General features: G+C 44.4%; 2 protein-coding genes and 1 long non-coding RNA gene across 3 annotated transcripts; all 3 read right to left on the bottom strand.

Moving 5' to 3' along the window:
- Positions 1 to 10,586: 10,586 nt before the first annotated feature.
- On the bottom strand, positions 10,587 to 12,431 carry LOC140998445 (uncharacterized). Its single transcript, XR_012179455.1, has 2 exons — positions 12,262 to 12,431; positions 10,587 to 11,096 (listed from the first exon to the last, which is right to left on the bottom strand). It is a non-coding gene; the product is annotated as an uncharacterized lncRNA (long non-coding RNA).
- A 6,219-nt stretch (positions 12,432 to 18,650) lies between these two features.
- LOC141001319 (NACHT, LRR and PYD domains-containing protein 3-like) lies at positions 18,651 to 30,819 on the bottom strand. Its single transcript, XM_073472357.1, has 5 exons — positions 30,711 to 30,819; positions 24,950 to 26,753; positions 23,748 to 23,927; positions 22,147 to 22,340; positions 18,651 to 19,699 (listed from the first exon to the last, which is right to left on the bottom strand). Coding segments are annotated over exons 1-5 (3,228 nt in total). The 5' UTR covers positions 30,712 to 30,819.
- Positions 30,820 to 42,779: 11,960 nt separating this feature from the next.
- On the bottom strand, positions 42,780 to 53,636 carry LOC141001295 (protein NLRC3-like). The gene is made up of 7 exons (XM_073472325.1): positions 53,215 to 53,636; positions 51,251 to 51,389; positions 49,988 to 50,240; positions 46,452 to 48,240; positions 45,256 to 45,429; positions 43,703 to 43,876; positions 42,780 to 43,245 (listed from the first exon to the last, which is right to left on the bottom strand). Exons 1-7 carry the CDS (start codon positions 53,334 to 53,336, stop codon positions 43,023 to 43,025), a joined length of 2,874 nt encoding a protein of 957 aa, XP_073328426.1. The 5' UTR covers positions 53,337 to 53,636; the 3' UTR covers positions 42,780 to 43,022.
- Between the last annotated feature and the right edge of the window lie 362 nt (positions 53,637 to 53,998).

Here is a 53,998-nt window from a genome sequence, read left to right as displayed (position 1 = left end):
CACTAACTCCGTCATCACCTCTTCTGCCCCCTGCACACGGTCCTCAGTAGTTGTAATCCGTTTTTCTGCGTCGTCCAATCGTGAATTTGTGTTTGTAATCTCTTGCTTCAGATCGGCGAATTGCTTATTATTGTCCTCGCGGAAATCTCTGATTTCTTTTAAGATCAATGCCAGCTTGTCCTCGCCTTGAACGACCATGCTATCGGCGTCATCTTGGCTAGCTGTGGGAGAGCTAGCATGTTCTTCATCCCCGATGTTTCTTTCGGCAACTTGAGCCGCCTTCTTTATCTTATTCTTGGATGACATTTCGTTCCCCTTTCACAATATCAACTCCTTTAATATAAATACGCAACTTAATTTGACTTTCAAATCAATTTGTCGCCAGAGGCTTTTCACGCCGCCATCCCTGGTGGTGACCGGAAGTGACTCCCCAGAAAATACATTTTACATTAATTTTGAATATAAAAATACAAAATCAACAGAACAAAGCACGGCAGTGAGAGAGGGAACAGAACAAAGTCACATAAATGAGTTAGTATCAGATGTCTTACTCTGAGTCTGATGGTCCAGGTTCATTACTGAAGACTGGAGGAAGATTGTTGGACCAGTCACTCTTCATAGACAGACAGCTGGATACTGGAGACTCTGCTCTGTCCTCCTCCTCCTTCACACAAACACTCATCTTCTGCTCTGAAGTCAGTCTGAGAGGGGAAACAGTAGCTGTGAGCTCAGGACACAAGAATCAGGAAGTAACACACACTCTCTCTCCCCTTCACACACACATTATACAGTATAATAAAAGCAGCCAGAAGTCCACCTGGTCACTTTTCTTCACACCTGTGCTTGTTTTCTTTGGTTACTGTAGGTTTAAAGAGGATTATTCAGCCAATCAGGACTTTGTTTCCACAGATGAATCAAAGTGTTGAGTTGAGTTGACTCCAACATTTCTTTCCTCCACAGTCCACAGGGAGAAAACTGACTCACAGTAAGTAAAGTCTCAGTAAATAATCACAATGTGTTGTTAACACTCACCCTGCCTCAGACTCCAGCTGCTCTCCTTCTGCTCTTCGTCTTAAAATGGAGTCTGACTGAACACTTTCACTTTCAGGGTTCCTCCCTGTTTTCATGTACCTGTCATTTGCTCCTCCCCTCTCCGTAATAGGAAGTCAGGTGAGTTTATGTTTCTCTCTGTGTGTGTGTGTGTGTGTGTGTGTGTGTGTGTGTGTGTGTGTGTGTGTGTGTGTGTCTGATAGCAGCCACACCCTCGTTATCTTGAATCTGCAGCTCTCTGATGGAAAAACAACACACCTCAGTTAGAAATCACTCTCTGTCACAAACTCTGGAAATCCACAGAGGAAATTCAACTCAACACCAACTTTCCGTCTGTGCTAGAGTCCACCTCATATCCTCTGGTTGCTCCATGAACATCTCATAGTCTATTGGGGCGTTCTGACATCCATCTGATGCTAAATCAGGTTTTCCTGTGCTGCTTTTTGCATTAACACTCTGACACTCGTCAGGTCAGCAGTAGGAGAAAATGTCTCATCGTAGTCCAGGCCACTTTGTGACTCTACCCTTTAGCCACACTGATAGACAACATATTTACTAATGTCACAGACAACAATGCAATAAGTGGATTACTGATCAGTGATGTCAGTGAGCAGCTACCAGTGTTTACAGTGTGTGACAGTGACGACAAGAAGGAAAAGCAGGACATTAAACTGGAGCACAGACGAGTCAGGACAGAGGAGTCAATGAACGCTTTAAAACATGAATTACTAAACCAAAACTGGGAAATATTATAGAAAGAAGTGTGTGTGTGTGTGTGTGTGTGTGTGTGTGTGTGTGTGTGTGTGTGTGTGTGTGTGTGTGTGTGTGTGTGTGCAGACCTTGGTGATGTGGGATGTTGCTGCTGCATCATCAGGTTCAGCTGATGAGGTAACAGTGTAGTAGTGGACTCTCCCGTAAACGTGTTGAACCTCGCGCTGCCGCCACCTGTGGCTCCTCTCATCACGGCAGCTCCGTCACAGACCTGGGCGATTAGTTTCCCCCGTTGTCCCTCAGGAAGAGTAGTTTTCTGTCGGAGGATGCTGTCTCATCGTGGCCTCGCAATGCCAGCTCACAAGCTCCACACAATTTCACACAATCAGTGATCTTGGATAAAATGTGTGTGTTCATGTCCACCTCTTCATTGTGTTTTCTCACCGCAGTCCTGTGTCCTTCATCCAGCTAGCAGCTATGCTAGTCCCGCCTAGCACGGCTAGCTTGACAGCGTTGTTCATGTGAACCTTCGAGCATTCATGTTTTTTAATCGGCTCTGACAAAAGTTTTAGGTCTCTAGCTCCTGTTACAGTCCATGTAGTATCTGTCCCCGGCATTTTAAGAAGTAAACACGGGAAGCAGAATACTGCATTTGCAAAGCTACATCCAGTTAGCCGAGCCTTCCTGTCGCACCGATTCAGAGAGAGGCTCCTCTGGGACACTTTACCTTTCTCATGCGTCTGCTGTGTTAAACTCAGACCGGGCTTCTCAGGTCCAAGTTCTTTAACACGAAGTTTCCCCCTAAAGTTCTCCTTTCGAAAGGGTTCAGCAAGAGACACTTTACAGAGTCTGTGGGCAGCTGAAGCCCTGTGTGCTCTGGTTCTTGTCGACTTGACGCCGCCATCTCGATTTCAGACGCTTGTTTCTGGTTGCTAGGATACTTAACGGCAGCGTCCCAAGCTTATCGAATGTGACGACGCTAATTGGCTAAATGACCCGTTGCTATGTGTGTTTTTGTCCCAGCAACAGTCTGCCATTGGCTGAGCCGCTGCAGCGCTACATGGAGTCTAACTGGTCCAATAACGTATTTATTTACATGTAGAAAATATTCTGAGCTGATCCAATAAATATAACGGACTGTAAGAAATACATCTGAACTCTTTGATGTTTGTTTTGTAATAAATACGTGTGTTGAGCGGTCGGCTCGTTGTGACGTCACTGGCGAGTAGATGCATATATACCGGTGGATCCGGTGTTGGTTCGTCTGACTCTTGGGTCGTTTCTGGAAGACCATGACTTTTGTGTTTCCCAGGTGAACGGTCAGGAGGTCTGACAGAGCTCCTGCAGGAGGTCTAGTTGCTTTGGCAGAGCCTCCTTTGAGGAGCGAGCAGTAGGAGATGCTAGAAGCCGCGGGTATAAAGCTCAGCTAACATGAAGCTGCATCTCATGGCGGCTACAGATGACCAGTGTCCGCTTCCAACAGCCGCTCCACATCAACTCTGACGGTACATTATGTTCTTGCTGCTGCTTAGGGTCCATTTACACGTTTCTCCGATGATTTCAGAGGAATGAAACTAGCAGACAATCAGCCAGCTCGCTGTCTCAGGCCCTGTTGGCTTAAATGAAATGTAAGTGCGGGGTGGGGGGTTGTAGGGTCCCGGGTTGATCCTTCACTCCTGCCCTTTGTCAGCTGGCAACTAGCTGAACAGGGTGAATATTAAACTCACATCTACAGTAGTCTATTTCTGCTGACATGTTTTAGGCTCAACGCGGGGATTTAATAACACTGCGATTATAAGTGATGCTAGGAGTAACAAGACTGGCTTATTTTTCCATAGGGTCAGTTGAGGATGAAAAGACGGGGGGACGAGGTGTTTGACTCCTTTTTAAAGAGAAGCAAGTCCGGCAGAGATCAGGCGACAGACAGGACTCAGCTGTGGCACCAGCAGACCTGGCAGCTCCCATCCTGGGACCAGTCAGGAGAGAGACTGAGGCCCAACACAGCCCATCATCACCGGGTCAGAGCATCTGCAGCAGCACCACAGTCACATGCTCAGTTCACTCACTGTAAGTTACGTTTGAGATATTTGGAAGTGTTGGTTACTGGTGTGTGTTGTTTTTTCAATGGTGGTTGCATTTTTAATATCAATATTTTTATACACAGAGGCCTCTGATTCTGCCGAGGATGTTGGTGAGCCAGGAGAGCCGGACCCGGAGCCCGCGGTGTCCAGCGCTGCTGTTGCTCGTCCAAGAGGACCCAGTGGTGGGTCTGCTGACCTGACACTTACTAGTTATCTGCAGTTACCATCCAATAATCTTCTGGATCCCTCAACTGTGTTTCCATGACCATTTTATTTGTATTCCAGATATTTCAAGATGCAAAGAGGAGGGTCCACACAACACGGATGACTTTGTGAAACATTGTGCGACTTGTCACCACAACCGAAGGATTGTGCTTTTCTGAACCTGCATAAGGTGGTTTGGCACTTAGATAGTGTCTCTGGTCATGACTAAGCTCTTCACTGTGTTCTGCTTGGACCAGGAGAGACCGAGGATAGTTTGGCTGTCAGACAGCACCGCTGGTCATAGTTAAAACCTGCACCGTGTTCAAATGTTCAAAAATGCTGTCAAATCGTTTGTTGATATATTGATGCCTTTTTTTGAGTGAGTGTGTGTGTGTGTGTGTGTGTGTGTGTGTGTGTGTGTGTGTGTGTGTGTGTGTGTGTGTGTGTGTGTGTGTGTGTGTGTGTGTGTGAGAGTCAGTACCAGAGAGGGAGAGCATTTTCACCATTTTTGTAAAAATGATGTCATTATTGAAAAATTGTTGCCAAGTTGTGTTTTACATTTTGTACATTGTTAATAAACTGCAAATTAAACACACACATCTCATCTCCTGTGTGCTTAGTATGTACATTTCAACATTAACAGACTCAGATTGCAATTCATTTCTGGGTCAGAGAGGGTGAGACCAGGGACATCGGACTCTTCCAGGGATTTGGCCTGTTCCTGGATGTAGATGTGAAACAGGGTGGGGCTCAGACTGCAGCCCTGCGTCACCCCTCTACTTTGGGGGAAGAAGTCTGTTTCCATGATTCCAACTTTTACAGCACATTTATTATTTATGTACATTGTCTTAATAATATCGTAGATTTTTCCTCCAGTACCTTTTTCTAGTAGTGTCAGGAACAGACCATGATGCCAAGTTGAGTCGAATGCTTTCTTGAAATGTACAAAACAAGAGAAGATTGTGTTTTTGTGCTGGTGGACGTGTTTCTGGACGAGGGTGTGGAGGGTGTAGATGTGGTCGCTGGTTCTGTGTTGTGGTGTAAAACCAGTCTGACTCTTGCTCAGGACATTGTGCTCACTGAGGACGTTTTGCAGACGCTGTTTCAGATGCTGCAGAATAACTTCCCCAGGTTGCTGCTGACACATGTGCCTCTGTAGTTGTCTGGCTCGTATTTGTTTCCGCTTTTAAAGATTGGAGTGATGATCCCTCGGCTCCAGGTGTCAGGAAAATGTCCAATGTTCAGAATCAGATTGAATCATTTCAATATGGCAGTCTTGATTTTATGGCTGCTGAACTGAAGCATTTCATTTAAGATGCCATCAGGGCCACTTGCCTTCCTTGGCTGCAGGTCTGGATCTTAGCCAGCAGCTCCCCTTCACTAATTTCATAATCTAAAGGATTGTGGTTGTGTTTAACGATTGATTCAAGGGTTTCTAGTTTGTTGAGCAGATTATTTTGGGCCGAATCCACTGTATAGATTTTTAAAGTGGCTTTTCCATATTTCCCCGTTTTGAATAGCCAATTCTTCCTCGTGTGATTTGTTGAATGAATGCCATTTTTTCCAAAAATGATTTGAGTCAATGGACTCTTCAATGTCTTTAAGTTGGTGCTGTTCATGCTGCTCCTTTTTAGCTCTCAGTGTTTTCCTATATGATTTCAGTGTTTCCCAGTACTGGAGGTGCAGCTCATGATTGTCAGGTTGTCGGTGTTTTTCATTGGATCATTTCCTGAGTGTTTTTCTCAGACACCTGCAGTCAGAGTCAAACCACTTGTCATTAGTTGAGTTTGAACTGTGACGCTGAGATTTTTTCAGATTGGATAGAAATGCCGTGTTGTCAAATATGTAGTTAATATCCCGAACAGCCTGGTTCAGGCCGTCACTGCTGTGGGGATATGAGGTGTGATAAAATGCTCTAACTGGAGTTGGATTGTTGGATGACCGATTGCTTTCTGGTAGTCATCCTTGCTATTACTTGTCCATCTATAGGGTTGTTTGGAGCGGTTGAGTTTGCTGGGCTCTGCTACGTGGGGGTCAGCTGGTGTCTTCCTAATGTACAGGGTCCTTTGCCTGCGTTTCTGTCCAGCATTCTGGGACATCATGATTTGTTCTTTCTTTGTCATTTTCACTTTCTGAATCCGAACAGCCTGAACTTTCTGATTTATCATCTCTTTCTGGCCTTGCTGCTGCTGAACTGCCTGCGTTTCTGCTCCAGCTTGTTGCTGCTGCTGCTGCCTGACTCTGTTCATTTACTACACAAGTAACAACAGACAGGAACGTCAGTGAAACTGAATTGATATGAAATTGATAACACTTCTGTGTGAACAAAACCAGTGGATTTTGTGTCCACATGCTTAGTTCATCTGTACCTGACACCAGCCGATTTTCGTACATATTTAATTGTCTGGCGGGAATCAAATCCAAGCTAATTTCTCACCTGTCTTTTTCTTTTTTAAAAATAAACGAAGGTCAAGTTGTCCTGTTCTTTTTGATGCCATTCTGGCCACAAATTCAAAGAGGTAGCGATGCTGCGTGTTCCTGCTGTGTGCCCATGGATCCATTATATAACTATTTATAACTATCTATTTATATATATATAAATATCTAAGGTCTTATTATAGATCCATGTGGCCTCTGACCTCCTCCCATCTTCCGTTGTTTTCCCGCCTCCTCCTCCACACGAGAGACGCGCTCTATGACGTCACGTCTGCTCCCCGCCCTCCGCACGACGTCACACCATGAATGTATAAAGAGAACCTCAGCGGGAACGTTTCAGAACCGAGCCTTTGGCCCGATTTTGTTGACTTGCTGAGATTTTGTTGATCTGCTCATTTTTCGTTTTTATACAATCGGGAGTCTGCGCAGGGTGTTTTATTTTGAAAATTGACCGGATGCTCTATGCCGCTCCTGTGTCTCTCTGACTTCCTGCCGGCGCCACAGACACATGTTGGTTTTCATGTTGTCAGAGTTTTGTAAGAAGAAAGAAGCAGAGATGAGGCCAAATCACTTTGAAATGGAAACCCAGAGGAACCAAACAACAGAGAGGGTGAAGACCAACACAGCGCTGCAGGAAATGGCCTGAAAGAGTCGGGAGGGTCTGAGACGATGACCCTTCATCATCATCACAACAGGGACCAAAGCCTTTACCACACAAAAACACACTTTAACTGGCCGGAGACGTGAAGATGTTACAGATCTTAGAAACACATCCTAGAAGATGTAATGTGGTCCAGAAATGAGCTGATGGTGAAGAACATCTTCTAGTTCACCATCAGCTCAAATCTTCCATCTGATCCTCTGAGTTAGTCCCTTAAAATACTCACAAGTGATCAGCGGCTGTAAAAACACACTGGGTCCAAAAAGTATTGTGTGAATCTAAATTATTCTGTAAATATAAATTATTCTGTATAATCAGTCCTGAGAATTCACTAATGTTCCAGTTAATTATGGAGTGATTGTAACAGGTTTCTGATTTTTATAATGATTTGAAATCTGTCAACAGCAGCTGGAACTGAGAGGATTAAATGAAAAGAAGATGGAAATATAAGAATCGCTTGATTACACTTGTTTCGTCTTTTAAATATAATGATATATTTATTTGGATGGTGACAGTCGAGAGAGAAAGAGGAGCCCACATGCTGCACAGGGTCAAGGCAGGAACCGAACCAGCAGCAGTTCCCTGGACCGCCGTCCCATTCCTGCCAGTACCACCATCACTCCCACCTCCATGTGCAGAACATGTGCGGTCCAGTTTATAGGACAAGGTGCAATATATTGTCACGTGTTGATTTTGAAGTAATCCCAATGTAATTAGATTACTTTGCTGTAATCCAGTTGGTCGTGTCACTGTAGAAGATCACGGTCATGTAATGTGCACTGAGTAATTGACTGCATTTGTTATTTGTGTGTGTGATATTTTGAAGCGTCTCAGCACTGAGAGACACTTCGAGCTTCAAGTCAAATATATAATGTGTTTACAGAAAGTCTGACCTGTGCTTTGAGTTTGTCCCACCTTAGTCTTCATGACTCACTGTGGCAGCTGTTTAATCAACATGACAGGTTTGTAACAACAGGAAACACTAAGTGATATTTAAACTGATGACTGGTTGTAGTTTTTGTGTTTGTAGCAGTTGTAGTAGAAATACTTAAATGTGAATGTTTGGCATCTGTAACAGGTGTCAGGTATCAAACCAAAACTCTGCTGTCGACACTATGAAGTAAAACAGCCTCCTTATTGGTTCAGATAACCGTTTTTGGCGCCACCCTCAGGCCAAACTGAACAACTGCAGTCATAAACAAGGTGCTCAAATCATTCAGAGGAGTAAAATGTGAAATACTTTGAAGAAGACCAACATCAGAAACTTGAGCTGAACAGCAGCAAAAAGGAAGAGGCAGTAAATGTGGCTAATGGTCTTTGAGTTTGGTTTATTAAAGGGGCACTCTGTGCACTGCTCACACACACTGAGGGACACTTTAATCACACATCAGGTCTTAACGAATGAATTATTCGAGCTGGAAATCTTTACTGATGTACATTGTACGACGTGACAACGGTCAGTGGAAACCAGAAGCATCAACTCATCGAGGGCTGGATCCAAAATCAAAGTCAAACATTCAAATCACAGTCTGACCCAACTTGAGTGAGTTTCATCACAGCAACTCGTAGTGTGACTCCGTAGTGTGTATGGACCCCACAAGCCTGTACGGTGCTGGGCTGTGAGCACTGGTCCCTCTAGAGGACGTCGGGCCCTCATGGAGTCAGGAACCTGCACACCAGGAGCTGCTGGAGGTCATTTTGTGGGGCTCTGGCAGTGCTCCTCAGGTTCCTCCTCCAACAGAGGAGCAGCTACCGGTCCTGCTGCTGTTACATATTTTTACATGTGTGTATATACTGTACACTATTCAACCAGTTATCAGGCTGATTATCTGATCCAACATTCAACAGAATCAGTGTTTTATTCATCTGACTGCAGATAAAATAAATATATTTAAAATGCTCCTTCAGCTCTGATGGTATAAAGTCAGTATAAAGTAGCAGGAAATGGAAATACTCAAGTACAAGTACCTCAGAAGTAACAGTCCTGCATTCAGAAAGTTACTTCAGTAAAAGTACAAACAGAAAAACCATCAGGAGTAAATGTTCTCATACAGGATGGTAACTTTCACAGTATTATGATTCTAATTATGATGTTATGAGAACTTAAAGTACTTTTAATTCATGAAGCCTGTTTTTCTGATGGTACGTCCATAAAGTCTGACTCTGAATGCAGGACTTTGACTTTTAATTGAATATGTTTACATTATATTTCTTCTTTTACTTTAAAGGATTTGAATAATTCCTCCACAGTCTAGTTAATGTAGGAAAAACTTAACATCACCACTAAATTTACTTCCTTGTCTTTTAGTTGTGGATATCTCAGGAACATGAACAAATACATTTTCTACATAGAAAGATCTTTTTAGAGGGACAAATAAACATTGTAACTGTGGTGTGATGCTTTATAAATGAAAGAAAAACACTGTATTTATTGATCAGTTTTACACTGAAACATTGTACAAACTTCCAAACACATGATGCTGATATTCAGCCGACAGACGCTGGATGAGGCTGATAAACAGCTTCATCACATCAGTGCAGATTAAAACATCTGGACCAAAGAAAGTCATTACTGCTGTTGTGTCTGAGCGTGTAAGACAAAGACACTGTGAGTTCAAGTTGTCACTTTCAATAACCGCGTGTCTTTTTCAGCTAAAATCTTGTCTGGGGCACCAAAGTGGTCAGAACCGGCACCGTCAGTGAGACTTAGTGTCCCAGTTTGAGAAAAGGTGAGGACCCAAACACAGAAACACAAGGGAGGCAGGAGGATGAGGAACAAAAGCAAGCGTCATTAAACCAAAGCTGAACAATCCAAAAACCAGAGAAACCCAAAAACCAAGAAGAGGAAATTCCAAAAATACAAAGTAGAAACTAAGAAAAAGCAAAAGTACAACTCAGGAAAAACAGGAGGAATAAAGCAGAGAAATAAGAGCGGGAACAAAAAGCAGGAAACACACCACGGGGAGAAACGGGGAGACGCTGGAGGAAACAGGCTCAGGTGAAACACGGGAGGAAACGGACCATCTGACAAAGACCAGAGGAGCACAAAGACTACACACACACACTAACGAGGGGAGGAGCTGCAGGTGGAGTGAGGCGGGGAAAGGACAGGTGAGGGGAAGGAACGGAAAAACACCTGAAGGAGGGAAACCAGAACACTGGAGAACGGGCCGAAGACAACACAAGAGCAGAAAACACCTATAAAACACACATAATGACACAGAAACCACAGGACCGAGACACTTGGTATAAGAAAGGCAGGAAAAAAGAACAATACACAGAAATATGATCCAGCAGTGATGAGAAAGATCCTTAAAGTGCAGACTTCAGCACTCTGACATCAACCTCCAAGATTCAGGATGAAGTGAAGATGAACAACAGTTGTGTCGTTCAACAGTGAGCAGGTGAGACACAAAGAGAAACAGAGAGCCACAGACTTTACACTCGTTCACACTAGTTTAACCTGTGCACACTTTAAATGACTGTAGATTTACACAACGGATCAACAATATTGGATTTTGGCCTTTTAGGCGACGCTGATATATGCACATATTTTCCCACCTGACTGCAGAGAACATCAAGTCTCTGTTAACGAGTAATTAACTCATTATTGTGTCTGCTCCTGACGTGACGGCTGCTTGGCAGATGCAGCAGAGCAGTCCAGAGACACTGATGACACTCTGTCACATCCAGAGGAAACAGGGACGATGCTGGACTGGACAGTGGAGCTGATCTCAGAGCAGTTCACACTGCAGCACTGACATCATCTCCACGTGTTGTGATTGGTCCGTCAGTCACTGCTGGATGAAGCTCTCCTCTCCGCCCAGTCAGAGCCTCTCCACCCACCAGCTGATGGTGCTGCTTCAACCTCTCTGGATCATCAGGACACAGCTGATCCTCTCAACACCTCCACCTTTCTCATCACTCACTCTGGCAGAGATCACGGCCTCCAGCTGATGAGAGAAGCAGAGAGACAGCAGAAGTGATACATGAGTGTCTACAGAGACTCCCTCCATCAGCTGTCAGTCAGTGATATAAAGACCAGCAGGACTTCAGTCCTGTTCAGACCACAAGTGGAGCGGCTGTGTAGCGTAGCCAGCTTCCTTTCAGCTCATGTTAACGTGTTGGAGTGAAGCTCACAGACCTGCAGACACATCAAGTGTGTTTACTCTGCAGGTTTCACTCAAGCACACAGTGAAATAAACTGCTCAGAGTCCCTGAACGCATCATCACTGCAGAAACACTTTGATGATGATTCACTGCTGTTAAAAACCAGAGTCTCAGTCACACCTGAACATTTCATCTGCTTTAAATATTACAAACATGTAAATATGGAGTCTGTTGTAAAAACATCTGGATAAAACTAAAGACAGACGGACAGATAAATATTTGATGTTAAAGCTCCTACATGTTCACACAGAGACTGAACAGTCAACACCAGCTGTGGTTACTGGACTTCAGCAGAGGTTCTGGTCTGTGAGGAGACCACATGGTTACTAAATGTAACCGTGGTTCTCTGAAATAAGAGTCAGTGATGTGCAGGCTTCAGTCAGAGCGATCTGTACGGTGGCCCTGAAGGTCAAAACACAACCACACTTCAGATTATGGAAAAGGTGGGACGGCGTTCTTGTTTGTTATTGGACAGAACCAGAGTCTCTGGTGACAGGTTGATGTTTTGTGGGATGTTGTTGTGTTTTGACCTTCAGGGCCACCGTAGACCTGAGAGCTGTGACAAAGATGGACTGATCAGTTGTTCAGTGTTGAAATGAGAGAACAGAGATTTGATGCTACAACAGTTTGATGGATGAGGACACTGTCTCTACACATCCTGTGATGCTGTCAGCTGTGATCCAGCTTTACTTCCTGTACACATGAACACAACAACAACAGTCGTCTTCACTTCAACTCAAACACACGATCACAACAAGCTTCTGGCTCCTCTGATTGGCTGACTGTTCCCCCTCTATCTCTTTCTGTCCAATCCTGAAGCCTGTCACCGTTCTCCTCTCACAGCTTCACTGAGGAAAGCAGGAAATGCTGGATCTTTACTCTGATACTGACTGTGTTTATTACAATACTGCTGAAACCAGCATGGACTGACTCCAACTCTCTACTGACCTCAGAGTCTCCAGTCGACAGTTTGGACTCTCCACAAGTTCAGACAGCAGCTTCACGTCTGAATCCTGCAGCTCGTTGAAGCTCAGCTCCAGCTGTCTCAGATGGGAGGGGTTGGACTTCAGAGCTGAGGCCAGAGAAGCACAGCTGATCTCTGACAAACTGCAGCCCCACAATCTGAATAAAGAATAAATGATGAAACTTCACAATTTAAATATTCAGTCAGTATAAACATCACAAAGCTTCATTAAAATGTTGTAAAAAGACGATTCTGAATATATTTGTTACTGTCTGATAGTTAAAATAGAGATTATTTAACTTTTCATTGTAGTATGTATTTTTCTCATCACTTTAAAAAACATTTAAAAAACATGATTTGTAATCTGAGATGAAAATCAATAGTTGAGGATGTTCAGAGTGAATTATTCATGTTGTTATATGAAGGTTTTAAATGTGCAGCTCAACATTGCTCTGCCACAGTCAATGGACTAAACCACAGAAGAAGAAAACAGACTTCAGCATTAAAATACTCAGTGTGGATCAGTATAATATCAGCCTGATGTCTGCAGTTTAGTGTCAACACAACTTTCACATCATATTAATCTGAGCACAGAAGTAAAAAATGGTGTCTGACCCCAGAGTCTCCAGTCGACAGTTTGGACTCTCCAGTCCAGCAGAGAGAAGCTTCACTCCTGAATCCTGCAGCTCGTTGTGACTCAGGTCCAGCTGTCTCAGATGGGAGGGGTTGGACTTCAGAGCTGAGGCCAGAGAAGCACAGCTGATCTCTGACAACCTGCATCTCTCCAATCTGAATAAAGAATAAATGATGTCAGTTTAAAAGACTTTAATGTGTCTTAAGCCAAATAAAAACCCACAGAAACTGATGGAACATTTGATTCTGCTATTTAAAGCTCCTGTTATTAAGATAGTTGAATTTTCAGTCTCGTTCCAACTCGTCAAATACTGACGCTTTGGGATTGTAGGTCGGGTCGGCTGCCGTCCCAAAGCGTCAGTATTTGACGGGTCGGGAACGAGACTCAAAGATCAACTCTCTCAGCAACAGGAGCTTTAAGATAAAAGTCATCCTGAGCTGAAGTGTTTCAGTCAGTACAGACGTCACATATCATCAGAAAGGTTTGGAACAAACACACGTTTGTTGTTGTCTGACAGAAGAAAACACAACGTTTGTGTTTTTACTTTCAGAAGCAAGAAGGAAAAGTGCAAATCAATGATGAAGAGGTTGATGGAGAATAAAACAGTGCTGAATGTTTGATGTTATATTAGATATGTTTTAAATATGAAGCAGAACAAGATGCTCAGTGTGAATCAGGACAGAATCTATGTGGTCAAATCCCCTTCAGAGCTGATGACATGAAAACTAAGATTTAAACAGTTTGAATAATGTTTTCAAAGTATTAACCGGTTTAAAGTAAATATTCAAATGGATTTAAACATGTGAGAACAACAACAGTATGTGTGAGATAATTGTGTCGCACTTATAATTCATCAGCAGTGTAATATTTTCATGTTATTAAAGTTTGTCTTCAGAGTTTCACACATTCAACACGTGCAGTGTGTTGAATCAGAGATCACATCACACTCATGTGTCTTTTGTCCAACGTGACTTCAACATCATCCAACCTCCTTTTTTCAGAGATTCAACACTTTCTTTTCAGAGATTTAAATCTCTGCGGGGGGGCCACACCTTTCTGATGTCAGATTAGGGGGTCTGTGTCCAACAACTTCTGTCACTTTACAAAAGTGACAAACAAAAATTAACACCTTCCTCACTCTGTGATTGGTGAGCTGAGTGCAGGTGAGATAGAGCCCAGGTTTCAACTTCTCTCTCAGCTCTTTTTCATTTGTTACACAACTATTTCTGTCACTTTGAAATATGAACTGAGTGAAACACTACCAATGTCTTCCAGGAGAGAACATGTGAGAAGTTACCTCCATATTTAACCCATTGTTGAGCCTCCAGCAGCTCTTGGCTCCACCTTTGGCTGTCTGAAACAGCTATGAACACGTTTAGCTTCACTGATGCACTGATCCCATGCTAAAAGGTGGAGCTAACACACTGCAGACCACTGATTGGTCAGTGGGAACAGCCAGAGTCGTCTCGTCCTCCACGCTCTGAAGTAACATTTCACTTTCTACCTTTCAGCAGTCTTCTGTCTCGCTGCCTGCAGCCTTTCTCAAGTAAAGCTAGTTTCCTTGTTGTGATAAACAACCACACGTGTGCTGTGTGTGGAGAGTGTGTGGTCGATAGATACACAGAAACACATGAACTGACCCCAGAGTCTCCAGTCGACAGTTTGGACTCTCCAGTCCAGCAGAGAGAAGCTTCACTCCTGAATCCTGCAGCTCGTTGTGACTCAGGTCCAGCTGTCTCAGATGGGAGGGGTTGGACTTCAGAGCTGAGGCCAGAGAAGCACAGCTGATCTCTGACAAACTGCAGCCCCTCAATCTGAATAAAGAATAAATGATGTCAGTTTAAAAGACTTTAATGTTCCTGCTTGAAATCATTCAGTGTTTAATAATCTGTTCAGAGCTGAAGAAGGTTCAGGATGTAGACGTTTAGAAAATGAAGCTCCAAACACCTGAACCCAACAGGATGCAGGTTCAACACTGTCAAACACACAAAGTGAAACAGAGCTCTCATTAATATTAATGACAACGTGCTGCTGCTTCAATAAAGACGTAGTGATGTCACCTCTTAAACTCTGCAGCTCCACCAGAGGCTCCATCTATACAAACTCATGTTGTGCAGCCAAATAAAAACCCACAGAAACTGATGTAACATTTGATTCTGCTATTTAAAGCTCCTGTTATTAAGATAGTTGAATTTTCAGTCTCGTTCCAACTCGTCAAATACTGACGCTTTGGGATTGTAGGTCGGGTCGGCCGCCGTCCCAAAGCGTCAGTATTTGACGGGTCGGGAACGAGACTCAAAGATCGTTGGGTTACAGGGTAACCCTGGTTCTCTGAGTATAGAGAATATCTCTCCATCACATATAGAATATATGTTATGGGATTGCTGACATCCTGGCAGCTGACGTGAATAATCATTTAAGACACACCACGCCTACCGTGGCTTCCCCTGCGCCGTCTATAAGTAGACCCCGCTGCGCAGAGTACCGTTGATTACTCTGATTTGAACTGGTCCCGAGCGGCCTCGATGTGGAGAGATATTCTCTATACTCAGAGAACCAGGGTTACCCTGTAACCCAACGTTCTCTTTCGTATGAGAATATCTCTCCACCACATATAGAATATATGTTATGGGACTCTGTAAGACACACCGCGAGGGTACCAAGGAGACAGAGCAGACGCCGCTCCTATAGCCACTCACTCTGGTATTTTCGAATGAGACGTCACCGCCACCGGGTGCAAAAACCAAACATTTGGGACATCACCCTGGCTGGTCTAACACCAGCACAGGGGCATAGTGGATTCTTCGTCTATTTCGAAGTGGCCCTCAGCACACGCTCACCGAAGGAGGTGCTGGCAGCCACATTCAAACAATAAAACCGCATAAACGTGGTCGGGGTCGACCATGTAGCGGCTGCACATATCTCTGAGAGGGTGGCGCCCCGCCATAAGGCCCAGGAGGTCGACACGCCCCGCGTGGAGTGTGCCTTTACTCCCACTGGCACCGGCTCGCCTGCTTCTCTGTTTGCCTGTTGAATTGCCTCCACGACCCAATGGGACAGCCTAGCCTTAGACACTGGCTCACCCAGGCACTGGGGCCTGAAACAGACAAACAGCTGATCTGTTTTCCTGAATGCCGCCGTACGCTGAATATAGATCTTCAGTGCTCTGACCGGACATAGCGCTGACTCCTCCTGACCCTCGCCTGCCTCCTGGGAGGGCCTAAGGGAGCGCAGATCCACTGACTGACTCAGGTGAAAGTCGGTGAGCACTTTCGGCAGGAACGCCGGATTCAGACGCAGGATGACTCCTGTGTTGTCTGGCAGAAACCTACAGCAACTCTCATGTACAGAGAGAGCCTGCAGTTCCCCCACCCTCTTGGCTGATGTTACTGCCAAGAGGAATACCACTTTGAGCGACATCCACTGAAGGCTCACAGATTCCAGGGGCTCAAAGGGCTCCTGCTCTAAGGCAGACAGAACCCGACCCAGGTCCCACGTCGGCTGGCTGGCCTCCTGCTGCGTGGCACAAGCCTCTGCGCACCCTTCAGGAACTGTGATAGAAGGCCGCTGTCATCCACAGATAGCCTAGCCTCACCCACACGAGAGGCCTTGATGGCTGCCACCACACCTCTCAGGGTTGATGGTGATTTCCCCGCCTCCAGGAGCTCCTGCAGGTACCTAAGCACCTCTGGGGCCGAACATGTCACTGCGCTGATCTTGTTGCGCTGATCATCACCATGACACGAACAGCTCCCAGCGATAAGAGTATGCCGCCCTGGTCGATGGGGCTCGAGCACTCTGCAGGGTCTGAACCACAGAGCTTGTGAGCCCCATGTCTAATAGACCGGCCCTCTCAGGGGCCAGGCCCAGAGATTGAGCCCCTGGGGAAAGGGATGAAACAGGGTCCCGTTTGCCTGGCTCAGCAGGTCCCGGCGAACTGGCAGTTTCCATGGTGTCCCGTCCAGGAGTGGTGTCACCCACGAGAACCATGTCATGTGGGCCCAGTCTGGCGCCACCAGGATCACACGGACCTCCTCCCGACTGATCCTCTGCAGCAGGTTGTGCAGAAGGCTGAATGGGGGAAAAGCGTAGAGCAGCCCCTGAGGCCACTGGTGTGCCATGGCGTTGATGCCCAGAGGAGGCGAGTCCCTCCCCACGGAGTAGAACAGCGGGCAGTGAGCATCGTCTCCCGAGGCAAACAGATCGGCCACCGCTCTGCCGAAGCGGTACCAGATCTCCTCTACCACTGCTGGGTGCAGCCTCCAGTCCCCTGGATGTGGTCCACTCCTGGAGAGGAGGTCTGCCGCTACATTCCCCACTCCTGGCACATGCATGGCCCTGACTGACAGGAACCGCGTATATGCCCATGTCCACAGATTGTGTGCAATCCTGCACAGACGTGGAGAGCCCATGCCTCCTTGTCTGTTGACATATGCTGCCGCCGTGGTGCTGTCGGTTCTTACAAGAACATGGCGGCCCTGCAGCCTCGGCAGAAAATGCCGAAGGGCCAGGTGAATTGCCCTTAGCTCTAACGCATTGATATGCTGGCCCTGGCTGAGGACACCCCAGTGCCCGCTGGTGCCCCTGCCTTCGTGGAGAGCGCCCCAGCCCTCGAGGGATGCATCCACAGACATCACCTGGCGACGCAGGACTGGACCCAGCCTGCTGCCTCTCGAGATGTTTGATGGCACCCTCCACCACCTGAGGGCCACACACAACCTCCTGGTGATCAGTACCATTGCCCGTAGGTCTCCCTGCTGGCACAAGCCCAGACTGTAGAGACACCGCTGCACTGGGCGCATGTGCAGAAGAGCTAGTGGTACCACCTGCACAGCAGCAGCCATGAGGCCCAAGAGGCGGAGACACAGCCTCCAAGTGACTCTGGCCCCTAGACGAAAATGTGTGAGACAATCGCTGAGGGAGTCCTGTCTGTCCTGAGTCAATCTCACCACTCCCGTCCTGGCATCCAGCCACATCCCTAGGAACTGGGTGGTCTGAGCTGGCTGCAGACTGCACTTTCTGTCGTTGATGCACAAACCCAGGTCCTGGATGTGTGACAACAACATTTCCACGTGACGACGACATTGCTGCTCTGTCTGAGCGCATATTAGCCAGTCGTCGAGGTAATTCATTACCCTGAGACCCTGCCGCTGCAGAGGCCCCAAGACTGCGTCCATGCACCTGGTGAAGGTGCGGGGAGCTAGTGAGATGCCAAAGGGGAGGACACAGAATTCGAAGGTTTTGCCGTCGAAGGCAAACCTGAGAAATCTCCTGTGGCCCTCCCAAATTGGCATTTGGAAATATGTGTCCTTGAGGTCGACTGTTGCAAACCAGTCGTCCACAAGGACAGCCTGTTTCACTCGTGGCACCGTCAACATCTTGCACCTCAGAGGTCGGAGGAACTTGTTCAGGCCCCTGAGGTCCAGAATTGGCCGGAGTGTCCCATCGCGTTTTGGGATAAGGAAATAATGGGAGTAAAATCCTGCCTGCCTGTCTTCCTGCCCCACCTCTCTGATAGCCTTTTTGGCCAGAAGAGTGGTCAGTTCTGACCGCAGGACCTCTCTGTGCTGGTGATCTGCGACAATGGAAAATGCAGGCACCGTAGTCACAGGAGGGGTGCTCAGAAACTGAAGACGATACCCCTTGGTCATTGTAGAAACAACCCAGGGGTCCGCCCCCAGGGCCTCCCATGAAGCCTGAGACCCCTGAGGGCGGAGGCAGGCTGGGGGAGATGTAGCGTCAGGATCGGGACTTTGGGCCTTGGGGTGCTTTACCACCACGGCCCTTGTTCCCCTTTCCACCACGCCGTGCCGCATCCAGCCTAACCCTCAGATCGGGCAGGGGTTGACTGAACCGCTGCTGCTGCTGCTGCTGCTGCTGCTGCGGCTGTTGCAGCCGACGCCCTTCCTGCCAGCCGGTGTTCGGCCTCAAAGTGCTAGACATCTCTCGGGCTGCGCGACGAGCCTCCTGCGCCTGCTGGATCATCGCTGTCGCGTCTGGTCCAAACATAGCCGTTGGCTCCACCGGCAGCCTGAGTAGACACGCCTTGTCTTCAGGCTGCAACTGGGACTGCGACAGCCACAGGTGGTGACGTGCCTGCCAGAGCCCTGACAAGGCCTTGCCCACTGCCACCCCTTGCTCCCTCATGATCTTAGGGAGAAGTGAGGAGACCTCCTGTAGTTCACCTACCAGCTGTCCCCCACCCTCTTCTGATAGTTGCTGGACCAAATGCCGCTGATACAGAGACAATATGGCTGCCGTGTTGGCCAGTTTTGTCTGAACTGCCATCGCGCTATGCATTCTTTCAAGCAAGCTATCCATTGCGCTGCAGTTCTTGCTTCGGCTTTTCCCTTTCCCCAGAACTGATTTGGAGGGAGCCACCAGAGCTGCCAATGCCGTGTCCACAGAGGGTGGTGGCCCGCAGCCAATCCTCTCTGGAGCATTTACTGCAGTCATGGCTCGACAGAGCCCAGACCAGTGACCCACTGTCAGTGGTGTCTTAAACTGCTTCCTGACCACATCCTCAAAATCTGAGAGGAGGGGCACCAGGAACCGCGGCGTAGGTTGAAACCCTCCCATCTCGTCATCAAAGCGCGATGGGGCAGGTTCTTGGCCGGGTGGCATGTCCACCTCCAAGGCAGCCGCGGCCCTGCTGATAAGACCTTGTAGACGAGGCGACCACTTCTCGTCAAACTCCTCCTCCCCTTCCCGTTGATCTATGGAAAGGATATCTATCTCCTCGTCCGAGGGATGCAGGGAGAGACTGTCGTCCTCGTCCCCCTCCACATCTATCAAGGGGCAAGAGGGATGGAGATCTATGACATCCTCATATGAGGGCCCAGCCCTGACTGGGCGGGGTTTAGTCACAGACCGCACCCCCCCTGCTGAGCAAACAGTAATAGAGGCCTGTGCAGCGTCTGTACCAGCCCTCGACCCCACTGTTGCAGTCGCAAGCCGAGACCGCTTGGCAGGCTGCGGCCCTGCAGAAGGGGTGACTGCCCTAAACAATCTGCGGCGTGCCTCTCTCTGCATTGCTGTCATGCAGAAACAACTCATACATGCAGCAGGATCTTCCAGTACTGCCTGTGCATGGTCCTCCCCCAGACAATAAACACAAATATCATGGGAATCTTCTATAGGGATTTTCCTCCCACAGCCCAAGCATGTCGGGCCCTCCCGGCTTGCCATAGCCATGACCTCACTGTCACGTGACCAGGAAGTGCCCACAATGTTTTGGTAACACCGGCAAGTGCTAGCCCTTTCCCTTTCAGTGACCTCGCTTTGCCGATATACCAATAACTGAATAAATGGAGGGGGGAGAGACAGCCGACAGCCCTTCGCCGTGCGCTGCTCTTTATTCAAGTTTTTTTTTTTTTTTTTGTAACGCGAAGCAACCCAGGGGGAGGACGCCGGCCGTGCCCGCGACTCGTCGCTTCTCCGGACCAGCTGTACCGCACGCGGTACCCCCTCCCGATGGAAAACTTCAATCGGCCAAAGTGGAAGAAGAGGAATGTAGTGAGAGAGGACGCTGGCTGCACCCGCGACTATGTCGCATCCTCAGACCAGCTATACCGCACCCGGTACCCTCAGCTCACTTTTCCTCTTCAAAGGAAAAGAGAGAGCAAGACAGCGACTTTGCAACCCTGAGAGGGGCCTAACGTTAGACCAACTCTCGACCCAAAGGTAACGGATCACCCGCAAAGCCACCGTTCAAACTCCCCACTCTTCCTATTGTTTCTGTCTTTGTTTTTGTTTTTCACGTCGTCTGATCTGCAGTGAAAATCAGAGGATCAACGGTACTCTGCGCAGCGGGGTCTACTTATAGACGGCGCAGGGGAAGCCACGGTAGGCGTGGTGTGTCTTAAATGATTATTCACGTCAGCTGCCAGGATGTCAGCAATCCCATAACATATATTCTATATGTGGTGGAGAGATATTCTCATACGAAAGAGAACAACTCTCTCACCAACAGGACCTTTAAGATAAAAGTCATCCTGAGCTGAAGTTTTTCAGTCAGTACAGACGTCACATATCATCAGAAAGGTTTGGAACAAACACACATGTTTGTTGTTGTCTGACAGAAGAAAACACAACGTTTGTGTTTTTACTTTCAGAAGCAAGAAGGAAAAGTGCAAATCAATGATGAAGAGGTTGATGGAGAATAAAACAGTGCTGAATGTTTGATGTTATATTAGAGATGTTTTAAATATGAAGCAGAACAAGATGCTCAGTGTGAATCAGGACAGAATCTATGTGGTCAAATCCCCTTCAGAGCTGATGACATGAAAACTAAGATTTAAACAGTTTGAATAATGTTTTCAAAGTATTAACCGGTTTAAAGTAAATATTCAAATGGATTTAAACATGTGAGAACAACAACAGTATGTGTGAGATAATTGTGTCGCACTTATAATTCATCAGCAGTGTAATATTTTCATGTTATTAAAGTTTGTCTTCAGAGTTTCACACATTCAACACGTGCAGTGTGTTGAATCAGAGATTACATCACACTCATGTGTCTTTTGTCCAACGTGACTTCAACATCATCCAACCTCCTTTTTTCAAAGATTCAACACTTTCTTTTCAGAGATTTAAATCTCTGCGGGGGGCCACACCTTTCTGATGTCAGATTAGGGGGTCTGTGTCCAACAATTTCTGTCACTTTACAAAAGTGACAAACAAACATTAACACCTTCCTCACTCTGTGATTGGTGAGCTGAGTGCAGGTGAGACAGAGCCCAGGTTTCAACTTCTCTCTCAGCTCTTTTTCATTTGTTACACAACTATTTCTGTCACTTTGAAATATGAACTGAGTGAAACACTACCAATGTCTTCCAGGAGAGAACATGTAAGAAGTTACCTCCATATTTAAACCACTGTTGAGCCTCCAGCAGCTCTTGGCTCCACCTTTGGCTGTCTGAAACAGCTATGAACACGTTTAGCTTCACTGATGCACTGATCCCATGCTAAAAGGTGGAGCTAACACACTGCAGACCACTGATTGGTCAGTGGGAACAGCCAGAGTCGTCTCGTCCTCCACGCTCTGAAGTAACATTTCACTTTCTACCTTTCAGCAGTCTTCTGTCTCGCTGCCTGCAGCCTTTCTCAAGTAAAGCTAGTTTCCTTGTTGAGATAAACAACCACACGTGTGCTGTGTGTGGAGAGTGTGTGGTCGAGCAAGAGAGAGAGAGAGAGAGAGAGCAAAACATGTAAATTAATGACATTTTATAGATACACAGAAACACATGAACTGACCTCAGAGTCTCCAGTCGACAGTTTGGACTCTCCAGTCCAGCAGAGAGAAGCTTCACTCCTGAATCCTGCAGCTCGTTGTGACTCAGGTCCAGCTCTCTCAGATGGGAGGGGTTGGACTTCAGAGCTGAGGCCAGAGAAGCACAGCTGATCTCTGACAAACTGCAGTTCTCCAATCTGAATAAAGAATAAATGATGTCAGTTTAAAAGACTTTAATGTTCCTGCTTGAAATCATTCAGTGTTTAATAATCTGTTCAGAGCTGAAGAAGGTTCAGAATGTAGACGTTTAGAAAATGAAGCTCCAAACACCTGAACCCAACAGGATGCAGGTTCAACACTGTCAAACACACAAAGTGAAACAGAGCTCTCATTAATATTAATGACAACGTGCTGCTGCTTCAATAAAGACGTAGTGATGTCACCTCTTAAACTCTGCAGCTCCACCAGAGGCTCCATCTATACAAACTCATGTTGTGCAGCCAAATAAAAACCCACAGAAACTGATGTAACATTTGATTCTGCTATTTAAAGCTCCTGTTATTAAGATAGTTGAACTTTCAGTCTCGTTCCAACTCGTCAAATACTGACGCTTTGGGATTGTAGGTCGGGTCGGCCGCCATCCCAAAGCGTCAGTATTTGACAGGTCGGGAACGAGACTCAAAGATCAACTCTCTCAGCAACAGGAGCTTTAAGATAAAAGTCATCCTGAGCTGAAGTTTTTCAGTCAGTACAGACGTCACATATCATCAGAAAGGTTTGGAACAAACACACATGTTTGTTGTTGTCTGACAGAAGAAAACACAACGTTTGTATTTTTACTTTCAGAAGCAAGAAGGAAAAGTGCAAATCAATGATGAAGAGGTTGATGGAGAATAAAACAGTGCTGAATGTTTGATGTTATATTAGATATGTTTTAAATATGAAGCAGAACAAGATGCTCAGTGTGAATCAGGACAGAATCTATGTGGTCAAATCCCCTTCAGAGCTGATGACATGAAAACTAAGATTTAAACAGTTTGAATAATGTTTTCAAAGTATTAACCGGTTTAAAGTAAATATTCAAATGGATTTAAACATGTGAGAACAACAATTTTATTATTATATATTTATTAATAATTATATATTATTATAATTCATTGGGACATAGTTCTCATGTGACTCATTTTAAGTGTACTTAACTACAGTAAGAATACATGAAGAAGGTACGTAATAATCCTTTAACATTGAAATAAAGAGACACTGTTATCCAATGAAGAGCACATAAATACATGAGAGGAGGTGTCTTCTGTCCAACGTGACTTAAACATCATCCAACATCCTTTTTTCAAACATTCAACACTTTCTTTTCAGAGATTTAAATCTCTGTGTATCTGTGTGTGTGTGTGTGTGTGTGTGTGTGTGTGTGTGTGTGTGTGTGATATAAATATATAATCTGCAGTCAAACTGTTCAGACTGTCAAACTTTAAACTGAGTTGTTGTGATTTGAGCTCAGACAAACCCAGAAAACAAGTGAACTGAAGGAAATGTAAAACTTCTGTTCTGATTTAAATGTTATAGATCTACACAGAAACACATGAACTGACCTCAGAACCTCCAGTCGACAGTTTGGACTCTCCAGTCCAGCACAGAGAAGCTTCACTCCTGAATCCTGCAGCAGCTCGTAGTTGTAACTCAGGTCCAGTTCTGTCAGATGGGAGGGGTTGGACTTCAGAGCTGAGGCCACGACTTCACAGTGACTCTTTGAGAGTGCACAGTTAAAAAATCTGTGATTACAGATAAAAGAACATTAAAACAGTAAAATGTAAGACTTTATTGTGAAAACAGATTCATACATGTTGCATCACAAAGCACAGGGGGTCAGTTGGTCGGCCTGAGCTGGTCAGTCATTGATCACAAGGTTTGTAGTTTGAAACTTGAGCTCCTTCTGCCCACGAGGCCCCAGACTTTCCCTGCCTGAGGAGATCAGAGGGGCTGAATCGCTGCCCCGTTTTATATCAGCCCCCAAAACACACTTGAATAAAGCTGCTTTTAACCCTGATGTGGATGTTTTTATCTTCATGTTTGATTTTGGTTTGTTTGATTCATTCTGTGCTCTTTATATTTATATTTGTAATTGTCGGGTAAAACTTGCTTTTTCTTGTGACTCTTTCGTTGTGTTGCTGTTTAATGTGTGTACAGCACTTTGTAACTGCTTTTAAAAGTCTTATATCAAGAAAATAAATCAATAAATGAACCTCCTGAGTGTCCTTGAGCAACATGAACCAAACTGATGTTCAGGACAAAGTGTCCAAATGACTGTAATGTAAACGTGTCAGATTTGAGTTGATTTATATTCATGAAGCTTCATGTAAATTCACTGTAGGTTGTAACTGCACTCGTATGTGTTTACCTCAGTTATGTGTTTGTGTGGATTTTGTTCTTTGATGCATTTTATTCTGTCGCTCCGTCTGCTTTTCACCTCCCATTCAATTAATTCAGCCTCTTCTACTGCATCAATAGTATAATTAGTGCTAAAGATTGAGTTATTATCATTTGATGGGTGATCATTTGTCTCAGGTGGAGTTCACCTGGCTGAAGGAAATGTTTTGGAAAGTAGACGACTACCTGTCATTTCATCTCTGAGCTTGGTGATGATCATTGATTCAATCAGCAGGTTTCATACTTGTTGAGGAAAACATGTATCGTGTTGAGGTTTTATATAATGCACGTGTGTAAAGTGTTTGTCTTTAATACTGAAGGCTTCAGCTTTACCAGGATTTTTAATGTTCATCACATCTGGACTTACCGAGCCTTTCTACAGTTCCTCACAGCTGGAATCAGTCTCTGTTTTCCTGCCCGTGATGTGTTGTATTTATCTGTGTCCAACTCATCCAAAACCTCCTCTGACATCTGCAGCATGTAGGCCAGAGCTGAGCAGTGGATCTCAGAGAGGTTCTTCTTTGATCTGTTCTCTGACTTCAGGAACTCTTGGATCTCCTGATGGACTGAGTGGTCGTTCATCTCCGTCAGACAGTGGAAGATGTTGATGCTTCTGTCAGGAGAGATCTCATCACTGTTCATCTCCTTCAGGTTGTTGATGGCTCTCTGGATGATTTCTGGCCTGTTGTCTGTCCGACCCAGCAGACCTGCTAAGAGTCTCTGGTTGGACGTCAGAGAGAGTCCATGAAGGAAGCGGACAAACAGGTCCAGGTGACCATTCTTACTTTCGAGGGATTTCTCCATGGCTCTCTTCAGGAAGTCATCCAGGGTTGAGGGACTCCGTCCTCCCAGGAAGTCCTTCAGTACCTCTGTGTTGCTGTTGGTGTAACAGTTGAACATGTAGACTGCAGCCAGAAACTCCTGAACACTCAGATGAACAAAGCAGTAGACTGTTTTCTGGAAGATCACACTCTCTCTTCTGAAGATCTCTGTACAAACTCCTGAGTACACCGAGGCCTCTGTGACATTAAGACCACACCGCTCCAGGTTTTCTTGGTAGAACATGATGTTTCCTGTCTCCAGATGTTCAAACGCCAGCCTCCCCAGCTTCAGAAGAACTTCCCTGTCAGCCTCCGTCAGCGCCTGTGGACTCGTCTCACGTCCCTCATCGTACTTCTGCTTCTTCCTCTTTGTCTGAACCAGCAGGAAGTGTGAGTACATGTCAGTCAGGGTCTTGGGCAGCTCTCCTCTCTGGCCTGTAGTCAACATGTGCTCCAGAACTGTAGCAGTGATCCAGCAGAAGACTGGGATCAGACACATGATGTGGAGGATCCTGGAGGTCTTGATGTGTGAGATGATTCTGCTGGACAGATCTTCATCACTGAACCTCTTCCTGAAGTACTCCTCCTTCTGGGCGTCAGTGAAGCCTCGTACTTCTGTTACCCTGTCGACGCGTGAAGGAGGGATCCGATTGGCTGCTGCAGGTCGGGAAGTTATCCAGACGAGAGCCGAGGGAAGCAGCTTCCCCTCGATGAGGTTTGTCAGCAGCGCGCTGACTGATGACTCCTGTGTGACATCAGACACGACCTCATGGTTCTTGAAATCCAGTGAAAGTCTGCTTTCATCCAGGCCGTCAAAGATGAACAGAAGTTTACAGACAGCGAGCTTCTCTGCTGTCACCCTCTGTAATGTTGGATGGAAAACATGGAGCAGCCTGAGAAGACTGTACTGCTCATCTCTGATCAGGTTCAGCTCCCTGAACGAGAGCAGAACCAGCAGACTGACATCTTGGTTTTCGGAGCCCTCTGCCCAGTCCAGAGTGAACTTCAGCACTGAGAAGGTTTTTCCAACGCCAGCGACACCGTTGGTCAGAACCACTCTGATGCGTCTCTGTGGGTCAGGTGAAGCTTTAAAGATGTCGCAGCACCTGATTGGAGTTTCACTGAAGGTCTCCTTCTTGGAAACTGTCTCCAGCTGCCTCACCTCATGTTGGGTATTAACCTCTTCACTCTGTCCCTCTGTGATGTAGAGCTCAGTGAAGATCTGGTTAAGGAGGGTTCCACTTCCTGTTTCATCACTTCCTGTTTCATCACTTCCTTTAGTCACACGTTCACATCTCCTCCTCAGACTGATCTTATGTTCATGGAAAACCTCCTGCAGACCAGCATTCACTGAAAAAAGAGACAAAAGTGGGAGACAAAAAATACAATGTGACAATCAGCAGTCAATGGTCTTTTCATTACAAGTTAAAAACATCAGTATAAGAACATGTTTGTTGTTTTCTTTGTCTTTCTCTCCACCTTAACGTCGTGGAGAGGTTTGTGTGTCCCTGTGATCCTCGGAGCTCTGTTGTCGGGGGCATTAGCCCCTGGCAGGGTCTCGCAAAGCTAATCAGCCCCAGAGGAGGAGCCGGACTGAGAGTGATTCAAAGAGCCTTTATGAATCAGCCACAAAGGTGCTGCAGCACCTGAACCAGGAAAGAGACATCAGGGCACCTTTCTGGAGCTCAACCTGGGAGTGGAGGTCGCTGGTGAATATCTGGTGTCTGGCCTTTGACTACATGGAGACGCCACCCTGTGGGCTGACTACCAGCAGGGACGGGCATTGGGGTCGGGTGTGTGCCAGTCTCATGCAAAAGAAGGCAGGTGTGCTGATTCCTGGCATCCCAGACTGGTCCTCAGGACAGGGAGTGTCTCCTCTCATGGGGGAAGGAACAGGTGCTGGTGCCGGAGGTGGGGCGGTACCAACTAGATTTAGTTGGGCTCACCTCTATGCACAGCACTGTTTCTTGAACTCAACTCCTTTGCTTGAGGGACAACATCTCAGGTTGGCCCCTGTAAATGACCACCACCTGCACCTCAGCCCGTCCACTACACTCTGCTGCTGCTGACTGCTTGTTATTCCCTCACTACAAGGGAGGACCAGCTACTGCTCAACTAGATCCAGACTGTCTGATGTCCTGGATCCACAATAGTGACACAAACTCCCCAGTGACATCAGAACAGAAGAAACTCGACACAACTTCAGACTGAAAACTCTCCTGTTAGACTGAAACTCTCCTGTTAGACTGAAACTCTCCTGTTCAGACTGAAAACTCTCCTGTTCAGACTGAAAACTCTCCTGTTCAGACTGAAAACTCTCCTGTTAGACTGAAACTCTCCTGTTCAGACGGCACCTTGGTCCATAAAAACAATCTCTCTCTTGATCTCTTATTGCTTCTAGTTGTAGCTCTTGAACCATTTTAGCATAATTGATGAATGTGATCTACTCATGTTGTATCCACATGGTTCAGTCAGTTATTTTCAGTCTCTTTGGATAAAAACGTCGGCTAAATGAACGTATTGTAATGAAGCAGGTTACATTTTAAGCTGTTTAATGTGCTGACACTGAGCAGCTAATTAGCATCTGCTGCAGCCTGAAAATAGATGTTAGCAGTGCACTTTTCCTCACTGGATGTTTGTTCGGTGGCTTGTTCAACAAGTGGATCTGCAGGACGAGGTGTGTGTTTGTAAGTTAGAGGAGGAGGAGATGTTAGCAGGAAAGCTAATGTGGACTGTTGTTAAAAGTGCTGTTTTGTCTCAAGCTGCTGTCTGACACTTCTCCATCTCCATCTATGCATACAGAGGACAGGCAGCTCTCTGATTGGTTAATGTGTGACATAACAAATGTATTACAGTTTTTCTCAATTGTTTACACACAAATACTGGTACTTGAGACACAATGACCACAACATGTAACTCATGCACCAACCCACTGAACCAATTCTGCTAAACTACAAGCACAATTCCTGCTTTACACTCAAATTGCAGTTCTAAAACACACTTTTTTCAAAACACTACACACAATTCTCTGCTTTTGTCACAATTTTCATGAAGAAAATCTCTTGTTTTCACCAGGAACACACTGTCATTCAAAATTTTTAAGTTAATTGCCCTCCTATGCACACTGACTCATCACATGGGCAAACACCTGTCACACAGTTTTACAATTAGCAATCAGAGCTTTAGCATAAAAGGGCAACAGGTGAGCTCTTCTGTTTTGGAGCAATGGTTGCCAACATTGGAAACAGAGGCAGAGCCAGAGCCAGAGGAGTGAGAGTAAGAGGAGGAGGAGGAGGAGGAGGAGGAGGACGAGGAAGGCCAAGGACCGTAATCTCTGATGAGATACGAGCCACTTTGGTTGACCATGTGGTCAACCATGGTCTAACAATGAGGAAGGCTGGGCAAAGAGTACAGCCACATTTGAGCAGGTACACTGTAGCATCCATCATCCGGACTTTCCGAAATGAGAATAGGTAAGAAATCTACTCTCACTAGAAAATTGCAGCACTGCATATCGATACAGTACTCAATGAGTACAGCAGTACAGTATTGCCTGTGGACTGTTCTGTAGGACTGTAAAAATAAAGTATGTTTCAAGTATTTGGGAAATGTATTCCTACTTTGTATTCCTACACAGTATTTACAGTATTTTACTATTTGTATGGCAGAACTGAAAGATTACCAACACAAGGTGGTCGGGAACGTCTTCTGTCTCCTGAACAGGAAACTGAAATCATGAACATGGTCCTAGAAAATAAGGCCATAACATTACGGCAAATACAAAGAAAAACAATAGAAAACAATGAGATATTTCAAAATATTGACAGGGTAAGCTTATCAACACTGGACCGTGTCTTGCGCAGAAATAATCTGAGGATGAAGCAGGTCTACAGGGTGCCATTTGAACGCAAATCAGAAAGAGTCAAAGAATTGCGATATAACTATGTGCAAGTGAGTCCTATACAATCCCACAATTGATGCATACTCTCAACACTGTATAAATTATACATATTTCAGTATTGTAATCATAATGATTGTGCTTCACAACAGTGACCACTCCATGTCTATTTCTGATATTGTCATGTGTGTCTCAGAGAGTCCTTGAGCTGGAGGTGGCTGCAGTGGAGCACCAGTTCAGCTTCATTGATGAGGTTGGATTCAACCGCACAAAAAGACGAAGGAGGGGAAGGAATATCATCGGCCAGCGTGCCATTGTTGAAGTCCCTGGCCAGCGCGGAGGGAACATCACAATGTGTGCAGCGATTACCCACCACGGCGTCATCCATCACCATGCTGCCCTTGGCCCCTACAACACTGCCCATCTGATCACATTCCTGGACACCCTACACAACACACTCATTCCACCAGATCAGATAGACGGCCCAGAGCAGCTCAGGTACGTTGTCATTTGGGACAACGTAAGTTTCCACCGGGCTGCTCTGGTTCACTGCCCACCCACGCTTTAATCCTATTGAGGATTTTTTTTCTGCCTGGAGATGGAAAGTGTATGACTGAAATCCACAAACGCGTATACCCCTTCTCCTCCTATGGAAGACGCATGTGGAGATATAGCAGTTGATGCTTTTCATGGCTGGATTCGCCATGCTAGGCGATATTTCCCCCGCTGCTTGGCCAGGGAAAACATTGCTTGTGATGTGGATGAGGTGCTGTGGCCAGACCGAAACAGAAGAGAGGATGCAGCATAGTTGTTTTTTACTGTAACTGTATACAGTAAATTCTTCTGTTGTTTTGTATTTAGACCACTGTATGTGCAACTTTGTGTTGGTTGGGATGTACACTGTGTACATTGTTTTTGTGGGAAAAATAAAATATATTTGTTACCGAGTATTTGTGTGTTCTGAGTATAAAAACATTATTCTCAAATACTTTACAACACACTTATGTATGTATTGTCTGTAGTAAGTGTAACACTGAACAAAAAAAGGCCTAAGTTATTATAATGAATGGAGAAGAAGTGTTTTCCATTCATCAGTGTTTTACATTGAGCACATCAGTGTTCAACTGGTTCTTATAAATGTCTATTCATATGATGGTTTGTGTGTGTCATTTGAAAACAAAATACCATTTTGAGAAGAAATAATATTGTTTTGAATGTAAAGTTTCATTTTGCAGGAGAATTGAGGGGTTTGCCCATTGTGTGTGTGTGTGTGTTTTGATTTGTGTGTAGAGTTCTGAGAGTATGAGGCATGATTTCAGAAAATGTGTGTAAACAATCGAGAAAAACTGTGAAACAACAAGTAGTGTGTTCAGACATGAAGACATCAGCAGACAGATATATAGTCTTACTTTGTACAGTGCTGGTCAGACTGGCTGTCTGCAGTCCAGCTCTTGTTCTGGATCTTTCTCCACACTGGGGACAGGAGGAGTGTCCTGGTGAAGCAGACTGGTCCCAGTATGATGTGTTGCACTGTCTGCAGAACCAGTGTCCACAGTCTGATGGTCCAGGTTCATTACTGAAGAATGGAGCCAACATGTTTGTATTGATATCAGATGAATCTTTGAAAAAAGTCTAATTACAAATTCATATAGGGAGCAAACTCCTCCTGTCCATAAATAAGAAGTTTAACAATTTCTATTTGTCCTCTTTGATTAGATTACAGCTTTTTACGTGACTGACAGCACTAAGAGGACGATGGGACGAATGATCTCTCTGTCATGAGCCCCAAAAGGTTTGTTAAAGTTAGTTAGCAAATACATTGTTGTTGAAATATACAAACACAACATGAACAAAACACGTTAGTGAGAGAGGGAACTGAAAAAAGTCACATAAATGAGTTAGTATCAGGTGTCTTACTCTGAGTCTGATGGTCCAGGTTCATTACTGAAGTCTATAGGATGACCTTTGGACCAGTCACTCTTCATAGACAGACAGCTGGATACTGGAGACTCTGCTCTCTGTCTGTTGGACTGAACGCTGCAAACACCAACATGTTTGTATTGATATCTCATGAATCTTTGAGAAACTCTCTGATGACAAAGTCATTTAAGAAGCTCTAAATACACAAACTACTGCTACTGTTGATGAAAAGGAGCTTTCAAAGTTTCTATTTGTCCTCTTAGATCAGATTACAGCTTTTTAGGAGACTGACAGCTGCCACAGATAGTAAGAGGAACATGAGCCGTGAAAAGTCTGTTAGATTTAGGTAGAAAATACATTTTACATGAATTTTTAATATAAAAATACAAAATCACCAAAACAAAGCACTGCAGTGAGAGAGGGAACAGAACAAAGTCACATAAATGAGTCAGTATCAGGTGTCTTACTCTGAGTCTGATGGTCCAGGTTCATTACTGAAGAATGGAGGAGGATCTTTGGACCAGTCACTCTTCATAGACAGACAGCTGGATACTGGAGACTCTGCTCCGTCCTCCTCCTCCTTCACACAAACACTCATCTTCTGCTCTGAAGTCAGTCTGAGAGGTGAAACAGTAGCTGTGAGCTCAGGACACAAGAATCAGGAAACAAGTTTGTTCAAGAGTCGCACAAGACCGAGAGAGCAGGAAGTAACACACACTCTCTCTCCCCTTCACACACACATTATACAGTATAATAAAAGCAGCCAGAAGTCCACCTGGTCACTTTTCTTCACACCTGTGCTTGTTTTCTTGGGTTACTGGAGGTTTAAAGAGGATTATTCAGCCAATCAGGACTTTGTGTCCACAGATGAATCAAAGTGTTGAGTTCACTCCAACATTTCTTTCCTCCACAGTCCACAGGGAGAAAACTGACTCACAGTAAGTAAAGTCACAGTAAATAATCACAATGTGTTGATAACACTCACCCTGCCTCAGACTCCAGCTGCTCTCCTTCTGCTCTTCGTCTTAAAATGGAGTCTGACTGAACACTTTCACTTCCAGGGTTCCTCCCTGTTTTCATGTACCTGTCATTTGCTCCTCCCCTCTCCTTACTAGGAAGTCAGGTGAGTTTATGTCTGTGTGTGTGTGTGTGTGTGTGTGTGTGTGTGTGCGTGTGCGTGCGTGTGTGTGTGCGTGTGTGTGTCTGATAGCAGCCACACCCTCGTTATCTTGAATCTGCAGCTCTCTGAAGGAAAAACAACACACCTCAGTTAGAAATCACACTCTCAGGCTGCCAGCTGCCTCTCTGGACTTTCTGACGTCACTCATCTTACTAAAGTGACTTCTCTAGCTTATACACCAACTTTCCGTCTGTGCTAGAGTCCACTTCATATCCTCTGGTTGCTCCATGAACATCTCATAGTCTATTGGGGCGTTCTGACGTCCATCTGATGCTAAATCAGGTTTTCCTGTGCTGCTTTTTGCATTAACACTCTGACACTCGTCAGGTCAGCAGTAGGAGAAAATGTCTCATCGTAGTCCAGGCCACTTTGTGACTCTACCCTTTAGCCACACTGATAGACAACATATTTACTAATGTCACAGACAACAATGCAATAAGTGGATTACTGATCAGTGATGTCAGTGAGCAGCTACCAGTGTTTACAGTGTGTGACAGTGACGACAAGAAGGAAAAGCAGGACATTAAACTGGAGCACAGACGAGTCAGGACAGAGGAGTCAATGAACGCTTTAAAACATGAATTACTAAACCAAAACTGGGAAATATTATAGAAAGAAGAAAACCTTGACAAAGCACATGAAGAGTATTCACATTGTTGTCTGATAAAAACTGTCCAATTAAAGAAATCAATAAAAAACAGACATATTCAGACAGTCATGCAGTGGCGGCTGGTGAAAAATATTCTAGGCTGGGCTGTGTGTGCCAGAAGCTTTCGGTGACTGTCCCAATGAACCAAAAGACACCATTGTTTTAGGGATAAACAGTAATTATTTAATGGCCCTTTAGAAATCAACAGTTTGACAGATAGTGACAATGATATGAGATGTATATTAGTGAATACTCTTAATACAAAATTAAAGTTCTTGAGAGACATTTACAGGTGGATGATGATTAAAGTTCACTATACACAGAAAAACTGGTACAGGAACATAAAATGTACCAACTGAAGTGTGCAAACACTGATTTATGTGTGTGTGTGTGTGTGTGTGTGTGTGTGTGTGTGTGTGTGTGTGTGTGTGTGTGTGTGTGCCGACCTTGGTGATGTGGGATGTTGCTGCTGCATCATCAGGTTCAGCTGATGAGGTAACAGTGTAGTAGTGGACTCTCCCGTAAACGTGTTGAACCTCGCGCTGCCGCCACCTGTGGCTCCTCTCATCACGGCAGCTCCGTCACAGACCTGGGCGATTAGTTTCCCCCGTTGTCCCTGAGGAAGAGTAGTTTTCTGTCGGAGGATGCTGTATCATCGTGGCCTCGCAATGCCAGCTCACAAGCTCCACACAATTTCACACAATCAATGATCTTGGATAAAATGTGTGTGTTCATGTCCACCTCTTCATTGTGTTTTCTCACCGCAGTCCTGTGTCCTTCATCCAGCTAGCAGCTATGCTAGTCCCGCCTAGCACGGCTAGCTTGACAGCGTTGTTCATGTGAACCTTCGAGCATTCATGTTTTTTAATCGGCTCTGACAAAAGTTTTAGGTCTCTAGCTCCTGTTACAGTCCATGTAGTATCTGTCCCCGGCATTTTAAGAAGTAAACACGGGAAGCAGAATACTGCATTTGCAAAGCTACATCCAGTTAGCCGAGCCTTCCTGTCGCACCGATTCAGAGAGAGGCTCCTCTGGGACACTTTACCTTTCTCATGCGTCTGCTGTGTTAAACTCAGACCGGGCTTCTCAGGTCCAAGTTCTTTAACACGAAGTTTCCCCCTAAAGTTCTCCTTTCGAAAGGGTTCAGCAAGAGACACTTTACAGAGTCTGTGGGCAGCTGAAGCCCTGTGTGCTCTTGTTCTTGTCGACTTGACGCCGCCATCTCGATTTCAGACGCTTGTTTCTGGTTGCTAGGATACTTAACGGCAGCGTCCCAAGCTTATCGAATGTGACGACGCTAATTGGCTAAATGACCCGTTGCTATGTGTGTTTTTGTCCCAGCAACAGTCTGCCATTGGCTGAGCCGCTGCAGCGCTACATGGAGTCTAACTGGTCCAATAACGTATTTATTTACATGTAGAAAATATTCTGAGCTGATCCAATAAATATAACGGACTGTAAGAAATACATCTGAACTCTTTGATGTGTGTTTTGTAATAAATACGTGTTTTGAGTGGTCGGCTCGTTGTGACGTCACTGGCGAGTAGACGTCCCTGTTGTTCAGAGATTCAGCTGTTTTGTTTTATGATGTTTGTTTTGTTATTAGTCTGAGTGAATCTCACTTTTCTCTTGTGTTGGAGCATTTTTGTGTTGACTTCCTGTGTGTGTGTTTTCTGCCTCACGTTCAGATGGTGTAATTCCCTGGTTGACCAGCAGGTGGCGCTGTGTGGCTGCAGTGATCAGAGCTCATTCACTGTCTGTGCAGATCAGTAGATGTCTGTCTGAAGCAGCTGGAGAGGTTGGATCAATACAGTGACACTGATCACATGTGTCACTTGAACTGAGCAACACATCTTTGCTTCAGCAGAAATGAGTAATGAAGCATCAGAGAGCACAGCTGACACTTTATAGAGATGTTGGCTGTGTTTGGTTTTGAGGTTATTCTGGTGCCAGTGACGCGTCTGCTGCTGCAGAAACACGTCTCTGCTCTTAGTTGTGCTCAGCTCACACTGCTCACTCATCTCTGTCTCTGCCTCTGTTGACACAGGAAGCAGCACTGTGTCGTTTTGTAGAAGAAATTCAAACTCACAATTTTAATATTTACAATATTAATGAGGTAATAATACAAACTCAGAAATATGTATTATTTCCAAAAGTGAATAAAGAAGCTGTTCTCAGAGGAAAATAAGGTCCCAGAACACTGTATGAAGCTACAAAGGTGGCAGGGTCCGCCACATATAAACAAAGTAAAATAGTATAAACTGTTTTGTCCTTTAAGGTCAGTCTGTTTATTCAGTTATGAAAACAATTGATTGATTATTTAGTTTGTTTTGGCAGAAGAAATGGTAACACTTTATAATAACGATCATTAGTAAGTCCTTTATAAGACATTAGTTAATGATGAACAAAACATTAATAAACCTTTGTAAATGAGTAGTTAATACTAAATTAACATATCACAAATATGTTGTAAGTCATCTGCAAATGACTTGTTACCCATGAAATATTCATGAACAAATCATTAGTAAATGATTACTTAATGATTTGTTGATATATTATGAATGAGTTGTGAGCCAAAGTGATTATAAGAAATTGTTAGTGCTGTTAACATGTCACAAATATGTTGTAAGTCATCTACCCCTGATTAGTTAATTATGAAATATTCATGAACTAATCATTAGTAAATGTTTACCTAATGATTTGTTATGTAATGAAAGAGGCCTGTTCTTCATCTTTTATGACTCGTGTGTAAATGTATTACTGAATCATCTATAAGTCATTTACAAGGGCTTTTGCATCCCCCTAATCTAAAGTGTAAACACATCACATGAGAATGTGTTCATATCATTTGTAGTTCTTTCTTACCTGTCACAAATTATATATGTAAGTTATTTACAAACTTTTCAGCAGCCCTCTAATCTTAAATTTCAACTTTTCATGTACAAAGGAGTAGCATACCATTTTAACTGTTCCTCGCCGGTTACAAAAAACAATCTACAGTCAAATGATGCTTAAACGTGACAAAAGATTTATTGCAAAAATGGAGTAACAAAACCACAAAAAACTGACCTCACATCACAATAAAAGTTGGAACACAGCAGCACTGAGTGAACACTTGCTGCCTGGTGTAAGGTTCACACACACCCATGTCCAACAAACATCCTGTCCTGTCCCACCTTTTACTTTCTCTTCATTATGGGGAGAAGCTTTCCTTTTTTTTTTAAAATGCTCAACCTCTACATTACGTTTTTAATTGTTTAAAAATTAACCAAAACCTGCAAATTCTTGTACTACTCTTCTCAGACAGGCATTTAGATAGCATGTGGTATTTTATGTTTTAACTTGTGTTATATGTCTATTTCCCCGTGTGTGTTTTATCTGTTGTTTATCTGCCAACCTGTCGACAACTGGACAGAAAGAGTGCGTGTTCATGTCATCGCTGCTCTGTCTGTGTTCTCTCTATCGGGGCCTCCGCAATGAAACCCTGCAGGTGTCCGGTTCTCTGGGTCTTCTGGGCCTTTTCTCCCGTGAAGTCTGTGTCGGGCCTGTGTTTGCGCACAGAGTCTCTGCTTGTTGTCGGATTTCTTTCCACTTGGTGTCTGTGCGCTTTTCTGCGAGAGCATGAAGTCGCTACAGACTGGGCCAAAGCATCTGCCGCAACGAGGTCAACATTGGATCCGACAGGAGCTTTGTTGCTCTAAATAAATATCCGGGAAAAACCTTGTGTAGCGTCTCAAACCCCTCTGACATCATGTCCACAGCCCACTGACACTGGATCCAGCCTGTGTGCATGGCAGTGTATGTAGATGTCCTGCGGCACCTCCTGTCTGAGTTGTTCCTGCACCATTGTTACATCCTGACGTCACAGATGCTCCGTCGTAGCATTGAGCGACACAGCGATGTATATCAACATCACACTGACTGAGTGTGTGTTTGCTGCTGGCTGGCAGAGAGTCTGCATCCAACACATCTGCAGCAGTGAAATGCAAAAGCTCCTCCTGCACTTCCCCGGACTCTGGCTGCAAATACCGCACACAACAGAAACCTGCTCCTTTCCACTTGTGTCTTTACTCTCATCCACCAAAACAGGAAGCACTCGGCATCTCTCCCCTCATCACTCATCTTCTTTCTCATCAGTTCTGCCGTTACAGCAAATATCTCATGTGTTAAACAACATGAAAAACACTGTTCAAACACGACATTAAAGTATAAATATGAAGAAATCACAGACATTTGTACAGTTTTATTCACTAGTGCCAGTTGTAACTCAGTACATTTATTCAAACGCTGCTCAGAGTTCACATGAAGGTAAAATCAATCACACAGGTCCAGTTCATGTACACGACCGCACCGGACCCAACAATGACAAGTGACACATCATCCTGCACACTGAGGCGCATCGTCGTATCGTCCCACTGTGCTGATAATACTTCTGTTGTTGGACTTCAGCAGGGTCTTTAAACAGGGCTTGTATTGGAGTATTTAGTTTGCATGGAGATGTTGGCTCTATTACTCAAGTCAAAGAAGTCAGTGCTTCTTCCACCACTGCTGACTCTCAACATTTTAATGTGTTTTGGTTTCTGGATGATAAATCTGACAGAAACCAGAGTTCATTCAGTTTCTGTCCGTGTGAAATATTTAAGACGTTTACAGGCAGAAATGTAAAGTGCTGGTCTGATGTCTGTCCGTCTGTTTGCCTTGAAAGGATGAAAATGAGTGAATAGATTATAAATACATGTAATAAATATGTTGGTTTTCATGTTGTCAGAGTTTTGTAAGAAGAAAGAAGCAGAGATGAGGCCAAATCACTTTGAAATGGAAACCCAGAGGAACCAAACAACAGAGAGGGTGAAGACCAACACAGCGCTGCAGGAAATGGCCTGAAAGAGTCGGGAGGGTCTGAGACGATGACCCTTCATCATCATCACAACAGGGACCAAAGCCTTTACCACACAAAAACACACTTTAACTGGCCGGAGACGTGAAGATGTTACAGATCTTAGAAACACATCCTAGAAGATTTAATGTGGTCCAGAAATGAGCTGATGGTGAAGAACATCTTCTAGTTCACCATCAGCTCAAATCTTCCATCTGATCCTCTGAGTTAGTCCCTTAAAATACTCACAAGTGATCAGCGGCTGTAAAAACACACTGGGTCCAAAAAGTATTGTGTGAATCTAAATTATTCTGTAAATATAAATTATTCTGTATAATCAGTCCTGAGAATTCACTAATGTTCCAGTTAATTATGGAGTGATTGTAACAGGTTTCTGATTTTTATAATGATTTGAAATCTGTCAACAGCAGCTGGAACTGAGAGGATGAAATGAAAAGAAGATGGAAATATAAGAATCGCTTGATTACACTTGTTTCGTCTTTTAAATACAATGATATATTTATTTGGATGGTGACAGTCGAGAGAGAAAGAGGAGCCCACATGCTGCACAGGGTCAAGGCAGGAACCGAACCAGCAGCAGTTCCCTGGACCGCCGTCCCATTCCTGCCAGTACCACCATCACTCCCACCTCCATGTGCAGAACATGTGCGGTCCAGTTTATAGTACAAGGTGCAATATATTGTCATGTGTTGATTTTGAAGTAATCCCAATGTAATTAGATTACTTTGCTGTAATCCAGTTGGTCGTGTCACTGTAGAAGATCACGGTCATGTAATGTGCACTGAGTAATTGACTGCATTTGTTATTTGTGTGTGTGATATTTTGAAGCGTCTCAGCACTGAGAGACACTTCGAGCTTCAAGTCAAATATATAATGTGTTTACAGAAAGTCTGACCTGTGCTTTGAGTTTGTCCCACCTTAGTCTTCATGACTCACTGTGGCAGCTGTTTAATCAACATTACAGGTTTGTAACAACAGGAAACACTAAGTGATATTTAAGCTGATGACTGGTTGTAGTTTTTGTGTTTGTAGCAGTTGTAGTAGAAATACTTAAATGTGAATGTTTGGCATCTGTAACAGGTGTCAGGTATCAAACCAAAACTCTGCTGTCGACACTATGAAGTAAAACAGCCTCCTTATTGGTTCAGATAACCGTTTTTGGCGCCACCCTCAGGCCAAACTGAACAACTGCAGTCATAAACAAGGGGCTCAAATCACTCAGAGGAGTAAAATGTGAAATACTTTGAAGAAGACCAACATCAGAAACTTGAGCTGAACAGCAGCAAAAAGGAAGAGGCAGTAAATGTGGCTAATGGTCTTTGAGTTTGGTTTATTAAAGGGGCAGTCTGTGCACTGCTCACACACACTGAGGGACACTTTAATCACACATCAGGTCTTAACGAATGAATTATTCGAGCTGGAAATCTTTACTGATGTACATTGTACGACGTGACAACGGTCAGTGGAAACCAGAAGCATCAACTCATCGAGGGCTGGATCCAAAATCAAAGTCAAACATTCAAATCACAGTCTGACCCAACTTGAGTGAGTTTCATCACAGCAACTCGTAGTGTGACTCCGTAGTGTGTATGGACCCCACAAGCCTGTACGGTGCTGGGCTGTGAGCACTGGTCCCTCTAGAGGACGTCGGGCCCTCATGGAGTCAGGAACCTGCACACCAGGAGCTGCTGGAGGTCATTTTGTGGGGCTCTGGCAGTGCTCCTCAGGTTCCTCCTCCAACAGAGGAGCAGCTACCGGTCCTGCTGCTGTTACATATTTTTACATGTGTGTATATACTGTACACTATTCAACCAGTTATCAGGCTGATTATCTGATCCAACATTCAACAGAATCAGTGTTTTATTCATCTGACTGCAGATAAAATAAATATATTTAAAATGCTCCTTCAGCTCTGATGGTATAAAGTCAGTAGAAAGTAGCAGGAAATGGAAATACTCAAGTACAAGTACCTCAGAAGTAACAGTCCTGCATTCAGAAAGTTACTTCAGTAAAAGTACAAACAGAAAAACCATCAGGAGTAAATGTTCTCATACAGGATGGTAACTTTCACAGTATTATGATTATAATTATGATGTTATGAGAACTTAAAGTACTTTTAATTCATGAAGCCTGTTTTTCTGATGGTACGTCCATAAAGTCTGACTCTGAATGCAGGACTTTGACTTTTAATTGAATATGTTTACATTATATTTCTTCTTTTACTTTAAAGGATTTGAATAATTCCTCCACAGTCGAGTTAATGTAGGAAAAACTTAACATCACCACTAAATTCACTTCCTTGTCTTTTAGTTGTGGATATCTCAGGAACATGAACAAATACATTTTCTACATAGAAAGATCTTTTTAGAGGGACAAATAAACATTGTAACTGTGGTGTGATGCTTTATAAGTGAAAGAAAAACACTTTATTTATTGATCAGTTTTACACTGAAACATTGTACAAACTTCCAAACACATGATGCTGATATTCAGCCGACAGACGCTGGATGAGGCTGATAAACAGCTTCATCACATCAGTGCAGATTAAAACATCTGGACCAAAGAAAGTCATTATTGCTGTTGTGTCTGAGCGTGTAAGACAAAGACACTGTGAGTTCAAGTTGTCACTTTCAATAACCGCGTGTCTTTTTCAGCTAAAATCTTGTCTGGGGCACCAAAGTGGTCAGAACCGGCACCGTCAGTGAGACTTAGTGTCCCAGTTTGAGAAAAGGTGAGGACCCAAACACAGAAACACAAGGGAGGCAGGAGGATAAGGAACAAAAGCAAGCGTCATTAAACCAAAGCTGAACAATCCAAAAACCAGAGAAACCCAAAAACCAAGAAGAGGAAATTCCAAAAATACAAATTAGAAACTAAGAAAAAGCAAAAGTACAACTCAGGAAAAACAGGAGGAATAAAGCAGAAAAATAACAGCGGGAACAAAAAGCAGGAAACACACCACGGGGAGAAACGGGGAGACGCTGGAGGAAACAGGCTCAGGTGAAACACGGGAGGAAACGGACCATCTGACAAAGACCAGAGGAGCACAAAGACTACACACACACACTAACGAGGGGAGGAGCTGCAGGTGGAGGGAGGCGGGGAAAGGACAGGTGAGGGGAAGGAACGGAAAAACACCTGAAGGAGGGAAACCAGAACACTGGAGAACGGGCCGAAGACAACACAAGAGCAGAAAACACCTATAAAACACACATAATGACACAGAAACCACAGGACCGAGACACTTGGTATAAGAAAGGCAGGAAAAAAGAACAATACACAGAAATATGATCCAGCAGTGATGAGAAAGATCCTTAAAGGGCAGACTTCAGCACTCTGACATCAACCTCCAAGATTCAGGATGAAGTGAAGATGAACAACAGTTGTGTCATTCAACAGTGAGCAGGTGAGACACAAAGAGAAACAGAGAGCCACAGACTTTACACTCGTTCACACTAGTTTAACCTGTGCACACTTTAAATGACTGTAGATTTACACAACGGATCAACAATATTGGATTTTGGCCTTTTAGGCGACGCTGATATATGCACATATTTTCCCACCTGACTGCAGAGAACATCAAGTCTCTGTTAACGAGTAATTAACTCATTATTGTGTCTGCTCCTGACGTGACGGCTGCTTGGCAGATGCAGCAGAGCAGTCCAGAGACACTGATGACACTCTGTCACATCCAGAGGAAACAGGGACGATGCTGGACTGGACAGTGGAGCTGATCTCAGAGCAGTTCACACTGCAGCACTGACATCATCTCCACGTGTTGTGATTGGTCCGTCAGTCGCTGCTGGATGAAGCTCTCCTCTCCGCCCAGTCAGAGCCTCTCCACCCACCAGCTGATGGTGCTGCTTCAACCTCTCTGGATCATCAGGACACAGCTGATCCTCTCAACACCTCCACCTTTCTCACCACTCACTCTGACAGAGATCACAACGATTCCCAGCTGATGAGAGAAGCAGAGAGACAGCAGAAGTGATACATGAGTGTCTACAGAGACTCCCTCCATCAGCTGTCAGTCAGTGATATAAAGACCAGCAGGACTTCAGTCCTGTTCAGACCACAAGTGGAGCGGCTGTGTAGCGTAGCCAGCTTCCTTTCAGCTCATGTTAACGTGTTGGAGTGAAGCTCACAGACCTGCAGACACATCAAGTGTGTTTACTCTGCAGGTTTCACTCAAGCACACAGTGAAATAAACTGCTCAGAGTCCCTGAACGCATCATCACTGCAGAAACACTCTGATGATGATTCACTGCTGTTAAAAACCAGAGTCTCAGTCACACCTGAACATTTCATCTGCTTTAAATATTACAAACATGTAAATATGGAGTCTGTTGTAAAAACATCTGGATAAAACTAAAGACAGACGGACAGATAAATATTTGATGTTAAAGCTCCTACATGTTCACACAGAGACTGAACAGTCAACACCAGCTGTGGTTACTGGACTTCAGCAGAGGTTCTGGTCTGTGAGGAGACCACATGGTTACTAAATGTAACCGTGGTTCTCTGAAATAAGAGTCAGTGATGTGCAGGCTTCAGTCAGAGCGATCTGTACGGTGGCCCTGAAGGTCAAAACACAACCACACTTCAGATTATGGAAAAGGTGGGACGGCGTTCTTGTTTGTTATTGGACAGAACCAGAGTCTCTGGTGACAGTTTGATGTTTTGTGGGATGTTGTTGTGTTTTGACCTTCAGGGCCACCGTAGACCTGAGAGCTGTGACAAAGATGGACTGATCAGTTGTTCAGTGTTGAAATGAGAGAACAGAGATTTGATGCTACAACAGTTTGATGGATGAGGACCGCTGTCTCTACACATCCTGTGATGCTGTCAGCTGTGATCCAGCTTTACTTCCTGTACACATGAACACAACAACAACAGTCGTCTTCACTTCAACTCAAACACACGATCACAACAAGCTTCTGGCTCCTCTGATTGGCTGACTGTTCCCCCTCTATCTCTTTCTGTCCAATCCTGAAGCCTGTCACCGTTCTCCTCTCACAGCTTCACTGAGGAAAGCAGGAAATGCTGGATCTTTACTCTGATACTGACTGTGTTTATTACAATACTGCTGAAACCAGCATGGACTGACTCCAACTCTCTACTGACCTCAGAGTCTCCAGTCGACAGTTTGGACTCTCCACAAGTTCAGACAGCAGCTTCACTCCTGAATCCTGCAGCTCGTTGTCTCTCAGGTCCAGCTCTCTCAGATGGGAGGGGTTGGACTTCAGAGCTGAGGCCAGAGAAGCACAGCTGATCTCTGACAACCAGCAGCTCCTCAATCTGAATAAAGAATAAATGATGAAACTTCACAATTTAAATATTCAGTCAGTATAAACGTCACAAAGCTTCATTAAAATGTTGTAAAAAGACGATTCTGAATATATTTGTTATTGTCTGATAGTTAAAATAGAGATTATTTAACTTTTCATTGTAGTACGTATTTTTCTCATCACTTTAAAAAAACATTTAAAAAACATGATTTGTAATCTGAGATGAAAATCAATAGTTGAGGATGTTCAGAGTGAATTATTCATGTTGTTATATGAAGGTTTTAAAGGTGCAGCTCAACATTGCTCTGCCACAGTCAATGGACTAAACCACAGAAGAAGAAAACAGACTTCAGCATTAAGATACTCAGTGTGGATCAGTATAATATCAGCTGATGTCTGCAGTTTAGTGTCAACACAACTTTCACATCATATTAATCTGAGCACAGAAGTAAAAAATGGTGTCTGACTCCAGAGTCTCCAGTCGACAGTTTGGACTCTCCAGTCCAGCACAGAGAAGCTTCACTCCTGAATCCTGCAGGTAGTTGAGACTCAGGTCCAGTTCTCTCAGATGGGAGGGGTTGGACTTCAGAGCTGAGGCCAGAGAAGCACAGCTGATCTCTGACAAACTGCAGCCCCTCAATCTGAATAAAGAATAAATGATGTCAGTTTAAAAGACTTTAATGTTCCTGCTTGAAATCATTCAGTGTTTAATAATCTGTTCAGAGCTGAAGAAGGTTCAGGATGTAGACGTTTAGAAAATGAAGCTCCAAACACCTGAACCCAACAGGATGCAGGTTCAACACTGTCAAACACACAAAGTGAAACAGAGCTCTCATTAATATTAATGACAACGTGCTGCTGCTTCAATAAAGACGCAGTGATGTCACCTCTTAAACTCTGCAGCTCCACCAGAGGCTCCATCTGTACAAACTCATGTTGTGCAGCCAAATAAAAACCCACAGAAACTGATGGAACATTTGATTCTGCTATTTAAAGCTCCTGTTATTAAGATAGTTGAACTTTCAGTCTCGTTCCAACTCGTCAAATACTGACGCTTTGGGATTGTAGGTCGGGTCGGCCGCCGTCCCAAAGCGTCAGTATTTGACGGGTCGGGAACGAGACTCAAAGATCAACTCTCTCAGCAACAGGAGCTTTAAGATAAAAGTCATCCTGAGCTGAAGTGTTTCAGTCAGTACAGACGTCACATATCATCAGAAAGGTTTGGAACAAACACACATGTTTGTTGTTGTCTGACAGAAGAAAACACAACGTTTGTGTTTTTACTTTCAGAAGCAAGAAGGAAAAGTGCAAATCAATGATGAAGAGGTTGATGGAGAATAAAACAGTGCTGAATGTTTGATGTTATATTAGATATGTTTTAAATATGAAGCAGAACAAGATGCTCAGTGTGAATCAGGACAGAATCTATGTGGTCAAATCCCCTTCAGAGCTGATGACATGAAAACTAAGATTTAAACAGTTTGAATAATGTTTTCAAAGTATTAACCGGTTTAAAGTAAATATTCAAATGGATTTAAACATGTGAGAACAACACTTTTATTATTATATATTTAATAATTATTATATATTATTATAAATCATTGGGACATAGTTGTCATGTGATTTATTTTAACTGCACTTAACTACAGTAAGAATACATGAAGAAGGTACGTAATAATCCTTTAACATTGAAATAAAGAGACACTGTTATCCAATGAAGAGCACATAAATACATGAGAGGTGTCTTCTGTCCAACGTGACTTAAACATCATCCAACATCCTTTTTTCAAACATTCAATGTGTGTGTGTGTGTGTGTGTGTGTGTGTGTGTGTGTGTGTGTGTGTGTGTGTGTGATATAAATATATAATCTGCAGTCAAACTGTTCAGACTGTCAAACTTTAAACTGAGTTGTTGTGATTTGAGCTCAGACAAACCCAGAAAACAAGTGAACTGAAGGAAATGTAAAACTTCTGTTCTGATTTAAATGTTATAGATCTACACAGAAACACATGAACTGACCTCAGAACCTCCAGTCGACAGTTTGGACTCTCCAGTCCAGCACAGAGAAGCTTCACTCCTGAATCCTGCAGGTAGATGGCACTCAGGTCCAGTTCTGTCAGATGGGAGGGGTTGGACTTCAGAGCTGAGGCCACGACTTCACAGTGACTCTTTGAGAGTGCACAGTTAAAAAATCTGTGATTACAGATAAAAGAACATTAAAACAATAAAATGTGAGACTTTATTGTGAAAACAGATTCATACATGTTGCATCACAAAGCACAGGGGGTCAGTTGGTCGGCCTGAGCTGGTCAGTCATTGATCACAAGGTTTGTAGTTTGAAACTTGAGCTCCTTCTGCCCACGAGGCCCCAGACTTTCCCTGCCTGAGGAGATCAGAGGGGCTGAATCGCTGCCCCGTTTTATATCAGCCCCCAAAACACACTTGAATAAAGCTGCTTTTAACCCTGATGTGGATGTTTTTATCTTCATGTTTGATTTTGGTTTGTCTGATTCATTCTGTGGTCTTTATATTTATATTTGTAATTGTCGGGTAAAACTTGCTTTTTCTTGTGACTCTTTCGTTGTGTTGCTGTTTAATGTGTGTACAGCACTTTGTCACTGCTTTTAAAAGTCTTATATCAAGAAAATAAATCAATAAATGAACCTCCTGAGTGTCCTTGAGCAACATGAACCAAACTGATGTTCAGGACAAAGTGTCCAAATGACTGTAATGTAAACGTGTCAGATTTGAGTTGATTTATATTCATGAAGCTTCATGTAAATTCACTGTAGGTTGTAACTGCACTCGTATGTGTTTACCTCAGTTATGTGTTTGTGTGGATTTTGTTCTTTGATGCATTTTATTCTGTCGCTCCGTCTGCTTTTCACCTCCCATTAAATTAATTCAGCCTCTTCTACTGCATCAATAGTATAATTAGTGCTAAAGATTGAGTTATTATCATTTGATGGGTGATCATTTGTCTCAGGTGGAGTTCACCTGGCTGAAGGAAATGTTTTGGAAAGTAGACGACTACATGTCATTTCATCTCTGAGCTTGGTGATGATCATTGATTCAATCAGCAGGTTTCATACTTGTTGAGGAAAACATGTATCGTGTTGAGGTTTTATATAATGCATGTGTGTAAAGTGTTTGTCTTTAATACTGAAGGCTTCAGCTTTACCAGGATTTTTAATGTTCATCACATCTGGACTTACCGAGCCTTTCTACAGTTCCTCACAGCTGGAATCAGTCTCTGTTTTCCTGCCCGTGATGTTTTGTATTTCCTTGTGTCCAACTCATCCAGAACCTCCTCTGACATCTGCAGCATGTAGGCCAGAGCTGAGCAGTCAAACACAGAGAGTTTCTTCTCTGATCTGTTCTCTGACTTCAGGAACTCTTGGATCTCCTGATGGACTGAGTGGTCGTTCATCTCCATCAGACAGTGGAAGATGTTGATGCTTCTGTCAGGAGAGATCTTATCACTGTTCATCTTCTTCAGGTTGTTGATGGCTGTCTGGATGATTTCTGGCCTGTTGTCTGTCTGACCCAGCAGGCCTGCTAAGAGACTCTGGTTGGACGTCAGAGAGAGTCCATGAAGGAAGCGAACAAACAGGTCCAGGTGGCCATTCTTACTTTTGAGGGATTTCTCCATGGCTCTCTTCAGGAAGTCATCCAGGGTTGAGGGACTCTGTCCTCCCAGGAAGTCCTTCAGGACCTCTGTGTTCCTGTTGGTGTAACAGTGGAACATGTAGACTGCAGCCAGAAACTCCTGAACGCTCAGATGAACAAAGCAGTAGACTGTTTTCTGGAAGATCACACTCTCTCTTCTGAAGATCTCTGTACAAACTCCTGAGTACACCGAGGCCTCTGTGACATTAAGACCACACCGCTCCAGGTCTTCTTGGTAGAACATGATGTTTCCTGTCTCCAGATGTTCAAACGCCAGCCTCCCCAGCTTCAGAAGAACTTCCCTGTCAGCCTCCGTCAGCTCCTGTGGACTCGTCTCACGTCCCTCATCGTACTTCTGCTTCTTCCTCTTTGTCTGGACCAGCAGGAAGTGTGAGTACATGTCAGTCAGGGTCTTGGGCAGCTCTCCTCTCTGGCCTGTAGTCAACATGTGGTCCAGAACTGTAGCAGTGATCCAGCAGAAGACTGGGATCAGACACATGATGTGGAGGCTCCTGGAGGTCTTGATGTGTGAGATGACTCTGCTGGACAGATCTTCATCACTGAACCTCCTCCTGAAGTACTCCTCCTTCTGGGCGTCAGTGAAGCCTCGTACTTCTGTTACCCTGTCAACACGTGAAGGAGGGATCTGATTGGCTGCTGCAGGTCGGGAAGTTATCCAGACGAGAGCCGAGGGAAGCAGCTTCCCCTCGATGAGGTTTGTCAGCAGCGCGCTGACTGATGACTCCTGTGTGACATCAGACATGACCTCATGGTTCTTGAAATCCAGTGACAGTCTGCTTTCATCCAGGCCGTCAAAGATGAACAGAAGTTTACAGACAGCGAGCTCCTCTGCTGTCACCTTCTGTAATGTTGGATGGAAAACATGGAGCAGCCTGAGAAGACTGTACTGCTCATTTCTGATCAGGTTCAGCTCCCTGAACGACAGCACAACCAGCAGACTGACATCTTGGTTTTCGGAGCCCTCTGCCCAGTCCAGAGTGAACTTCAGCACTGAGAAGGTTTTTCCAACTCCAGCGACGCCGTTGGTCAGAACCACTCTGATGGGTCTCTGTTGGTCAGGTGAGGCTTTAAAGATGTCGCAGCACCTGATTGGAGTTTCACTGAAGGTCTCCTTCTTGGAAACTGTCTCCAGCTGCCTCACCTCATGTTGGGTATTAACCTCTTCACTCTGTCCCTCTGTGATGTAGAGCTCAGTGTAGATCTTGTTGAGGAGGGTTCCACTTCCTGTTTCATCACTTCCTTCAGTCACACGTTCACATCTCCTCCTCAGACTGATCTTATGTTCATGGAAAACCTCCTGCAGACCAGCATTCACTGAAAAAAAGAGACAAAAGTGGGAGACAAAAAATACAACGTGACAATCAGCAGTCAATGGTCTTTTCATTACACATTAAAAACATCAGTATAAGAACATGTTTGTTGTTTTCCTTGTCTTTCTCTCCACCTTAACGTCGTGGAGAGGTTTGTGTGTCCCTGTGATCCTCGGAGCTCTGTTGTCGGGGGCATTAGCCCCTGGCAGGGTCTCGCAAAGCTAATTAGCCCCAGAGGAGGAGCCGGACTGAGAGTGATTCAAAGAGCCTTTATGAATCAGCCACAAAGGTGCTGCAGCACCTGAACCAGGAAAGAGACATCAGGGCACCTTTCTGGAGCTCAACCTGGGAGTGGAGGTCGCTGGTGAATATCTGGTGTCTGGCCTTTGACTACATGGAGACGCCACCCTGTGGGCTGACTACCAGCAGGGACGGGCATTGGGGTCGGGTGTGTGCCAGTTTCATGCAAAAGAAGGCAGGTGTGCTGATTCCTGGCATCCCAGACTGGTCCTCAGGACAGGGAGTGTCTCCTCATGGGGGAAGGAACAGGTGCTGGTGCCGGAGGTGGGGCGGTACCAACTAGATTTAGTTGGGCTCACCTCTATGCACAGCACTGTTTCTTGAACTCAACTCCTTTGCTTGAGGGACAACATCTCAGGTTGGCCCCTGTAAATGACCACCACCTGCACCTCAGCCCGTCCACTACACTCTGCTGCTGCTGACTGCTTGTTATTCCCTCACTACAAGGGAGGACCAGCTACTGCTCAACTAGATCCAGACTGTCTGATGTCCTGGATCCACAATAGTGACACAAACTCCCAGTGACATCAGAACAGAAGAAACTCGACACAACTTCAGACTGAAAACTCTCCCGTTCAGACTGAAAACTCTCCTGTTCAGACTGAAAACTCTCCCGTTCAGACTGAAAACTCTCCTGTTAGACTGAAAACTCTCCCGTTCAGACTGAAAACTCTCCTGTTCAGACTGAAAACTCTCCCGTTCAGACTGAAAACTCTCCCGTTCAGACTGAAAACTCTCCCGTTCAGACTGAAAACTCTCCTGTTCAGACTGAAAACTCTCCTGTTCAGACTGAAAACTCTCCTGTTAGACTGAAACTCTCCTGTTCAGACTGAAACTCTCCTGTTCAGACTGAAACTCTCCTGTTCAGACTGAAACTCTCCTGTTCAGACGGCACCTTGGTCCATAAAAACAATCTCTCTCTTGATCTCTTATTGCTTCTAGTTGTAGCTCTTGAACCATTTCAGCATAATTGATGAATGTGATCTACTCATGTTGTATCCACATGGTTCAGTCAGTTATTTTCAGTCTCTTTGGATAAAAACGTCAGCTAAATGAACGTATTGTAATGAAGCAGGTTACATTTTAAGCTGTTTAATGTGCTGACACTGAGCAGCTAATTAGCATCTGCTGCAGCCTGAAAATAGATGTTAGCAGTGCACTTTTCCTCACTGGATGTTTGTTCGGTGGCTTGTTCAACAAGTGGATCTGCAGGACGAGGTGTGTGTTTGTAAGTTAGAGGAGGAGGAGATGTTAGCAGGAAAGCTAATGTGGACTGTTGTTTAAAGTGCTGTTTTGTCTCAAGCTGCTGTCTGACACTTCTCCATCTCCATCTCTGCATACAGAGAACAAGCAGCTCTCTGATTGGTTAATGTGAGACATAACAAATGTATTAAAACAACAAGTAGTGTGTTCAGACATGAAGACATCAGCAGACAGATATATAGTCTTACTTTCTCCACACTGGGGACAGGAGGAGTGTCCTGGTGAAGCAGACTGGTCCCAGTATGATGTGATGCACTGTCTGCAGAACCAGTGTCCACAGCTGGTAGAGACTGGATCCTTCAGGACGTCCTGACAGGAAACACAGCAGGACGGCTGCTCCTCCACAGAAACATGCCTCCTCTTCTTCTCTCTGTGAAGACATTTCTTTAGGACTGAAACCATTTGTTGATTGTTTCTAAATATATCAAGATTTGGTCGACACTGTTGAAGCTCAGATCAGCTGACAGAGGACAGTAAAACTGTCTTTACTTTTCTGATGAATTCAGCTTCAGTCTGGAATAAAAATGTCTGCTTGTGTTATTTCAACTCTTCTGTTTAGTCAGTTTGAACCTGGAGTTAAAAGTGTTCTCAATAACTGTGGTCGACCACGATGACGTGACTTTAACTGTGACCTGACTTTAACTATGACATGACTTTAACTATGAGATTACTTTTTAAAAAAAGTCTAATTACAAATTCATAGAGGGAGAAAACTCCTCCTGTCCATAAATAAGAAGTTTAACCATTTCTATTTGTCCTCTTTGATCAGATTACAGCTTTTTACGTGACTGACAGCACTAAGAGGACGATGGGACGAATGATCTCTCTGTCATGAGTCCCAAAAGGTTTGTTAAAGTTAGTTAGCAAATACATTGTTGTTGAAATATACAAACACAACATGAACAAAACACGTTAGTGAGAGAGGGAACAGAACAAAGTCACATAAATGAGTTAGTATCAGGTGTCTTACTCTGAGTCTGATGGTCCAGGTTCATTACTGCAGTTTAGAGGACGATCTTTGGACCGGTCACTCTTCATAGACAGACAGCTGGATACTGGAGACTCTGCTCTCTGTCTGTTGGACTGAACTCTGCAAACACCAACATGTTTGTATTGATATCTCATGAATCTTTGAGAAATTCTCTGATGACAAAGTCATTTAAGAAGCTCTAAACACACAAACTATTGCTACTGTTGATGAAAAGGAGCTTTCAAAGTTTCTGTTTGTCCTCTTAGATCAGATTACAGCTTTTTAGGAGACTGACAGCTGCCACAGATAGTAAGAGGAACATGAGCCGTGAAAAGTCTGTTAGATTTAGGTAGAAAATACATTTTACATGAATTTTGAATATAAAAATACAAAATCAACAAAACAAAGCACGGCAGTGAGAGAGGGAACAGAACAAAGTCACATAAATGAGTTAGTATCAGGTGTCTTACTCTGAGTCTGATGGTCCAGGTTCATTACTGAAGAATGGAGGAGGATCTTTGGACCAGTCACTCTTCATAGACAGACAGCTGGATCCTGGAGACTCTGCTCTGTCCTCCTCCTCCTTCACACAAACACTCATCTTCTGCTCTGAAGTCAGTCTGAGAGGTGAAACAGTAGCTGTGAGCTCAGGACACAAGAATCAGGAAACAAGTTTATTCAAGAGTCGCACAAGACCGAGAGAGCAGGCAGTAACACACACTCTCTCTCCCCTTCACACACACATTGTACAGTATAATAAAAGCAGCCAGAAGTCCACCTGGTCACTTTTCTTCACACCTGTGCTTGTTTTCTTGGGTTACTGTAGGTTTAAAGAGGATTATTCAGCCAATCAGGACTTTGTATCCACAGATGAATCAAAGTGTTGAGTTGACTCCAACATTTCTTTCCTCCACAGTCCACAGGGAGAAAACTGACTCACAGTAAGTAAAGTCACAGTAAATAATCACAATGTGTTGTTAACACTCACCCTGCCTCAGACTCCAGCTGCTCTCCTTCTGCTCTTCGTCTGAAAATGGAGTCTGACTGAACACTTTCACTTCCAGGGTTCCTCCCTGTGTGTGTGTGTGTGTGTGTGTGTGTGTGTGTGTGTGTGTGTGTGTGTGTGTGTGTGTGTATGTGTGTATGTGTTATGACATACTTGGCTCCTCCCTGTGTGTGTGTGTGTGTGTGTGTGTGTGTGTGTGTGTGTATGTGTGTATGTGTTATGACATACTTGGCTCCTCCCTGTTCTCATGTTCTTCTTCTAATTTTATGACTTTAAAGGTGCATACCGCCACCTATTGTCCCGGAGTATGTAGCCTGGAGATGATGAAAACTGAGCCTTTCAGATATCTGAGCAGATGTTTTACAGAAGTCCACTGCTCTTCTGTTGGCTCAGAAAAATACTGCGACAGTTTGCTGACAACAAAACTCAGCTGGGGTCTTGTACATGTAGTTGGACAGATCAGGCTGCCAGCTGCCTCTCTGGACTTTCTGACGTCACTCATCTTTTCTGCATCATCAGTGTAGTTCAGTTTCTGTTCACAAGGTGTCGCTCTAGGTTCACAGTTTTGCATGTTAAACCTTTCAAGTACTTTTTCAACACATTTCTTTATTGACATTGTTACACATCCATCACTCAGCTCAAAGTCAATGCCAAGAAAACGTCTCAGTTTTCCTCAATCTTTCATTTTGAATCTTGCTGTGAGCGTCTCCTTCACAACTTTTAGTGCATCTTCATCACTGGCAGCAATGATTACATCATCAACCCATATCATTATGATCACCTTCTCATTTCCTGTTTCCCTTGTGTAAACACAATGATCAGCAGGGTTTTCTACTAAATGCTTCTCACTTAGATAATCATGTAGCGTCTTGTTCCAGTCTGTGCCGGACTGTTTCAGCCCATAAAGTGACTTCTAATATAATTCTAATATTATAGAAAGAAGAAAACCTTGACAAAGCACATGAAGAGTATTCACATTGTTGTCTGATAAAAACTGTCCAATAAAAGAAATCAATAAAAAACAGACATATTCAGACAGTCATGCAGTGGCGGCTGGTGAAAAATATTCTAGGCTGGGCTGTGTGTGCCAGAAGCTTTCGGTGACTGTCCCAATGACCCAAAAGACACCATTGTTTTAGGGATAAACAGTAATTATTTAATGGCCCTTTAGAAATCAACCGTTTGACAGATAATGACAATGATATGAGATGTATATTAGTGAACACTCTTAATACAAAATTAAAGTTCTTGAGTGACATTTACAGGTGGATGATGATTAAAGTTCACTATACACAGAAAAACTGGTACAGGAACATAAAATGTACCAACTGAAGTGTGCAAACACTGATTTATGTGTGTGTGTGTGTGTGTGTGTGTGTGTGTGTGTGTGTGTGTGTGTGTGTGTGTGTGTGTGTGTGTGTGTGTGTGTGTGTGCAGACCTTGGTGATGTGGGATGTTGCTGCTGCATCATCAGGTTCAGCTGATGAGGTAACAGTGTAGTAGTGGACTCTCCCGTAAACGTGTTGAACCTCGCGCTGCCGCCACCTGTGGCTCCTCTCATCACGGCAGCTCCGTCACAGACCTGGGCGATTAGTTTCCCCCGTTGTCCCTCAGGAAGAGTAGTTTTCTGTCGGAGGATGCTGTCTCATCGTGGCCTCGCAATGCCAGCTCACAAGCTCCACACAATTTCACACAATCAATGATCTTGGATAAAATGTGTGTGTTCATGTCCACCTCTTCATTGTGTTTTCTCACCGCAGTCCTGTGTCCTTCATCCAGCTAGCAGCTATGCTAGTCCCGCCTAGCACGGCTAGCTTGACAGCGTTGTTCATGTGAACCTTCGAGCATTCATGTTTTTTAATCGGCTCTGACAAAAGTTGTAGGTCTCTAACTCCTGTTACAGTCCATGTAGTATCTGTCCCCGGCATTTTAAAAAGTAAACACGGGAAGCAGAATACTGCATTTGCAAAGCTACATCCAGTTAGCCGAGCCTTCCTGTCGCACCGATTCAGAGAGAGGCTCCTCTGGGACACTTTACCTTTCTCATGCGTCTGCTGTGTTAAACTCAGACCGGGCTTCTCAGGTCCAAGTTCTTTAACACGAAGTTTCCCCCTAAAGTTCTCCTTTCGAAAGGGTTCAGCAAGAGACACTTTACAGAGTCTGTGGGCAGCTGAAGCCCTGTGTGCTCTTGTTCTTGTCGACTTGACGCCGCCATCTCGATTT

The sequence above is a fragment of the Pagrus major genome, chromosome 1 (assembly GCF_040436345.1).
Source record: "Pagrus major chromosome 1, Pma_NU_1.0".
NCBI classification, from domain to species: domain Eukaryota; kingdom Metazoa; phylum Chordata; class Actinopteri; order Spariformes; family Sparidae; genus Pagrus; species Pagrus major.
Note: the sequence above shows the minus strand (reverse complement) of the source record. Positions and strands in the feature narration are given on the sequence as shown.

What these genes read in the sequence shown, in the direction of transcription:
- LOC141001319 (XM_073472357.1), bottom strand. An exon ending in TGTCGACTGGAGGTTCTGAG is followed by an intron (nt 22,341 to 23,747) that starts GTCAGTTCATGT and finishes TTCTTTATTCAG; the next exon opens with ATTGGAGAACTGCAGTTTGT. An exon ending in GTCAGTTCATGTGTTTCTGT is followed by an intron (nt 19,700 to 22,146) that starts GTATCTATAAAA and finishes GCCCCTTGATAG; the next exon opens with ATGTGGAGGGGGACGAGGAC.
- LOC141001295 (XM_073472325.1), bottom strand. Translation starts at nt 53,336, where the DNA reads ATGAGAGGAGCCACAGGTGGCGGCAGCGCGAGGTTCAACACGTTTACG. An exon ending in CAACATCCCACATCACCAAG is followed by an intron (nt 51,390 to 53,214) that starts GTCTGCACACAC and finishes TTCACCTCTCAG; the next exon opens with ACTGACTTCAGAGCAGAAGA. An exon ending in TGTCGACTGGAGGTTCTGAG is followed by an intron (nt 43,877 to 45,255) that starts GTCAGTTCATGT and finishes TTCTTTATTCAG; the next exon opens with ATTGAGGGGCTGCAGTTTGT.